A 60,290-nucleotide genomic window follows, 5' to 3' on the forward strand; every position below is an offset into this window, starting at 1 on the left:
GATTTATCTGCAAGGTGTTTTTAGGACATCTCTGGGGCTAATGGAGGCTAATAGGCTTAGCACTTAGGGTGTATTGTCCGGTATGCTTACAAGCAAGGTTTGCTGAGGGTAAAACTCTAAACTCTGGGATTACCTCCAACACATCCCGTTAAAGTGCTGTATAGTCAGGATTTAGCTAATAGGATCTGAGGGGGGAATAGGGGCCCTGAAGGTAGTTTGGGGGTTGGCGGACAGCAGGAGCGCTGCATGCGGGTCAGCAGATGTAGCAGGCAGACTGCTGGACTAACAGGAGGATTACAGCACTCAGATTAGAATGGCTCCTCGTAACCGGTAATACGCACACAGGCCGTCCCATGCTCAACACTGGAGATTTTATCCAGGAGTAAAGATCTGAAGCTTTACATATCTGGGACGTGGAATTATTGCAGGAATGGGAGGATACATGCTCATGTAGCATTGGGGAGGGACTACATTTAACAGTGCTACATAATTTAATGAGAACTATTTTAACTGCAAGAAATTGTGTAATAAAATGATCAACAGGATATTTTCTGTAAAATTATTAAATATTTTGAATAATATTCATTTGTTGCTTTGAGGTGCATGATGTCTCCTGACATTTAAAGGCTGTTTAGTAAAGCAATGCTAATCTGATGCTTAATTTTTTAAGATTAACTATTCAAATATGTGCTTTAAGAAAGAGTAAAGCTAATATACTAATTCTTAATATGACTTTAAGTCTGTTTTAACGTCAAGAACAGTCCCAAGGTAAAAAGAGTTGCTAAAGTCTGATGTTGTGGTGCATGTGCTTTACAATTAAATTATTATAATCTTAAATTATAATCTTATTATAATATTAAAGTCTTCAAGTGAAGTATTTTTGATATTTTAATTTATAAACTAAATTAAGTGATTAATTGTAAACATTTTGCTAAAAATAAATATATAATGTAATATAATTATAATATAATGTAATATATAATATAAAGTAATTATAATGTAATGTAAAATAATGTTATGTAATATAATATAATGATACATATGGGTGATGCGGTGGCGCAGTTGGTAGTGCTGTCACCTCACAGCAAGAAGGTCGCTGTTTCGAGCCTTGGTCTGTGTCAGTTGGTGTTTCTGTGTGAAGTTTGCATGTTCTCCCCGCGTTCACGTGGGTTTCCTCCGGGTGCTCCGGTTCCCTCCACAGTCCAAAGACATGTGGTACAGGTGAATTGGGTTGGCTAAATTGTCCGTAGTGTATGTGTGATTGAGTGTGTATGGATGTTTCCCAGAGATGGGTTGCAGCTGGAAGGGCATCTGCTGCGTAAAACATGTACTGTATAAATTGGTGGTTCATTCCACTGTGGCGACCCCGGATTAATACAGGAACTAAACCGAAAAGAAAATGAATGAATGAATGCTAAAAATTACATAAATATTACAACAATTAGAGAAAATTGCTCTACCTTCTAATAACATTGTAACAACATTATAATAGTATATTTATCATACATATCATGCTATTTACATGTTGTTCTATTGTTCATTTGATTCTATAGTCCACATTTTAAGTCACTCACTTTATATATAAGTGTTTGGAACTGTAAATATATAAATAAAGTATAATATTTGAAGAGTTCATATGCCAAAACCTCTAAGTGCCATCTGAAAGTTTGAAAGTTTGAAAGGTCTACTAATATGTATTATTTAATTATAATATTTAATTATTTAATTAAGTCAATTAATATGTTATTTTCACTGCATTTACTGTGAAATTAGTAAACATAACATAATAAATTTTAGATGGCACTTAGAGGTTTTTGCATTTAAACTTTTGCATTAAAACTTCATATAATTTTTTAATGTCATATTGATTTTTAATAAATGCTTTTTATTACCTCTAAAATGTGCTTATATATCATAGAAGATAAATGGGAAAAACCCTAAACTAATCAATTCCCAACATCAAGCAAATTTTAACTGGATATTTCAAACTAGGTACAAAGATGATGACAAACTGATAACAGCCTGTCATTTTCTTTCAGTATCTGGCTTCTCGGTCTCAGACTAGCAGGAGTGACGTTACGGAAATATCTGACGACTGAGAGAAGATAAAGTAGAGGATCTGCTTTACGAACAGGTACTTCATTACACCATGATTCTTTGTAACTTTGATGTTAAAGATCATTCTTTACATACTTTTACCTTAGTTGCATCATAAATGTGTGTTGTTTATTCACTGACCTGTCAAGAAAAGATATAGTCTTCAGTAGGCTATTAGATTGCAGGATCCAAAGGAATCGGTTGGGTCTTGTGTTAATACAATGTTATTTTTCTCTCTGGTATTTCAGTAATGTCTATGAATATGTGCATAATGCATCATGTTCCAGCCAGTTTGTCAGTATGTGTATTACTTGTGTGGGTTTTTTGCTCCTTAAATAGTTAATGCTCCTTACATAGTATAAGCTGGTTTGTGACCAATGATCATTGAGAGTGATCAATGACTCGTCAATAAATGACTCATCGGTTTGACTGATTCGCAGATTCATCATGAGTCTTTACTTATATTTCATCTAAAACAGGCACATTTGTTAATTCAATGTGTTTGAGTTTCATTTACTTACAGATATTTTTTACTAATATTTTAATATAATTAACCCAGGTTTAATTATAGTAGCTAAACGTGTATTAACTTTTTTTTTAATCACTTGTTATTTTGGCAGATTAATTGCCGTTTGTATAACCTGTGTTTTACTAAAAATACAGTGGTTACTGGTTAAATCAACAATGGTTATATTAGTGAAATCAAGATTAATTTGTGGTGACCATGGTATAACTGCAATACCCTTTTTTTATTTCAGTAAAACCATGGCTAATGTTTATAAGGGACTGGTTTATAGTGCAAAATGATTTACAGTTTATTGTACTGTGAAGTCTCACACATTCACAGAAAAACATTTATTTAAGCATCATAAATAATGTGATTATAAGCTACTGCATTTCATTTGAAACTTGCTTCATGACATTAAAGAAGTATGTTTGATGTGGAATGAATGTGTGGGGCGTTACAAAAAGAAAATTCTGTCATCAATTACTTATTATCTACTTGATCCAAACCTTTAAAAAAATGAAGATATACTGGAGACTGTGGGAAAAACAACCATTGAGTTCCCTAATATTTTTAGTTGGCTGTTTTGTTTTTTCAACATTCTTCAGAATATCTTCTTTTGTGTTCAACAGAGGAAATAATAAATAAAACACTTTAAAACCATTAATAAGTGTGAGCAAATGATGAGGAAATGTTCTTTTGGGTAAACTATCCCTTTAAAGGGTGTGTTTTGAATAATTAAAGATTACCAAAAAAAGAAATTTTTTAATTTAAAAAAGAAATAAATAAAATTCTGTCATAATTAGCTCACCCTCATCATCTCATGACAATTCTTCAGCTGAATATTAAAGATGATATTTTTGAATGAAGATAATTTTTGTCCACTATTTTTAATGTGTTCATGTGTATGTTTGTTGTTGTGTCAGTGTCATGACCCCACGTGAGCAGCTCAGGAAGATCACAGCACTGGGCGAGCAGGGTGCCCTTGATGAGAAGCACTGGTACAGACTGGTCAATGGCATGTCTGCTGGAGGTGAGAGCTCATCACAGATGAAGCACAGTCCATTAAATACTTTAAACACATCTGAAGGAATGAAGAAACAGAGCTGCTTCTAATACCGATACTGATTACTGATCATTTGTTCTCTTGTGTGTGAAGCAGAGTTGCGGCAGAGGCAGGAGCTCATGATGAGGAACCAGATGGCCATGGCTCCACAGATCCTGGCTCAGGGGCAACAGAGACTGCAGGGTGTGCCCGCACAGTTCGATCCCCGCTTCATGGAAAGGTATGTTACAATTAAATGAACTGAGACATTAAAATAGAATCTGTAATACCACAATGTTTTGTAAATGAATTCAGAGCCATTTTTTTAGTTGTTGCATTAAAAAATAAAAAAGTATTGTTTGTTTTTAAAATTAATAATCATATTATGAATATCATGTTACAATATTTTTGAATGTCCTTTTAAAATTGTTAAGTCTATTGATTAACAATAACTTTATTTAGGTACCCTGTAAACTAAATTACATTGTCAATTCAGCATTATATATACAATCAGGTCTGAAATTATTTACACCCCTGGAAAAATTCTGACTTAAAGTTACTTAAAGTTAACTTTTAGTAAAGTAACTATTTTGACCCAAAGAGGTTTGTTTTCACAATGATGCCTCTTGTACATCGTCTTATTATATTTTGGGAGAAGCATGTGTCATTACCGGTCAAAAATTGCTGATTTGAATAAAGGTAACATTAAATCAGAATTTGCCCGGGATAAATTTGAAATATAACTAGAAATAAAGAAATACTTTAAAGAAATAAAGTAAGAAAATCATAAAATACAATCAGGAAGAATCATTTAAATTAATGTTTTAATATTAATGTTTGATTCCATTCAAAAACACAGATTCCAAAAGCACTGTTAACTGGAGTTGCAACACCAGCTCAATGTGAAAACGTACCACCGTATACATTTCTGGAGAGCGCGAATTATGTAGTCAGAGCTACGTCTTTAAAACGAATGCTATGGGGAGCAAATGGCTTCTGTATCAGCTGACTGCTTACCTATGCCACTGGTGGATTTACGAGAGAACAGCAGGTGTGAATAGCTATGTTTCCATCCAAAAATGCTAATTAACTTTATGCGTAAAACTGGATTATCGCATTAAAAGATGTGTGAATAAAGCAGCATTTCCATCCAATGAGTCAAAGTGAACAAAATCGTCATTTCCTGATTATCTGGCACCAAATATCAAAGATAAAAACTGAACTTTCTGTGGTAGGAGAAGCTGCGTAAATCTTTTCTTCATTTAATAAATGACCTGCGCCTAAGAAGGAAATCCTGACATGCAGTGAACGCGCGGTGGAGTTTGACGTTGTCACACTCTGAGCACAGACGCTCTTGATTCTGGAGGTAATTAATAATATAATAACACTAGTACTGAAACGGTAAGGCGTTTTAGAATGACCAAAACAACATTTCAGATGTTTTACAATGTGCTCTGCCTGCTGGTTTATCCATTCACACATTTTTATCATCACATGATCTCTTATATCAAAATCACATGACCTGTTTTTAAAGCGAAAACCTGGAATTTGTTTGATAAAAGTGTTTCCATCGTAGTTTATGCGCATCTTTTCTTATATCGAATAAACAGTTTATCTTACTCAGTTGTGCGCAAATGTTTTTATGCAATTTTTTTTTTTTATTTATGCGCATTTTTCAATTTGGCGTTTCCATCAACCGTTTTTAATATTCATATTCAAAATGCACAAAAATAGGTGGATGGAAATGTAACTAATAGCACTCGCGAGAGAAATTAAGAAATTTGAGACCTGAAAAAGCGTGCACAGCAGCCTCTGGTGGATTTGCGAAAACAAAAACTGAAAAAGTACCTCCTGTGATGTAGTTTGCGCTGTCCAGAAATGTATGCAGGGATACAAATCAATAATGAGCCTGGGTTGTGAATTGTGCAGCACGGCACTTTTTTTTGACAAATGACAAATTTTTTTTTTTTTGACAAATGATCCTAAACACTTTTTTTGGTATAGTGTGTGTGTGTGTGTGTGTGTGTGTATATATATATATAGTTATTCAGAGTATTGTTATTTACATTTACTACTGTAATTTTGCACACATTAATCTCACTGTTTATTTCTCTTGTTTATATTTATAGTTGTTTCTATTTTGCCAATCCTTGTGAGCTTCGACACACTCTTTGATTGTTTTTAAATAATGTCAGTAAAGATCTATTTTGTGGTACTTTACTCATAAATGAATGTTTTTGATTTTCAGGGAACTGGTGCCGCCCACTGACATGGTATCAGCTGATGCTAGACAGATCCACATGGGCGCCCACCTCGGCCAACAACTGCCCCCAAACTCCAATGTTATTCCAGGCAGAGGATATCCCGGTACAGGTTACAGCTGAATTACATACAGGCTCATAACAGAAAAGATTCTCCGAGGAACAACCATCTAACTTTAGATCATTTATCCATTTTTAGGTTACAACTTCCTTCCAACTGAAAGCATGGAGACAGTTGCCAGGCGACAGGAGTTAATTCACAAGCAGAACATAGCCAGGTACATTTCAATCTTTTTGTTTCCAACACAGATTTATATTTTGCTTTAAATAAATGTAATAAGTAAATTTTATTTTTAGGATGGAGATGAATGCTATCCTGCACCAAAAAGAATTGGAAAACGCCCACCAAAAGGGTCTTATTAGTATTGAGAATCCCATGATGTACCAGGGCATCCAACCCAATCCAATGGCCTTCAGGGGCCGTCAGAGACTCCCAGACGGTCACGATGTGTTCGTCCACCGCACTGCTCTCGAAGACCTGCACGCCAACAGTCTCCTCATGTCAAGTCCTTACCCACCCATCAGCACACTGCAAAGGGAGCGAGGGCGCAGGACAGGCCGGAGGACCACCAATCACAAGAGCTCAGACAGCAACATCACTCTCCCCAAGGGCCAATCAGAAGAGAAGAACATCGAGCAGAGTCCAGGAGCAGCTTCGGGAGAGGAAAAAGAAGCTGAAGGAAAAGGAAGTGACGCCACCAGCAGCAAACCACACCAAACCAAAGCCGAAACAGAGCTGTCTTCTGGTGGCAGTAGGAAAGGTTTTAAGGAAGGAGAGCCTGGGATTCGCAAGGCGTGCATTAGTGGACAGGAGGGATGCGCAGAAGTCAGCAACTGCAATGCAAGCACCAGTGATAAAGACATGTCCAACCCGTGCTCAGCTTTTCAAGACAAGTTTCTTTACCCGTCTGCCTCTGGTCCACTCACAGGAATGCCCTACATGCTCCCTGTGCCAGGAAACGGACTTCTGCCGCTTGGTGTGTTTGTTAGTTTCACTCTGTGGTCGTTTTGGTGTTTTTTTACCATTATTTCTATACTGTTCTGCCATAGAAAGGCAAAGTGCAGTATTTATGTAGACACTGAAACTGAACAAAAAGCCTGTAATGTTTTTACACTAGCTTGTATTTTGTTTTGACAGTAATTTTGACACTAAATTGAACCAGGAGACTTTGTCACAAGGCATCACAGATGTTTTAGGTTTTACTCAGTTTTGAGTAAATGTGCAGTTACAGCACTTTGCCTTTGCAGGGCAGTATAGGGTATATGCGGAGCTAGTGTTTTTTCCCATACTGATAAACTTCTGGTGAATAGTTAATGTGACTTTTTTACATTTTATGCGTTTCCTTTTACAGCATCGATGTTGTAATGTAATCAAAATACAATCAGTTAAATAGACTTTGGCATTCATTTAGTTGCTCAAGCGTAAAATGAGACAAAATGCTGTTTACTCGCACGCGCCCATCACTATCGGCAAGCTAGCGCAGAAGCTCCATTGAATAGGGTATATGCCGAAGCATGCTAATAGGACTTTTAATTTGCCAGTAACCTGGGTTAAGCGCTTCTGGTGAACTGTATGCTATTGCAAAATTGGCGTGTTTAAGGTCTGTTTTCTTTAAAAATCAGCGATCTCCAATAGCTAAGTGATATCAGATATAAATTGGGCTTCAGAATAGCCTGCCGATTCTGATGGGCGCGTGCGAGTAAACGGCATTTTGTCTTGTTTTACGCTTGAGCAACTAAATGAATGCCAAAGTCTATTTAACTGATTGTATTGTAATTACATTACAACATCGATGCTGTAAAAGGAATCGTTTAAAATAGAAAAAAACTCAAAATAACAGGTCACCGAAAGTTTATCATTACGGGAACAACACTAGTTCGGCATTTACCCTATACACTGGGGTAAAATAAATGTTCATATTTTAAAGACATGGCAGGGAAAAATGTAATTTAATGCAGTGCTTCTTGTACAATCTGAGACCCACTTTATATCAGATATTACTAGTGCCAGTGCAGATCGCTGATTTTTAAAGAAACCAAACCTTAAACGTGCCTATTTTGTAACAGCATACAGTTCATCGGAAACGCTTAACCCAGGTTACTGACAAATAAAAAGTCTTTTAGCATACTTGGAGAAAAAAAATCAGAGACCATTATTTCTAAAAATATACTGTAAGTTGTGAACATAGAAACTGAGAATATTTTATACAGTTGATTGAGATGAAATTAGTAGCCCTCCTGTGATTTTTTTTGTTTTGTATTTGTTATTACAAATATTTCCCAAAATGATGTTTAACAGAGCAATAATTTTTCACAGTAATTCCTATAATATTTTTTCTACTGGAGAAAGTCATATTTGTTTTATTTCGGCTGGAATAAAAGCAGTTTTTAATTTTTTAAGAAGCACTTTAGATCAATATTATTAGCCCCATAAGAAATATTTTTTCAATTGTCTTCAAAACAAACCACAGTTACTCAATGACTTGCCTAATCACTAACTTGCCTAATTGACCTAGGTACTCCTTTACTTTGCATATTAAGCTGGAGACTAGCATCAAAGATATATAAATAAATTTGAAATTTTTTATTAGAAATTTGTTATTAAAACTATTGTCTAGAAATTTGTAAAAAAAATAAATAAATCTCTCAGTTAAACAGAAATTGAGGAGAAAAATATACGGGGGGCTAATACTTCAGGAGGGCTAATAATACTTCAACTATATATATTTTGGATGCATTTGTGAGTTCATAACTGGCTGTGTAAAATAGACGAACAATGTAAATTTTAATACTGAGATATCAATCAGTATATCCCTGAAACTAATCAAATCGTTTCAGTGGTGTCTGCAAATATAATTCCTGGCTATATACATCAAGTATCTAGAAATTTAGAGCATAGGTCTTAAACTTTATTCCTGGAGGGCCGCAGTTCTTCATAGTTTTGCTCCAAACCTAATCCAGCAGAGCTGATCCAACTAATCAAGATGTTCAAGACTACTACAGACTATTAAGCAGGTGTGAGTTGGAGGTGGTTGAAGCTAAACTATGCAGAGCTGCTGCTCTCCACAAATTGAGTTTGAGACCACTGGTTTAAATCTTTCCTTTAACTTCCTTTACATGTTTAGTAGTGTCAATTAAATTAATTTGTACTTATTTTAAGAGATCTTACAATTATTACGATATAATATGTGCAATTTATTGATGTTTGGTTTTGTTTTGTTATCAACTAGGACCTCCTAATATGTTTCTCAATGGAGAAGAGATGTCTTCATCAGAAGATATTCGCAAGTGGACAGTTGATGACGTCTACAGCTTTATCAGTGAAATACCAAGCTGTGCTGAATATGCACAGGTAACACAAATCTAAAATGACACCATGAAATTACAACTTTATGGATTTTTTTCAGTTTTTCTCATTGTTTTTGTGTCATCCATGGCAGACTTTTAAAGATCACATGATTGATGGAGAGACGTTGCCTCTTCTTACAGAGGATCATCTTCTAGATACACTTGGGCTAAAGCTCGGACCTGCGCTCAAGATACGCTCACAGGTATTCACAACGTTTCCAAACTCATTTTTCTATGAATAAATTCTGCTTGTCAGTTACTATTTCCAAGTCTCTACACATCTGATCAGAGAAAACTCTCCCAATAGCTGTCAATGAGATTAGTGTAGTCATATCACAGATTAAAGTAAATCTTTTTCAAAATCACAGTGCACAATACTGTACATCCCAGACACCATTCATTTAACTATTCAGAAATATGAACCACTGTCTTGCCATCTGAGATTTGGCATTGGATATAAACATTACAATAATAATTTTCAATAGTATTACAGTTGTACTATTCATTCATTCCTTCATTTTCTTTTCGGTTTAGTCTCTTTATTAATCCGGGATCGCCACAGCAGAATGAACCGCCAACTTATCCAGCACATTTTTACGAAGCAGATACCCTTCCAGCCAAAACCCATCTCTGGGAAACATCCATACACACTCATTCACACTCATACACTACAGACAATTTAGCTTACCCAATTCACTAGTACCGCATGTCTTTGGACTGTGGGGAACACCGGAGAACCCGGAGGAAACCCACGCGAACGCAGGGAGAACTTGCAAACTCCACACAGAAACGCCAACTGACCCAGCTGAGGCTCGAACCAGCGACCTTCTTGCTGTGAGGCAACAGCACTACCTACTGTGCCACTGCGTCACCACAGTTGTATTATATAATAGTATATAAGTATTTGCGTGCGGCACGGTAGCTCAGTGGTTAGCACTGTCACCTGACAGCAAGAAGGTCGCTGGTTCGAGTTCCGGTTGTGCCAGGAGACATTTTTGTATGGAGTTTGCATGTTCTCCCCATGTTTGCATGGGTTTCCACAATTCAAAGGTGAATTGGATTAACTAAGTTGGCTGTAGTGTGTGTGTGTGTGAATTAATGTGTGTGGGTGTTTCCCAGTACTGGGTTGTTGCTGGAAGGGCATCCGCTGGAATAGTTGGCGGTTTATTTAGCTGTGGCAACCTCTGAAATAGAGACTGAAGGAAAATGAATGAATAATATTACTTGCAATTCACTTTAGGGATCTGATAGAGCATTTGGACCTGGATATTGATATCAGACATCTGGATGCTTGACATCAGACCCTTGTGGTGTCCTTGAATTCTGTATACACAGCTCGCCCTTTGTGACAAAAATGACTTGCATTCACTAAACCTCTAAAATAAAGCAGATCAGTTCAATTTTTAACCCTCAAATCTGTTTTTTCATGAAGAAACAAACTCATCTTCATCACAAATTCTGGGAATGCATCGATTTACCATGATTAGTGTAGAGTATAATTAGTGGACTACACTCGTTCTTGACTACACTGAAGGGTATATTTTCTCATGATAAATGTACCTGCTTAAGTGTAAAATGTTTTAAGCAAGACAGTATTGATTCAATTTAAAGCAGAGGATTCTTATTGTGTGTGTGTGTGTGTGTGTGTGTGTCTCTGTGTGTGCTTTGTTGTGTAAAGAAATTGGCCCGAAGAAAAAACATTATGTGTTCAGACTTCATGAAAGTTTAAAAATAGAAAATGACAATTTTGTTTTGTTTTTTTGGGGTCATTTTTAGGAAAAGTCACTACATTTCGAGATGAAAAATCAGTGTTTAGGTATTTTTTCTGCTGTTAAAATGGCGCCCTTGTCATTTTGACCCATAAGCCAACAGGAGGGTTAACTAAAATATAACAAGGGTCAGTTGTTAAAATTAAATGAAAGGGAACAATTCACCCAAAACTAAAAAGACTGTCATCATTTGCAAACCCTTCACTTGTCAAAAACTTGTTTGACTTTCTTTCTTCTGTTGAACATAAAAGCTAAAACCAGCCACCATTGACTTCTATAGTATTTGATTTTAGTTCTATGGAAGTCAATGGATACAGCTTTCTTCAAAACATCTTCTTTGTTATTTAACAGAAGAAAGAAACTTATAAAGGTTTGGAAACACTTGAAGCTGAGTAAATAGTGATTTTTTTTTATTTTGGGTAAACTATATCTTTAAGTAAAAATTTCAATAAAATAAACACATATATCTGTATGACTCACTGTTTTAAGGGTTCTAATCTCCAAATAGCTACAGTGCTCAGCACAAATTAGTACACCCCATTTTGAAAATGAATATTTTTATCCATTTTTTAGTGAATATGGGTAGTATATATTGTATATTACAATATATGTTGATGCATTTAAACAAAACAGATTCATTAAACAGATATATTTATTAAAATATTATTTTAATCACAGAACATCTTTAGAAATAGAAAGACAAAACATTTAAATTCATGTAAATATTGCAAAAAAATAACAAACTACAACATTTCAACAAAATTGAATATATTTTTTGTTTCTCTTGATGTTTGCTATTTTTTATTGTATTTATTTTTTTTCCCTAACATAAACATTTGGCCTACTAAATGTTGAACCATTATTGAAATTTATTTTGTTAGATCAGCTCCAGATTTGGCTTCAGTACTGACTAAACTAATGTATATGCACCAGTGGTGTGAAGTAACAATTTACAAATACTCAAATTACTGTAATCGATTAGTTTTTTCAGAAATTGTAATTTACTGAGCAGTTTTAAAAATGTGTACTTTTACTTCCCCTTGAGTACATTTTTAATACAGTATTGGTACTTTTACTCTACTACTTTCCTTCAACCTGCAGTCACTACTTTATTATTTCTTGTCTATGGGGATTAGAAAAATCAGTCTTGTGATTCCTGTTCAATCAAAAGAAGATAAATCACATCATAATGTACTACCTCAAGACATGGGCCATTTATAATTGCAGCAATCTGCTTGGAAGCATTAAAAGTGTCCAAGAAGATGTCCAAATATCAACATCTAATGATGTTACAGCTTGATGTTGTGTGGACGTTACCACTATGACGTCTATCAGACGTTGGATTTTGGTTGCCATACCTGATAAATAAATGTCAGTATCTGACGTCAATATGACACAGGTTTAATATGTTGGCTCGATGTTGGATCTTAGTTACTTTCAAACACAACCTAAAATTAACGAAATATCTACGTCATCTATATCTATTGGACATCAAAATAACATTGTCCTTAGATGTTGTCTAGACAATGAATTTTGGTCACCTGACGTCATGATGTCATGATCTAAATCTAGCCTAATATTAACGTCTTATGATGTTGTGTGCCTGCTGGACAGTAACTAAATGCACTACAGAATGTTACGTTTACACACATCCACAAATTACATGTAAATTAATCAGCTTTTTACAGCGTAATACTCACTACTCACTACTCCTGAGTACTTTTGAAAGGGCTACTTTATACTCATTCTTTGAGTAATATTTACAAAGATAATAGATACTTTTACTCTACTTGCACTACATTTTTAGGCAAGTAATGGTACTTTTACTTAAGTACCTGTTTGATTTTTCAGTACTCTTTACACCACTGATATGCACATATATAATCTTGTAAAGCTTCCTATAAAATGAGAGATTTGTGGAGGGTGTACTCATATATGCTGAGCACTGTATATGACTCATTGTTTTAGGGGTTCTAATCTCCAAATAGCCTCTTTAAAAAGCTTGAAAATGATTGAAGAATAACCTTGAACTCTCCTACTGTGTTTTCAGCTGTCCCGGCGGCTGGGTAACATGTTTTACAACATGATGAATTTGCCGCTGCCCGTCTCTGGCCTTCAGCCTCCACCAGAGAAGAGTGTGGACCGATCGTCAGACATCAGCTCTCCGCTCAACTGCAACAGTGTGGAGATGCTCAGCAGCCCCAGAGACACTGACGCTCTTAAAGCTGCAGAGCCTGTGAGTGAGGCTGACAATCCCTCGCCGAGCCAGATGAGCGAGACCACCTAAACTACTGGACATATACCTCAAGATCATTTTCTGACCCCTACTGCATTACGACATACTGGATTATATGTATACTATATATTTTTAAATATCCATCACAAATGTAACATGTTATGCAATAGGGACGTGATGTGGACTCCAAAAAGTTGATAGACTGTTAAATGCTGGATTTTTCTACATATGTATATTTTGTAATAAGTTAGTCAGCAATTATAAATCAGTTTTTGTCTTTGTCATTATAGCCTTTTATATTGTAAAAATATATTTTGGTTTTTACTTGAATTATTATCTAATGTCATGTGTGCTATGGAGGAAATAAAAATATTACTCATTGTTTTTTGTTTGGCCGCAAGCCGAGTGCCTTAGTGTCTCTCCAGTGATGATATACAGCCATATCGCACTGCCACGAGTGTGATATTGCGTTTATACAACAGTTCGACAGCATAATCGTGTATATAAAAAAGGAAATCAAACACAAGAGTCTAAAAACCTGTTTGTAAGAGGAGCTACTTTCTTCCGTCATTCATTCTGAAGGTCAGAAGAGCAGAAACCGTTGCTTCTTCACAAACGTCACTATAGAGCATGTGTTTGAATGATTCTCTTTTGTAATGTCTAAAGTGATGACAAAACAGGTGATATTGCTGACATTTTAAGATTATAAGACTTAATGGCATAAAATGCCATCAGTCTACAGACATTCCCAATATTTCTCTGTTGCAACTGGGAGATCACAATAATTATCCCCGAAAAAGCCAAAGCAGTGCCAACACTACTGGATTTGTTGTGTTTGCGATAAAGAAAAACACATGCAGGCATTTCTTCTTTGGCCAACCAAACAGTAACTCAGAGTTATACAAAGAGTGGCCAACACAAAATACATACATTCCTAATATGAGTCCCATCTCACACTCAATACACTACAATTATATGGTATAAATACAGCACTACAAAATAGAAAAGAGAGAGATTGACTTGAAAAGTTGTTTAATAATTATTAGTTCAGCTGCAGTTAAAAATTATGCTGTTTTTCCTCCTCTAAGGGCTTATTATGCGGTCTCTGTCACCATCTTGTGAATAAACAACGTCAACCATCTTTACTCTGCTCAATGACTGGCTAATGGCCGCCAGCACGCTGTCTATCCTTATAAATAAACTGCATTCTTGACTAAAAAAGCTTCAAACGTACATTATGTTGCCCAACAGCTGCAATATTTGTCACATGGCTATCAAATTCAGGAGCCAGACAGAACTGTTTTATATATATATACACACACACAGACAGTTGAAGTCAGAATTATTCGCCCCCCTTTGAATTTTTTTTCTTTTTTATTTCCCAAATTATGTTTAACTGAGCAAGGAAATTTTCACAGTATGTCTGATAATATTTTTTTCTTCTGGAGATAGTCTTATTTGTTTTATTTCGGCTAGAATAAAAGCAGTTTTAAATTTTTTTAAAACCATTTTAAGGTCAAAATTATTAGCCCCTTTAAGCTATATTTTTTTCGTTAGTCTACAGAACAAAACACTGTTATACAATAACTTGCCTAATTACCCTAACCTGCCTAGTTAACCTAATTAACCTAGTTACGCCTTTAAATGTCACTTTAAGCTGTATAGAAGTGCCTTGAAAAAAATGTATATATATATATATATATATATATATATATATATATATATATATATATATATATATATATATATATATATATATATATATATATATATATATATATATATCAGCAAATGAAAAGATGTGATTTATAATATAGGGAGGAAATAATTCAGTTCAATTCATCTTTATTTCTATAGCGCTTTTATAATGTAGATTGGGTCACAGCAGCTTAACATAGAAGTTCTAGTAAATTGAATAAAATAAAACTATTACTCATTTGTTTTTTGTTTGGTTTCATACATTTTTAAAAATATTCATACAATATTTTACACCCTAAAATTGCAACAAAAAAAAGAACATGAAAAGACATGATTAATATGTCTGAATCTACTTAGATACTTGAATTCTGTCTTTTTTCCCTCGAAAGATCAAATCTATTTTTTTTGTTTTGTTTTTAATACACATACATTTACCATATAATAAATGAAGAATATAAAGTCAACATACAAATAGGGGGGGTCTGTTTTTGTTGTTCAATGGATACTGTAATAGGTTTCAGTTAAAGTTTGTCTTACTTTAGATGGAGTTAGCTATATAAATTCTTTTTAAAATGTTATTTATTTGCTGAGTTTTATTTAGTTTATGATAAATTATGATCGTTGTTCCGTTTTATCGCCTATGATATTTTGTGTGCCTCACCTGCTCTTCAGATGGCAGTATTCGTTCACTCACTTCATCTGGACAAATGCGAAGAGAAGAAGCGAATATCGCGAGAGTTCCCACTTCACTCTGTTCGTGACCACGTCAAGGGAACCCAGAAGTTAGAAATCATGGCGGAGCGCAGGAGACACAAGAAGCGAATTCAGGTACAAGATTCAGATAGCATATGTTATCGAAAGCTTAATGTTTGGTCCCCGTTTGACGTGGAGAGATTTTTCGAGCTGGTGTTTGTTCCGCACGACATTACGGTTGTACTTTGATCCGTTATTTTTGCACCGCTCTCTCATATTGGGGAGGTGGATTATTTATCAGTGCTGGCGCATTTCCCCCTCGCTTCGGCATTGCATTGTCAGGAGTTTAAACATCTATAGACAGTTTCTGTGGGTGTAATGTGAGCATGACCTGGTTTTGTTGTGTCTCCCGGTGAAGTGTGTGTGTGTGTGTGTGTGTGTGTGTGTGTGTGTGTGTGTGTGTGTGTGTGTGTGTGTGTGTCTATCTATATGTATGTATGTGTGTGTGGATGGATGGATGGATGTATGTATGTATGTGTGTGTGTGTGTGTGTGTGTGTGTGTGTGTGTGTGTGTGTGTGTGTGTGTGTGTGTGTGTGTGTGTGTGTGTGTGTGTGTGGTGGCTCAGCTGATGGAGTTGGCCATCTTGGTTCAGTACAGACTGTTCGCTTTGCACTGTTCCCTTTAACCAGCTGTTGTCTCTTATGCTTCACAAATTCCCGCAAATAGCGCACATAATCCATCACTTATCATTGATTGCACAATCTCCACACTTATATCGCTTTGCTTTATGGTTAGGGACATTTCACCACCAAAATAAAAAGTCATTATTTACATATGGATGTTGTTTCATTCTATTAAGATAGTTTAACACAAGTTCTTGATTGGCACAGTCACCATATACTTTAATTGTATAAAAACACTGCAATGTAAGAACTGTGACTGGTGATCAGGCCACAATTTTTAATCTAATATGTAATTCAGTCAGAAAAAGCTTGTACGTTTCAAACAATTTAATAGTTACTGACAGATATTTTTGCAGGTGGTGTATTATCCATTTAAAGCCATTCTTCATTATGTGTAGCATCTTTAAACTGAGGTAAAGCGGTTTTTAGTTTCACACATTCTGACTTTCTCCCTAATAAAATAATTATAGAAAACTATTTGCTAATTCTAAATAGTGAAATCATATTAGCAACCAATGACAAATAAATAGTGCTAATATTGTTTTGAAGTCATACTTGCATGTGATTTCAGACAAATATTTAAAGTACCGTGGCAAACAGTATAGGAAACATGTCACAAGTTGGCATGAGGCGATAACTGTTTTCAAGGTTTACCATGGTTTGACAAAAGTCAGGGTTTTAAAACTGCCTTTTTCTGTTATATTGTTATATAAATATAAGATTTTTTGTTGTTGGTTTTTAGGACAACAGTATCTCCAGTAGGGTTGGATCGATGGACAATGGCATCGTCTATCGCCGATGGCTGATAGACATTACGATGCTGAACCGGCATCGCGATCCTCTGCTCTGCTCCTGTCGCAGCAGCAACCCGCTTGCGAAAAATACACACTTAGGCCCCATTTACAATAATTTCTACACTATTTATACGAATTTGGACCTATTACTCTGCTTGCGTACTATGTAGAATGGAAGTATGCAATTTCGTTTGCAGCCATTGTGTTCAAAGAGGAAAAAAGTTCTTGTTTTTACCCAAACATTTAAAAAGAAGATATTTTAGAGCATTGATCACAATACCGTGAAACCGTGATATTTTTATCCAAAGTTATCATACCGTTAGAATCTTATACCACCGCATGTCTAGTCACAAGTTGTCACTGAACGAATGTGCAAATATAAAACCAACTTTACCTCAATCTTTACCATGTTAATCGAATGCATATGGATCTTCAACATCTTGAACATTTGTGGTCCTCTTTGTAAGAATGGATTTCTATAAAAATGTTTTCTGGGTCATTTGGTTTTGAGCCACGGTGTCGCAGTGTGTTCCAGTAATAAATGTGTTATGTAAGAACAGTGGATTTTTGAGTAATGACGTGTTGTCTTGATAAGAGAGTACCTCTTGCTGATCATTTCAGCATGTTTGTTAGTTTTTGCTGTTATGCAACAGGTTGAAATCCACTGTCATTACTGGTCTGTTTTCTTCCAGTGTATAAACATTCATCTTAAAGGCCAAGTGCACACTAAATGTATTCCCACTCTGAGTAAAAATTAAGAAATCTTGCATTTATCTTACTTTAAAACTGTCAATAGGAAAATGAAATCAAGTATTTAAGACTTTAAATGGTTCTCAGTCTAAAACAAACAAATACACCTCAATGATTTTTATTGTAAAGGTGCCAATTATGCCAAGTGTTTAATGGATGTGGTAAAAAAGATAAACATTTCAGGGAATATTCTCTCACTTATAGGTCATCCAAGATGTAGATAACATTTTTTTCCTTCAGTAGAAAGTTTTTTTAGCTTAAACTCTGATCCTTGACTGTTCATATAATGCAAGTCAATGACAGCCAGAACTTTGAAAGTCAAAAAACATGTGCCGGCAAAACAAAATGAATACCTGTGGCTCTTGGTGATACATTGAGGTCTCATGAAGCAAAACGATCAGTGTGTGCAAGAAACCGAATATTATTTAAAACATCTTCACCTTTAATTCACAGCCTCATCAAATAGTTTCTGAGTTTGTTCACAAAACTCTTGAGCTTTCTTGCTCATAATGACATATTTATGGACGCACATGAGCTGACGCTGTTTGCTTACATTAGAGAAGGACATCATATTTTTTCCATTATAGCTGGGTGCTGCAAGTGAGATTTGTGCAAAAAAAAAAATAATTTTAGTCCAATTTGGTTTGCATCTGTAATGGGGTGCAATTTCTTATCCCTGAATGCTTTTAAAAATCCTCATACAGTCACAGGCCTCAAACACATGCAAATACAACACTGTAATCCAGACTCAACATTGCATATTCTGCAAAATGACTATTGCAAAAGATCACGTTGCAATATCGATGCTGAAACGATATTTTGTGCAGTCCTAATCTGTGATATTACTTGACATTATACCTTGTAAAGTAAATCCTGGCAATACCTTGTGCTTTATTGGTGTTTTATATGGGAGCTATAATTGCTTTTGGAATACAAGATGTGTTTTTAGCCAAATGAGTGACATTCAATAGGCTTATGATGGTATACATTTTCTTTTTGCGAATCATTGCTGATGCTTTTGTGATGGTATATTGTGTTATTTTAACAGGTATAATAACAAAAACTTGCATTGCTTTATTGTCCATGCATGATAAGAGTAAATGTTGTTAAAACATTTTATTACAAAAGGATTATAAAGTACACTATATATCAACAATTTACTCTAAAGTCACATTACTTACCCTAAACTCAAGAGTGAGAAACATTTAGTTATAATGTTAATGTTAGTTACTGAATTTTATTAGTTATTAACTCCGTTTAATAAAACAATTACCACTTTTGATTTTGAGTTTTTCGGCATTAAGGAATTAACATCCGCTTAGATTAATAAATGCGTTTGTAGTTTTCATAGTGAGTTCAGTTAAATCAAGATATTTAAACAAATAGAGCTTTATTGTAAAGTGTTAACAAAGCCCTTTAATTAGTCAGTTCATTTACAATCAACATCTTGTGCCTGGCGTTGTCCAGATTAAGATTTAAAATCGCCTGTTAAGTCTTCATCTATTTGGTGCTGTAATAAACAGCCCAATTACGTTTTATATAAATGTGATTATTATTAAAGGACATTAAAAGTTTAAATAAGAATCATTAGATCATTATTACAATAACGATCATCAGCAACTACAATATTATCATTGATGAGAAATATGTGATGATAAAACTAGAGAAAAAATGTAAAATATATGAAAAAACATACAAACATTGATAGACCTTATTATACAACAAAACTATTGTGTTCCTCAGACATTTGCGGAGGCTGTGAATTAAAGTGATAATGTAAATAATATTCAGTAGCTTGTTCAGACTGATTGTTTGGCTTTATATAATTTCAACATGTCACCAGGAGCCATATTTTAATTTTACTCTATTAGTGATTGTAGACATTGACTTGCGTTTTCTGAATTACCAAGGACTGAATTCAGCTAAAAATGGTCTTCAGTCACCTATATTTTACATTTCAGGAGTAAATTAAAGCTAATTTATTTTAAATAGTTAATTCTGGATTATCATTTACTCACCCTTTTGTCATTTCAAATATTCTTTTGAAAATATATTGAAAAGTATCTAATATTGGGGCCACGGCTTTCTTCAAAACAAGGTGAACAAACCCCTCAAGCAGTTTATCTAAAGCACACAGCATGTGTAATGTAAGGCCACAAAATCCTAGCTGATAACAAACCCAGGGTCTCGTGCAGATCAAGACAAAATTGGACAATATTATCAATAAACACATGGCTGACTTCCTTTACAAATTCCAGAGGCATATTAGGCAAACTTCCAGTCACTCCACAGTCAAAACCCAGACAAACACCATGTTTATATGGTGTTCATTTAACATGTCTTTGAATATGAGTCATGCGGGAGACATTCTGACCAAATAGAGTATGACTAAAGGATTGTGGAGCCTCATAATAAGACCTCCAGCTTAAGAGTGTAGTTACGCCTGGCAGTCATTCATTACTCCTCTGAATGATGTCTCTGTCGACTGGTTTTTGTATTGTGTGGTTATAGAGTATTAAGACATGATTTTTAGTTTAATACAGCAGGTCGGTGAGGACGCAGTGAGTCTCTATGGAGATGGTCATTTCAGTGTGATATGGATTACACAGTGACAGCACATTAGTGTGTGGAGAGATGAAGCTTTTAATGAGTTCACATTCATTGAGTAGATGAGGACAGGGCCAGATGTCAAAGCTGTTCACAGGGGTTTAGCTGAAGTCCTGCTCTGCTATTCACCTGGATTCTCCTGGATTTTAATCGTTAACTGGAATTAAAGGCTGTAGCCAAAGCCACAAACAAAGATTTGTTGGACATTTCTTTTTGTTGTTGGTTTTGTTATAAATATCAGTCTTGGTTAGGGTTGTACGGTTTACCTGTACTAAGGTAGTATTGTGATACTATGGCTCCAAAATACTGGCAGTGCCACTGTACTTTGTAAATGGTAGTATCGTCATTAACGGTCTATCTACAATACATAATGTTGCATGTGAGAAAGTCCCTAAAATGCTCACCCGTTTGTGCAACAATAGAGCATTTTGTTTTAATCGTCTGTGGAGCCCTTTAAGGTTGCAAACTGTGTAGAATTCACACATTTTATGGTAGCCTATTGCATGTTTTCTGACGCTTCAGTTCATAATCTGAATCAGTGCATTTCTGCTCCTGTCAATATGATTTAATAGCTACAACAACTGCGACAATCTCTTAAAAAGAGAGCCACTCACGAAGTGAAATTTTGAATTACTTACCTGATAGGTGATCGGGAGGCATCGAGACATGGTATCGGTTGTCATGAATTATGCCATTACACGAGAAGAAACAATTGAATCTTGTGTCACGACGCCCATTTGTCGCTTACGACTCGCCACGACACCCTTCGTCAAGGACATTAAGAGCTGTCACAGAATTGTTGCCACTGATTACAGATTATTGAGCTGAAGCTTGAATTAAATTAAAATCAGCTTGAATTAAATCTCAAATCGCAATCACAATATCTGTCAAAAAAAATCGCAATTAGATATTTTCCCCAAATCGTACAGCCCTACTGAAAAGGTTATGTTTTCTTAAAACCTCACAATGATGCCATCGCATAGGCTTTTAATCCATAATTTGAATTGCTTGTTTCTATATCGAATCAATAGGCTTCAGTGTGGTTAAAGAGGCTTGTGACCATGATGTAATACAATATGACAAGTGTGATAATATCATCGTGTGCATGTATAATTTTGCTGTTTGATATGTTAAAAATCTTTTAATAATACAAAAACAATTTAGATTTGGCTTGACCTTCTTGACTGTCAAATTTTACATTCATGTATAGAGTTATGTTAAGATACTTAAATTTGTTCACTTCTTCGTTATCTTTAATGATCATCAGTCATTATTAATCATTTTTGTTATTGTCAGTGTTAAAGGGACCCAAAAATGCTAATATTCCTCATCACTTACTCACACACAGGTGGTTTTAAATATTTTATGAATTTCTTTCCTCTGTTGAACACAAAAGAAAATATTCTAAACTAAAGATTGTTTAAAAAAAACATTTATAGTAGGAACAAACAATGCTGTAGAATAGAGAGGTTGTTTTCCCCCAGCATTCATCCTTTCTGTTTAATAGAAGAAAGAACGAGTGGAGGATGAGGAAAAGATGAAAGTTCACCCAAAAATGAAAATTCTATCTATGCCTTTAAAAACATTTGAATAATAGAAACTGTGATCTAGTATCCTTCAAAAATATTAGTGTTTCCTTCCCTTCATTTAAGTGATAAAGGTGAATACATGTATAACGTTGCAAAGGGTTCTATTTAAATATGCTGTTGTTTTAATCTATATTTCTAATCATCAAAGAATCCAAATTAAGTCAAATGTATCAGTTTCCAGCTTTTTTCACCAGCATTGATATTAAAAATCATTAATATTGGTAAATGTACTAATAACATTTGAGCTGAGTATGAATATACCAACACAATGTGCATTCTGCATAACTGTACCCTATATTTAGTGTGCTCTGACTGCAGATTCAGATATTGTCTTATCACCAGGACTTTTTTCCTCACTGTTTTAGGAGGTCAGTGAACCTACTAAGGAGGAGAAGGCAGTGGCCAAATACCTGCGCTTCAACTGCCCCACCAAATCCACCAACATGATGGGACATCGAGTGGATTACTTTGTCGGTGAGTGTGTGCTCATTCCTGTTCATTTACCTCAGTTTACAGTTTGACCAAACGTCTGTATTCTGCTCCTCAGCCTCTAAAGCAGTCGACTGTCTGCTGGATTCAAAGTGGGCCAAAGCAAAGAAGGGTGAAGAAGCTTTGTTCACAACCAGAGAGTCGGTGGTGGACTATTGCAACAGGTAAATCTAGTCTCTTTCGTTTCTCTAGTGAATTAACGATTATCGTTAAAGCAATCATTTTTACCGCCTTACTGTTTACAGGCTCTTAAAGAAGCAGTTCTTCCACCGAGCCCTGAAAGTGATGAAGAAGAAGCCAGAGAAAGACGTCAAGAAAGAAAAGGACAAAGAGAAAGAGAAAGAAAAAGAGAAGGCTAAAAGCGACAGCAGCAAGGAAGAGGAGAAGAAGAGCAAAAAAGACAAAGACAAAAAGAAGGATTCTGAGGCTGCCGACACAAAGAAGGACAAAAATGTACAACATCTGACAGGATGGGGAAAAAATGAATAATGTGCAGGTCTCGATGCTTACTTTTGTTTCTGTATGTTCAGGATGACAGTCCTGGATCTCCAAAGAAGAAGAAGGATGTTAAGAAGAAGTTCAAGCTGGAGCCTCATGATGACCAGCTGTTCTTGGATGGCAATGAGGTCAGGAGGAGTGAAATCATATGTAGCAGATGCCTGTGAATAGCCGACATTTCGCTTGATGGATTCAAACTCCAAAACTCCAAAATATACAAAAGAAGATATTTTGGAAAATGCTGTTTGCTGGCACCCATTGACTTCCATAGACAGGAAAAATACTATGCAAGTCAGCGGGTGCCAGTAACCAGCATTCTTCAGAATATCTTCTCTTGTGTTGAACAGACGAAAAAAACTTTTGTGTTGAAATGTTTGTGTTTTATTCTTTGTGTGTAATTTGTGTGAGCCTGTATATTTTAAATTGTAGGATGTTTTCTTGTTCTTTCTTTTTTTTTTAATTAATTAGAGTATTTTAAGATCTACCTGTTCAGGGACTGCAGGTGGAAAGAAGCCGTTTTGGCTAAAGCCTGGCACAAAACATATTTGATATTTAAGATCAATGGATTGTTGTGCATGTCCCTTCAGTTCAAATTTACCCTCAAGTGGTTCCAGAAAACCTTTTTTTCTGTTGAACCCAAAAGAAGATATTTTAAAGAATGTTGGCAATTGACAGCCATTGATGTTTATTATAGGAAAAGTAAATACTTTGGAAGTCAGAGGCTTTCAGTGTCCAGTATTCTTCAAATGATCTTCTTTTGTGTTTAACTGAAGATAAAATTATTCTTTGGAAAAAGCTAAATTTTAATTAAACCTTTATAAGTAAGCTGATTAAATCTGAGGTGGTAATCATTTAAAATGTTTCTTTTAGTTTAGCAGGACAGTTTTGAAGATGGTCTGTGCCAAAATCCAACAAACTGTCTAGATGAGATGTGTTTTGAATATCATATAATTGTACATTTTTATGGCAGGAAATGATGTCTTAGGGTCATAAAAACAGTTCTCGCTTCCTTTATTACTTGACAAAAACATCTTGAGTTAGAGAATAAGCAAAAATTTTCCTCGTGGTTCAAAGATTATCACACATGTGAGTGCAACTTTGAACACTTGGTGGTGCTAGAGATTTCATAATCTTTCTGCAAATGGTTCTATGTGCTGCCATAGACGCCTGAACAGAAAATAAAAATCTAATAATACTTTTAACGTCATTTATGTTAGTTTTATTTTAACATATATTATCATTTTGAATATATAATTTATTATTCACACAGTTTTTGTAACCTAAATAATATTTTGATAATGTTGGGTTTATTTAATAAAATGTAATATGAAATGACCATCTGTATCATTAACTCTTTGTTTTCCCTTGTCTTCTTTTAAACCAATCATTTAAAATGATGAAACTTTTGTCTTTCCTGCAGGTTTATTTTTGGATTTATGATCCAGTCCACTTTAAAACCTTTGCCATGGGGTTGATTCTAGGTAGGATCTCTTCTACTGCAGTGTTTGTGTTTTTTGTCACCGGCTGCAGGACGGCTTCATGTCCTTATGTGCATGTGTGTTTGTGTTTACAGTGATTGCCGTCATTGCAGCCACTCTCTTCCCTCTGTGGCCAGCTGAGATGAGAGTTGGAGTGTATTACCTGAGCGTGGCAGCAGGATGTTTCGTCGCCAGCATCCTTCTCCTGGCTGTTGGTAAGAGTTCAATTATTAATGCGCTGAATGTTGGCCTACCAAAAATTATCAGCCGAAAATGACATTTTCAGTATATGGCTGTAAAGGGGACCTATTATGTAAAAATCACTTTTATAAGGGGCTTTAACACAGCTGTGTGATGAGTGTGTGAGTATATCCTGCCTGTTATGGTAATAATTAATTCTATTCTTTATAATCACTTGATAAAAACAGTTGCAGAAACAATTTTTTTTTGTACGATAGTGACAATCTCGCTCATTAGCATAAACAGCCCTGAGTGAGAAGCAGCCATCTGCCGTTAGTTTTAACCTGCTGAAGATCGTATCAGTGACTAAGACCCTTTATAAATGTGGTGATTTAGGATGCACAAATGAATAAATGCATTGCCGTCTTTTGAGACGCTTCTTTAGACAATTTCAGTTTTCCACAGAGATAACATTAGTCCTGTTTTAAATCTGTTGCTATGGTGACACAGGCATTTGTAGCTCCACATCCTTTTGAAAGGAGCAAAATCTCATTTGAATTTATAGCAAAAATCACACAATTTGAATCAAAGCCTTAAAAAGGGCAATTTAAAAGTTATAAAAAACTCAAACACACATGCTTATAGAAGTCTAGTGATCTTGAAGACACTGATTAGCATGTTCAGGTGTGTTTGATTAGTGTTGGAGCTAAACTATGCAGGACCGAGTTTGCCCATCCCTGCTCTAGGGACATCAGAGACTTATTTTATGTCTTATAAAAAGGGGCATAATTGGTCTCCTTTAAATATATGCTGAAAAAAAGTGAGCAGTGTTCAGCACGCTGGCTTCACTCTCCCTTCAGTCGGAGTCACTGCGGAGAGTAAAGCAGCTTTTACACTGGATGTGGAAAGCTCTGCAATATGAAACCCATTCATTTCAATGGCTTGAGCCGCGCAAGTAGGGTTTGCTGCCACGCTGACCAAAGTGTAAGAACGGAGCACAATGTCGACTAGCCGTGGTTAAAGTTCAAAATAGCTCTATATTCTGCTCTTGTACATGTATACATCTATGCATAAAGCGCACATGCTCAATTCATTTCTATACAGCATGCTTGTTCATCCTGTTTGCAAAGCACTAATGTTAACGTCAGTTAAATGACTCTTGACTCTTTCACTATCAATAACATTTTACTGTCAATCACATTTATATGCTTGTTTTTAAACATCGGAATAATTTATGTTGGGTTAAATTTAAAAGGTTACAAAATCGCATTAAATTGCACCAAAAAAAGTTATGTTTTGGTATTTGGCCAGCGGTAGCCAGAATTTTCAGAAAGTGTGGCCTGCAACATTTTAAATCAAATCATTTCTATTGTCACATCATCAGCAGCACGTTTGCTATGATGTGTGAAAAGCCTAGGTGCTGGCTCCAGACATTGCAAAATACAGACAGTGCAAAATACAATGACATACTATAAAAAACAAAACAATATACTATTAACAATGTTGACAATACATACATAAAAGAAAAGAAAAACACGCATTACACACATGTAGACACAAATAGACAAGTACACAGTCAAAAAGATTCTGACGGTATGATAACTTTGGATAAAAATATCACAGTATTGTGATCAATGCTCTAAAATATCTTCTTTTTAAATGTCTGGGTAAAAAACAAAACAGTTTTCCCCTTTGTACACAATATATTTTAATTTGGGAAACATTTAAATTATTTTGGAGCAGTAAAATGTCAGGCTGAACAGTTTAAATGAATTTCTTTTCTGCTGGAGATACTGCTGTCCTAAAAAACAAACAAAAAATGTCATGAAAAAATCGTACTCATACCTTCGGAACGCTATAGCAGAAAATTTTAACGGTTTTAAAACCTTGTCTTTGCTAAACCGCGGTATACCTTGACATGAACGCCTAGCACATGTACACATAGTTTGACTGTTGCTGGATAATTATTGAGGGCAGTAATGTTCATTTCAGTGCATCTCTACCTTCAGTGCATCTCTCACTTTTACAGCTCCTCCAAAGCCAGTGAATTTTGTCCATCTGCTCCTCATCCTCTGCTTTCTTCTGTTCAGCTCGATGCATCCTGTTCCTGATCATCTGGCTAGTGACCGGCGGCCGGCATCACTTCTGGTTCCTACCGAACCTAACAGCCGACGTTGGCTTCATCGACTCCTTCCGGCCCCTCTACACGCACGAATACAAGGGTCCGCGCTCCGGCTCCAAGAAGTCCAGTGACAAACCCGACAGCAAGAGTGCAGACTCCAGCAAAACACAGAAATCCGACAGCGAGGACAAATCGGACAGCGAGAAGAAAGAGGACGAAGAGGATGAAGACGACAATAAAGACATAGAGGAAGCGGAGCATCAGACGGACACAGACAGCGACCGGCGGGAGGACGAAGGATCGCAGCACAGCAACGGCAACGACTTCGAGATGATCACCAGAGAAGAGCTGGAGCAGCATACAGAGGAGGAGGAAGAAGAGGAAGAGCAGAGCCAGACAAAGCCCTTGACTGTTCAGACATAAAGCTTTTCCTCACGGCGCCGCACACACATTCTCCCATGCTCCATGTGGACCTGCTGACGTACTTCTGTCATGTTCAGAAGATGTTTCCCCATTTCCGTTCAGGCTGAGGTCTTCTGGTGAGAGCAGGAAACGGCTTATGATGATGACTATGGCAGTATCGCAAAGGCTGTTTTGGAAACGCTTCCCCCGCGCACACACACACACACACACGAACGCTATCAATGCAACAAAACAAGTCTCCCTCACCTCATGTTTTTCTTCGCTTTATTTCGTGTGTTCGCATTGTCTGACGTCAAGCTTTGTTGTGTAAACGTGATCATACAAACTGGAATGGTGAGCGTTCACATTGGTTGATCGTTCGCCGCACAATTTAGTCAAGGTTTCTTGCTTTTGGATCATTTGGACGGACCAACTGATTTTGTCTTAGATGAGTGTTCCAATCAGTCATAACTCTCTCTCATTTCTGTGTTGAACCCTGGGAGATCTTGCTCGTTTTTGAGAACTCGTTTGTTTTTCATGGAGAAGTGAATCACTTAAAATAAATCAATACCTATCTATCGTCGACTTTACCGAGGCGGTCTTTTCAAATCAAACTCCACTTGAGGTATTTGAGGTCGCCTGCATTCAGAAGGGGAAACTACATCACATTCGTGCCAAAATGATGCGAGATATTGATGCTTTTGTATTCGTGTGCGCTCAAATGATGACCAAGTAGAGTTCAAATACATCATCATAGCCTCGCTTTCTCCACTGATCTGCCATTTAAACTACTTATTGTGGTCCAAAAGAGCCCGTTCGTTCCTTAGTTTGCGTTTTATTAGGGCCGAGGTCCAATACTATCCTTCCGTAGGGTTTTGCGTACTATTGGCTAGAGTGTTCTTTTACATTTAGCTGTTTCTTTGACTCATACTGAGGATTATATTTAAGATTCATATTTATAGATGGATTCTATAAATCTACTGGGAGATATTCATGCCAGCAGTTCAGGTTCAGGATGAACTGTGCTCTATTTTATAATGTCAGACACACAGCTTTTTGTACCCATGAATAGTTGGAATGCAGAAAACCGTGTGTGTGTGTGTGTGTGTGATGCATTGGCGCACAAGAGGCTGAAAAAAGGTGGTTTTTGGTATATTTAAAAACAGAAGTGAGAAGTCTAGTTAAAGCATCCCTTGATTCATGTTCACAATAGTCTGATCCTGTAACCATGTCTGTAAGTAGAGGATCTCGTCGGTTCCTGTAGAAATGCCGTTTTGTCCTCCGTCGTTGACTTTGAAGACCTGGACTGACTGGGCTTGACACCATTCGTGGAACTAAAGACCTTTGTTTTTACTTTCTATGGATCTATCACTTTTGTTTTCTGTTTTATTGTCTTTATGGGAGATAAAGATGATGATGTATGTGCCAGATTTGTTTTGTTTTTTTTAATTGGCAGGTAATTTCATTCGTTACTGGGTGTCTGTCATGTAAAAACTGTAGTTGCAGCATTTCCAAAACTAAAATGAAATCCCATTATTCTATTATTTTTATGTGGTCAGCATCTTCAACTAACTAATCGTCCGTATTTGGATCAGTGTTGAGGACTGTCGTTTTTGCAATATCTGGAGAATAATTTGTCTGTCAGAAACTATATCTGTATCCTTTCATTGCAATAAAAATAGAACACAAGTGATTTGTGCTGGTTTTGTTGAAAAAGCTCAAACTCTGGGCTTTTAGATTGACTTCTATTTTGTTTAAAGTGATTATTTTTTTCTAAGTGATCTTTTAATTGAGATTCTTTTCTTCAGCATTTATTCACACTCAAGTGGTTACTTTTATGAATTTCATCTGTTGAACAAAATTAGATTTCTTTTAAACATCTTCAGTATATCTTTACCTTCTACAGAAGAAACACACAGGTTTGAACAAGTGTGTAAACTATGGCAGAATTGTCATTTTTGAGTGAGCTAATGTGAAGAACCCTGACCTAAACTAAATGATACTCTGATAAAGACATTGAGATTATAATAAGCCCATTTCTGCATGGTAATGAACAAAAATCATGCCTTAAATCTAAAAAGTCAAAATTATTCTTTAGAAAATTGAAATTATGAGATGAAGTCTAGATTGGCACTTAAGAATTTGCAATTAAGATAAAGTTGAAATTATGGATCGGACCAAGACAAAAATTTCAGAAAATTATCTCAAAATTATGAGTTTTTGAGTCAAAATTATGATAAAAAAATTTATTGTCAAATTACTATTTAAGTTATGTGTTGTAAAGTAAGAAAAACCAAACAGGCAAAATTAAGTAAAAAAATTATTTAAAATTGAGTTTTATAATCAGAACAAAGTCAAAATTATGAGATGTCAAAAATTTTAATTATGGATTGTCAAGTCAGACAAACTGCAAAAGTCAAAATTATACGATAAATGTCAAAATTGACAGACAAAATTTAAAAATCTGAGTTGTAAAGTCAAAATTCTGAGATAAATGTGAAAATTGAGTCAATTTAAAATTTTGTGCAGTAAGAACAAAACAAAAAGTAACAATTCTGAGATAAATGTCAAAATTTACTTGGCCTGTGATGGGTTGCAGCTGGAAGGGCATCCGCTGTGTAAAACATGTGCTGGATAAGTTGGCGGTTCATTCCACTGTTGCGACCCCTGAATAATAAAGGGACTAAGCCGAAAAGAAAATAGATGGAATGGATCTCAAAATTGACAGTGAAAAAAAAAGTCATAATAAAATATGAGTTGTAAATTCAGAAAAAAACTGTAAAAATTGAGCTAAATGTCAAAATTGGTCAAAAATTACAATTATTAGTTGTATAGTCAGAAGAACAAGTCAAAATGTCAGATAACAGATAAATGTCAAAATTGAGTCAAAAAATGTAGTTAGTCAAAATTACAAGATAAACCTCAAATCTGACAGCCAAAATTTTAAATTACGGGTTGTAAAGTAAAAAAAACAAAGTTAAAATTATAAGACCAATGTAAAAATTGTCAAAAGATTTGTAAAATTATCAGTAAAGTCAGAACAAAAAGTCAACATTATGAGATAAATGTCAAAACAGAACGTCAAAATTTAGTAAAAAGGAGCTAAAATCATGATTATAAATTATGCCTTAAAACATTGAAATAATGAGAAATGTCAGACAAAATTATTACAGCCAAAATATAGTCAAGTTTAACATTAACGTCAAAATTATGACATTAAATTATAACTTAAAAGTGACAACTGTATATAAATCTAAATTATAAACTAAAACGCCAAAATTCTGACTTTGTGTCAAAATAATGACGTGATAAAGTCATTTTATGTACAGCGGCGGTTCTAGGAATTGATCCATTAGGGATTTTTTCATAGTAACATTCACACCTCTTGTAAACGACACAGGATTTGTTTTCCTTTTCACATGAACATTAGTTTAATAAAGGGTCCCTAAAATGTTTTCAAATGACAAAAACGAAACAACATCCAACAGTTCTTTTATTAAGGAAATAATACAAACAGGACAAATACATGTTATAGGATCTCTTATTTACATCCAAAGGTAAACAGCTTACATACCATATACATTCAGCTACATTGGATTTTGGCGGATATGACTTTGCAGGACTACTATTTGATGAGAAATGCAAAATACGGTGCCTTTGTGAAATAAATCACCTGGATTTGAAACAGACTTAAGTGGTAAACTCAACAAATAGTGATTTAAAAATGAGTTACGTGCAGCAACATCCGGTTTGGCCACAGGGGGGCTACAAAGCGCTTTCACAACAACTACTCTGTGTTGACAGACTCCCGCCTGAGAAAACATGTCGTGTTTTTTTACCTTACATGAGGAACTACTGTCGTAACAGACCACACACAAAGCTTTCTGTGTGTTTGTGGTCAAATTTAACCACCTGATACAGACGTTCACAGGAAAAATGTATTCCGTTCATTTCTAATCAACTAATGTGTTTCTCAAGCAACAATATAGAAGTCATGAATCTGCTGAATCTACAGAAAACAATACGTTGTTAAATAAACATTACTTATTTGATGTATTAGTTAAAACAGAATCATCTCTGCATGTTCTTCTAACACGATGACATTTTCAGATTCACTTAACCAAACAAATCCGTAATCCAGGCTAACCTCTGACTAAGGCATTATTTCCAAGGCAAAAGAAACTCCTGGAATGTGAATTGAACAGACTGCGAGCGTTTGATGGTGATGGTGATGTTTCAGTTTTCAGTTTCGGAGGAGTCGCTGGCATCTGTTAGACGCGTTTGCTTCTTGCGGACGTTCCAGTGCAAACACTGAGCCAGACTGTCAAACCAGTCGTAAACCAGATCGTGACAGCAGATGGAGGGCACTGGAAAGCAGGAGGTCGTGATCTTAATACTGTGAAAGAAAAACAAACCATGACAATGAAGAGATTCCACGGAGAGTTACAACTCGTTCACACTAAAAATGATAATCATAATAATTATAAAGACAGAGCTAGAAAGTCCCATTTAAAGGGATTAAAACAATCGACCACTCAAAACAGATCAATATTACGAGGAAAATATGGAATTGAATGTTGCTCATATCCCTACTGAAAAATCGAGCTTAAACCAGCCTAGGCTGATTTTAGCTGGTTGACCAGCCTGGTTTTAGAGGGGTTTTGGCCACTTTCAGGCTGGTTTCCAGCCATTTCCAGCCTGGTCTTAGCTGGTCAGGCTGGAAAATGACCAGCTAAAACCAGCTTGACCACCTTGCCAGGCTGGAAGGCCAGCCAAAACCAGCTATGTCCAGCTTAAACCAGGCTGGTCAAGCTGTTTTTAACTGGTCATTTTCCAGCCTGACCAGCTAAAACCAGGCTGGAAACCAGCCTGAAAGTGGCCAAAACCCCTCTGAAACCAGGCTGGTCGACCAGCTAAAACCAGCCAACCAGCCTAGGCTGGTTTAAGCTGGATTTTTCAGCAGGGATTGGAAATGACTGGGAAACTATCATTTCTCCCTAATGTAACACATCTGACATTTTGCCACACATTTCACTATAAAATAGAGGATTTGAAAGCAGATTTCAAGAGTATCAAAGCTCAGTGGAGAAACAACCGTCCACTCTATTCATCAACTGAACACGGCACAGAGTAAAGACTGATTCATGGCATGTACAAACTTGTTTCAACATGAAAGGGTCTATTCAGCATCATCGAGTTCAGTCCTATCCAGTCCTATTTCGTTGAAAACAGGTTTTTCCCGACATTAAGGCTCACTGAATGGAGTTTGTTTGTTAGCTGCTCTGATTGCTCTGATCTGCTTTTAAGATGAACGGTTTATAGATCTAAAATAAGCCTCTAGTTAAAGAAGTTTGTCAAATGACAACATAAATGCTGAGTGACTGTTTTAAAGTGCACCTGAAATCAAAACTAACCATATTGTTTTTGTTGGCTCACTGTTAGTTTTATGGTGAACATTTCATCATTAAGAAAAATAAATACAAAACTGCCCTGGAAAAAACTGAAAGTGTGCTTTCTCTTTGTTTCCAGTTTAATTCTCAGATTACCAGTGTCTGAGGTGCTAACAGTTGGAGGGGCGTGGTTAAGTATGTTGGCCACGCCTCTCCAACTGTCAGTTTCGACAACAAAGAAAAATAGTGAGGAGGAAGCGTCTGTTAGGTTGTAAAAACTCTCCAAAACCCTGACCGTAATCTTTCTGAATAAAATGTCTACTTTACTACATCCAATCAGGTCAAAGTATAAAAAAACAAGCCACGCCCACTGTTGTGTCATTTAATGTTCCATTTCTCTAGGAACTACGTCATGTAGACTTTAAGGGATGACGGTGCTTGAAGAATATACTAGGAGTTTCTACAACTCTTTGCTTCATCTCTTTGTATTAATATGATTTGAGATTTTGTAAATACGGTTTAACCTAAAATGTCTGAACTTTAAAAAGTATCCAGGCTTTAAAACATCTGTACAGTACAATCTTTACGTGAGAAAAAGTTTGGTTTTGTCCATGCAAAGTTATCTCAGAATCAAGTTGGAGAGATCATAGATTGCAAATATACAGTGGTCCCCTGCCATAACGTTCACTTTTCGCGGTTTCACAGTTTCATGGATTTTTTTCTTACAGTGCATTGTGTTCTGCATCCTGATGTAGACCACTGTCAATCAATCTCCGCTGTGCCATGTCTCCTGTATAGTACAGAATGTGTTCAGTCTGCCAAATTTACATGAATCTTTGATCGCTAGAGGTGTGACTCTGAAGCGCTGTGCTGTGTGTTTGCAAGTTTTCTCCAAAACAAATCTCACAATGTTGACGAAACGTTCTGGCAGCACCCAAAAGGCAGAGGAAGATGCTAAACATCACACGAAAAATGGATTCATCTGATTGGATATCATGTGATCACTAATGCGGGACCAGCTGTGGTCAATCATAAGCATGTGGTCCTCTTGAAATTAGTTTATAAATAAACGTCACCAAGTCATAGTGCTAGAATGGAAAGTAGTTTGTATTTTTGGTGTTGTACAAATCTTTCAATTTAAAATAGTTTTTTAACGTGGGCGGGGCCACCTAAAAATTATAGCACTTTATAATAAATACCATAGTGTTTTTGAACCATACTATAGTAAAATGCATTATACTGTATATATTAAAGAGTTTTCAACACTTTAATGAATGCTACTGCATACTGTAGTATTAACTATAGTGAACTGATGAACTGTAATAAATACTGTAGCATACTTTAGTTTTTACTACAGTAAACTGTGGTGTATTGTAGTATAATATACTGTATATATTTGTAGAAGAATTTGTACATTACTGAGTTGTTTATATTTCCACATTTGTTGCATTACAACAACAACAACAACAACTACAATTACACGACAGAGTAATTCAAGAGCTTTCTATATTACGGCTAAAAAACAACTTTATATTCTCACTCTCTTACTTTCCTTTGGCTTAGTCTTTGATTTATCAGGGGTCACCACAACAGACTGAACCGCCAATTACTCTGGTATATGTTTTATTAATGGGTGCCCTACCTAATGCAACCCTGTACTGAAAGTACAACCCTCAGTGCAAGGAAACACTCACACATTCCCCTATTCAAACACTAGAATCAATTGAGTTTCTCCAATTTACTTATACCACGTCTTTGGACTGTGGTGGAAACGCACGCAAACACAGGCAGGAAATGCAAACTCCACACAGAAAGAACTCCTGGACTCAAACCACCGGCTCTCTTGCTGTGATGGCACCATGCTAACCACTTAGCCACAGTGTCACCCTAGAATTATAGTATTTATTATAAATGACCATAGTATTTGTTGATATAAGTGAGAATGAGGAAATAAAACAAAGGATGAGAACAATGCACTGTTTGATGCATCAATTTGCCACAGGCCAGTGTTTAGTATGAAAGTGTTTAGACTCACATTGTGTTGTATGATATGACCTTATCATATGAAAAAGATCACATATTGCCCCTTTAAAAAAAAAATCGATAATCAAAATGATAATTTAAAATCCAGAAATCTATTTTCTAAGCTGATAGGTCTAGAAACTATACTCTCATTCAGGCATAATGATCAAGGGAATTTGCTGCTGTAACATGGCTGCAGCAGGCACAATAATATTAAGCAGCATCAGAAAATAGTCCCCAGCTAGATGCTGCATAATATCATTGCGAAAGCTTTGCTAAAAGTGCTCCTGTCAGACCAGTAGTAAAATTAGCTCTATTTTCAAAAAAGGTGAAGTGTTCCTTTGACAAAAAATGCAAACAGCATCTGAACTGCTCAAAGGCGAAGTGATAATATCCACTGACACTGTTAATGCCCATTTCCATAACTGTAATACAGCTGTCATTGTATCACTGGATTATGGTAAATGCTGTTTGCTTATGGGCTTATAAAAAAACAAAACAAAGTGTCACCTGTCCCCATGCTGGATCTCCTGCCTCTTTCTGCCATCGAACGATACCCAGGCTGTGTTGCGAGCATCAGGTGATAGCGTAATCTGCAGAATAAATGCATTTAGACTCATTTGAGAAGCTATTAAAATCACATGTTTACAAATAACTTCACTGAAATAGTTTATACTTTAAACTGAATATTTTTAAACTTTATACTGTGATTTATACTTTAATGCTGCTCTCACCATGAGCTCCACGCCAGCGGGCACCACGATGGGTCTAAAAGAGAGCGAGTGAGGGCAGATGGGGGTGACCATGATGGCAGGGACGTTGGGATGGATCATGGAGGCACCAGCTGCAGCAGCGTACGCCGTGCTGCCCGTGGGAGTGGAAACTATTACACCTGCACAGAAACAAGCCACATATTTACATTTATTTTCATGTCAGCTGGACGCTCATGTCAAGGCAAATGAGAAACACCATGATGTATCGAGACATCTGTTTAGACTAGAAGAAATAAAAACAACAACAACAGTCAGGCTATAATGCAGTCAGTCTGAATTTACACATTTCTCAGCTGTATAATGCAATTTCAAAGCTACACTATCATTGACAATCTTGAGTCTCTTATGTTCAACAAGGCTGGATTTATACACAAGAAAAAAATATCAAATGTATATTGAAATTAAAAGCATTTATTTTAATTTGTAATAATATTAGAGGTGGATCGATGTTTTTTTAAGACAGGAATAGGTGTTGTGGAATGGTTTTAGGACAACTTTGATTAAGGTTTTGATCTACTTAAAATATAAAAAATATTTATCTATTAATTTCGTTGACTATTAGAAACAATGTTAAAAATATTATAATTGTTTTTATTTATTGATTGATAAAAGGTTAATAAGAGCTTTTATTCAAACCTTTCTTTTAATAGAATACAGCCTTTAATAATAAAGAATAAAAAAATAAACTATGCAATAAGATCGCGATTATTGAGCAGCTTTTGTTTCATGGGAGACCACATGGGAAAGCCAGGTTGCTGCCAGAAGTGAGGTTAGTCACCCCAGCCGTATATTGATGGGGACTCTATACTAGAGCTGCACGATTTATCGAAAAAAGAGCAAGTCCACCATTCAAAGTCTTTAAAAAATGATCATTTTAACCAAAAGTAGACCTACACATAATATTATTTAGCCAGAATTGTGCAGCTCTACTCCATACTGCTCAGTGAGGGCAATCTTTCCGATGAGATATTAAGCCAAGGTTCTGACCCTCTGGATTTTTTTTACCTAACTCCTTTTTTTTGGAATTTGTAGATATAAACTCAAATTCTTAATAAAATAAATAAATCTTAGAGCTTGGAAGCACTATTGCAAGAACCGCAAGTTAGAAAAGCTGCGGCTGGGAGTTTGGGTAGCTAAATTGCAGTTAAATTTTATTAATTTAATTACACGAATTAAAGCACTTTAATTAGTTTTAATTAATTTTATTTTATTAATTTTTCTTTTGGTTTGTCAAAGAAATAATATTTTTAGAACAAGCTTCCAAAGGCTTGTGATAACAATGTTGATGATATAAAAGTGCTCTCAGAAACACTGTTTCTGAAGAAGGATGGTTTGATTGGGCCAATCAGTTTGAGCTAACCATCTCCTTGTACAGAGGTAATGAGGCGTCCATCCAGGTAAAGGTCAACATTAGACAGATATGACGAAGGTCCTCTGTCCACAACCACCTCATTAAGCACCTTTATAAAACACAGAGAACACTCATATTTAATATACAGTATGATGAACAAATATATTTAACAAACACGCATTTCTAGACATCTACATAAACACACACATTTACATTTTCCTTATTTATTTTTACTTGAGTCTTTACAATTTAATACATTTCAAAAACATTTATTCTGTGCTGCAAAACTGAGTTTTCAGTCTCACAAGATTCTTCAGAAAGCATTTAGTGCACAAAACAAATATATTTCTCATAAAATATTATAGGCAACACTTTAGAATAATGGTCCATTAGTTTATGCATTTACTAACATTAACATTAATGCACTGTGAGGTAACATGAACTTTAACTTAAATAACATTAACAAAGATGAATAAATACCATAATAAATCTATTACTAATTGTTTGTTCATGTTAGTAAATACATTAACTAGTGGAGCATTATTTTAAAGTGTTACCATATTATATAAAATGGCAGCAAATAAACAGTTCATTAGCTAGTCTTAATACCTCCTCTTCAGTTTGTTGCAGGGTTCATACACATTTTTACAACTAAAATTGCAAGACTTTTCCAAAACTTTCAAGTACATTTTTCATGACGTAATGCTCCATGTAATGTCCACATATACATGATAAATAATAAAATAAAAAAAAACAATGATGGTCAAATTTTTTACAGCAAATCACAGAACACACAACAATCTATTTTGTTTATAATTGTTTGTATATCTATGTAAATTTGATTTTGATAATGCTTACACAGCACTAATAATGTGAGAGCAAGTTTTTGGTCAAGGATCTATATTCAAGTTAGGGCTGCACAACATATCGCTTCAACATCGATATCGCAATGTGTGCATCCGCAATAGTCACATCGCAAGATATGCAATGTTGGGATTATAGTTTAATATAGAGTTTAATCATAATGGAGTAAAAGTTTATCATCTGCATATATTTTTAAAGAGATAGTTCACCCAAAAATTTCTTACCATTTTCATTACACCCTTCACTTGTTTCAAACATTTGAGTTTTCTTTTTTTTTTTTTTTAATGAACACAAAAAGAATTTAATAACTCCTATAGTATTGAAACAAGTGAAGGGTGAGTAAACAGTGACAACATTTTAATCTTACTCTAAACTGTTCCTTTGAGGCCTGTGACTGTGAACATTTCAGAGTTCAAAACATCTGGCCACAAGTAATTCTTTGTAACTTTAATAAAGATTAAATAATATATAATGAAGACTATGCAGTGTTGAGCCTTCAATATCTGTACCTGAATAGTGAATACATGAAAACTTTTACCTTTAATATATTTTATTTCTATATGCTTGTAATTTATTTGTTATACATTATTCGAGATTCACTCCACTACAAAATCCCCCCAATCAATCCAAATAAACCTGTTAAATCAACTGGTGAAATTATATTTACATCACAATATATATCACAGAAATACAAAATACTGTAATGTCAGATTTTGTCAATATCGTGCAGCCCTAATTCAAGTATACAGATATTTGTTCAACTGATTTCCATGACTTTTCCAAAACTTTGTGGGTTTTTCTGTTTTTCCAAAACTTTTCCAAGCCTGGAAAATGCCATGTCAAAATCCCATGACTTTTCCAGGTTTTCCATGACCGTATGAACCCTGTTGTTGTGACTGGTACAGATTATAGCATCAGATGCTTTCCCAACTTATTGATTGGTGGATTATTATTAAAGTTTAAATCTGCAGGTGTTTGCTTCAAACAGGTCTGTTTGCCACAACAAGCTAGCAAAAAAAGACATTTGCAAGTTGCTGATTTGTATTTGTTTATTATGTACATTATGAATACCTGTAGCTGTAGAGTTATTTTGCCTGCCTCACTGTTTATATGGTTGTGAGAAACTACTCCATTCTCCGGCGTACTGAAGAGCTGCTCGTGTCTCTGGAACATGCCTTTCACCACTTTAACCTTTAGACGACTGCGCAGGATGATGGCAGCATTACCTACACGAGCCAGACACAAACACTCAAAAACTACATCTCTACTACAACACAATACAGAATAGACCAACAGAGCTTTAGGTTTTTATGTGTAAAACATAATCAACCATTACTCTACCATGTGTATGTGCAAAAGACTACTTTATTTTAAAGTGCTACAAGACAATGTTAGCAAAAACTGCAGCATTGTTTTCTATTCTCAGCCTTGACATTATATACTGTAGCATGTCAAGCTACCATGCGTGATTTAGACCTACTTTTTCTAATTTCAGATCACTTGTACATTATCTATGTTTTATCTGTTTTACATTAATACAGCTCTGATCATGGAATTTCCATCCTCCAGTAGTTAATTGTGTTAAATACAGCCCTTTTTGTCACTGTTTGATGGCTTAAATCACTTCAGAGTCACTTGGTGTTCTTGTTAGGTTCAGAAAAAAGGTCTGAAGAAAATTATTTCTTGGAAAACGAGGCCTGATGGGGTTGTTGACAACCCAGTGTGATACGCTTAGTGTGCTTAAAGGTTTAGTTCACCCAAAAATGAAAATTCTGTTATTAATTAATCTCGTTCCAATCCCCTGAGACCTTCGCTTATTTCTCAGAATAAATTAAGATGTATTAGATAAAATACATGAGTTCCCTCATACAAAGCAACAGTCACTGGGCATTTAAAATAAACTTATAGTCCAGAAACGGAGCTAAAACATTGTCAAAATGTTCCATGTGAGTTCAGTGGTTCAACTATAATCATACAAAGCTCCAAGAACTTTTGTGTGCTAAAAACTATATAAACGATTTTGTTTTTGACAGTATTTTTGGTTCCTTTTACTTACTTTGAATGTCTCGAGACTGCCGCTGTCTATGGAGGGCAAAGGCTCTAGGCTTTCATCTAAAATATCTTAATTTTGGTTTTTAATATGAACAAAGGTCTCAGAGGGGTTGGAAAAACATGAGGGTGAGAAATTAATAACAGAATTCAGATTATCGGGTGAACTAATCCTAAAATGTATCTGTGCTTCTTATTCTAAATCAAACACTGGCAGATGTAACGCAATGAATCATCCAGTGGCTAACACTAGCCATTATTTAGTCACTCTGATGAGAACTGTGATCACATAGTGATTAACTCCAATTGTAGATGGTTGAAAAACTTCAATCATTTTACCTTCAAACACTTTATCCACCTCGGTTTTAAAAGACTCAAACTTGAATGGAGTGAGAAATCCTAAGGATCCCAGATGGAACGCCATGACGGGAGGAACGCTGCCCTTAAACAATTGAGACAAAACACCAGGGATGTTGAAAACACATTTGATGCTTAAATCGCTCTCTGAATAACTAGTTTTTGCATATCCAAATTCTCTCAGGAAGGCAGCGAACATATTCAGGAAAGCAGCTGAGAATGACCTAGCAAGAACAAACAAATAAGATGAGGTGAGAAAAATACCTGGAAAAGAGATGATGCATACAGAAGAGTGCCATCTCCACCCAAACAGATAATCAAATCGATGCAGTCCGAGATGTCATCATAACCTGTACAAGGCAAACACAATGACAGATCACTCATTTGCCTAATGCATCCAATCTTTTATTGGTTAATGATGTGCTATGGTTATGCAAAATAAGTTCCCAACACCATAAGGTTACAGTACCTTCCCTGAATGTGCACAGCTGATTGCAGATGGCTGAAAATGACTCATCACTCATGAGAGAGCCGTCGTCCACAACTTTCTTCTCCACATAAACCATGAGATGTTTCTCCTGATGGTGAAATGATTTGGATAAAATTTGTATAAGCAAATTTAACAATGAATCTAATAACACAAGGAAAGAAATGTACGATAATGCCAGTAAATCGAATAATCGTGTTGCTTCTGGTGCGGCTTATGAGTAACCAACCTCCACGAGGAACCTGCAAAGCTCTTTGAACGGCTCCAGAAGGGTCTCATCTCTAATCTTTCTGATGACCAGAACGTTTAGCGGTGGTTTGCTCCAGGTGAGCCGCTGGCTAGCTGGATCCTGAATGTGCCTACGGGGAAAATCGACAGAGTAGGTAAACATTGTGTGTGTCACCACTGCACTGCAAAGAGTAAAACTGAATGCACTTTGTCCCTTTTTTTTTAACTCCTTGCGCAATTTACCGTCCTGATCAAATGCAAGCACTGTAATGTTGACTTGTTCTTTTGGTTTCTGACAATTTTAGGATTACATCATTTTTCAATACGGATTAATAAAAGTTTAAATAAAATGTGAACTCTGAACTCATGGCTGCACAATATTGAAAAAACCTGACATTACAATATTTCGTTTTTCTGATATATACATTTCAATATGAAAATAATTTCTCCACATGGCTTTAACAGCTCTGTTTGGAAAGAATTCATTCATTTAAATTGATTGGGATAATTCTGTAGGGGAGTTAATCGGGCATAAATATAATAAATTATAAGCATTTAAATGCAATAGAGCACAAACTTTTTCTTACGAAGGGCCAAAAACCAAACTTGATCGAGGTTAGTGGGCTAAAGTTAAATAAAGTTACCATGGCTAATTTCCTCATTTATTTAATAATATTTAAAAATGACTATAAAACTTGGCTTTATATTAACTAATAAAGTATTTTTTTTACATTTTATAATCAACTTATTACAGTTAAAACAAAGTTATTATACAATATGCAGACTGTCTTAAGAATTACACTAGTTTTTGTCTTGATTTGCTCGCTTATGTCTTCTGCATAGTCCTCTATACGACGAGAGACAGTATTTACATTAAAAAAAATTAAAACAGTAATAAAACACACAAAAAAGGTGATGACTATCACTGATCTCTGTGTTAAAGGAATTCGGCCTAACCCTCTCCATCATTCTCTCTCCTCTCAGATGGGATTGTGGGTAAAATCAAAGGTTACAATGGGTCAACTTTGTCCCACCGGCCCTAGTTTGAGCACCTTTGCAATAGAGAAAATAAAAAAATGAAATAAACAGTGCTTTATGGTAAGGCTTGAAAAAAATTTTCTTTGGAAAAATATTGTAAAAATCTAATCTAAAATCTAATTATTTTTAATCTGCTATATATATATTGTGATATATATAGCAATTTAAAATTTATCATTTTAGATTGATTGGGATGATTCTGTACACAGGGTTTCTGCGGGTTTCATCAAGTCAAATTTAAGACTTTTTAAGACCCTTTTAAGACCATTATGAATGAAATTTTAGACTTATACAGGGCTAAATACTAATGATTATTTCTAATGCTTGCCACAAAAAAGTAATTATTTCATAGCGACATATTTTAATGTGTCAAAACAAGAAAACTCTAGTTGTATATATTATTTTCAACATAATATATATATTTTTTTTTAAATGACAAAAGTTAAACATTGTTAAAAATATATTTATTGTGGAGGCATTTACATTAATAATAAAAAAGAAAATTGTTGGCTTTTGGTCCAAATTGATTGAGTATAACTTTTCAACTTAATGCATCTCAGTTATACAACCTTAAGTCGTAAGCCTACTTATAAATATTACTCGCCCTTTTGTAAAACGCTTTGGTATGAATGGAAGATAACATAAAGGGATAAATTGCTCTGTTATTATCAGGAGAAACTGTAATTGTTTTTAGTTTTCTTTCCCTGATTTTATTAAGATGGATTGTTGGTGATTAGATGGATGTCGACCTGATTGGATAGCTTTACTTTGAGAAAGAGAAAATTAGGACCTGTTTAACATTATTTAAGTCATACAAGACAATATTTCAGTGAATTTAAGGCTTTTTGAGGCCTAAAATTTTTATTTTGAAATTTAAGACTTTAAGACCCCGCCGATACCCTGTGTATAGGAGTGCATAGAATATAATGAATTATCTACAAGTACAGACAAATTCAATAAAGAAAAATATAGAAATTAAATTGTTTTCCAAGGAGTCAGACTGTATTCAGGTATACACTCTTCGAATAATCAAACGTAAAATAATACTGCAAAGTCTTCATTCTATAAACAATTCAATAAAATTAATCGTTATTAATTTTTCAAAGCTACATTTTCTTACACCTGAATGCTTTTAAAACCCACACACAGTCAAAGACCTCAAAAAACACTTGTCCTTAACCATGTGACTCAACCACTATTGCCCATGATCACATTACAACATCGATGCTGACATTATACATATTATACATATATTATACATATTGTATACATATTGCCCTTCTTTATGGTTTTCCAGGGAGTCTTGCCATATTCAGGTACAGAAAATGAATAATCAAACCTAAAATAACATTGCATAGCCTTTATTGTACAAATAATCCAATTCTACAATCCTTTTGTAATTGTCATACAGTCCCAGGCCTTAAAACACATGCAAATGATAAACATTCACACTTTTAGGGTTCAAATCTGCAGTGACTCCACAAATCATGTTTTGAACTGTGGCCCCAGATCAATTATAATTCTAGCTCAACACTGAACATCCTGCGACTACTGTGGATGTGCACATTGCGATACAGATGCTGAAATCAATTAATGTGCAGCCCTAGTCTAAATGGTTAAATATTTTAAAATGCACATTTTTGTTTACCATAGCGAAGAATAGTCAAGTCAGACAGTGAAGTTTCAGAAAAGCAAAATTAAATGCAACTCTAAAATTAAATGTTACACAAAATCATCATCCATCTTCAAATAAAACATACAAGATACAACGAATCTAAACGGTACATCAGATATCAAGCCATAAAACCCCACATTACCCTCTGCATGTGGTTTGTCCTGGAGGGTGTAAAGCAGGCATAGTGTTTTAGCAAGGGGTGCTTTAGAAAGCTCCAGTAAAAGAGGTTATGACAAACACAGCAGTGCTTGAGTGTGCTCCACTTCAGCTCCATCCAACAAACTCCACTCAACCAATCAGAACCCAGTAAGCGCTTGTCCCAATCCCTTGCTTGGCTCATTGTTTAAACAGTAACAAATGTGATCTGACCCCTTACCTAAAACACGCTGGACTATGATTACTCACATGACTGAGGTTGGGTTGGGAAGAATGCACGCTTTGGGTCCAAAGTGGGTAGCAGGATATGGTCCATGTAGAAAGTGTCCTCGTCTGCAACAGCCAAGCACTCAAGTCACGTCACATTTTTGATTTAAAGTTAAACTGACGGTAATCAAATGGCATGTTTTGTACCTGCACCTATCCCATCTTTTCAGGCAACTTTCGGAAGTGTCTTCAGCTGATTCAGAGGCTTCTGATCCTTGCTGCTCGTGCAAACAATGCACACTTCCTCCTGACAGGTGTTCTGGGCAGTCCGGCCTCCGCAGAGACCTCTTCACCTCTTTCCGTTTCTTTGGAAGTTTTCCTTGCCGGTCCTGCTGCCTCTGTGGCCTTTTAGAAGAGCCACCCTCCTCCGCCATTCTGGAGGGCAGCCCGTCGTCCATGCCTTTAGTTCTTATAAGAAGAAAACAATTAATAACTTAGTCAACATCATTATAAGATAACTGGAAAAAAAAATACAAATGGGGTTGACAAAGAATTAACAAAAGCATTTTTAATACCCGATTTATCAATAAAAGTACTGTTACTGTACTTAACTGTACTGTACTTAATTATATTTGAACCAGAATAATTCATTCTTTCCTAGTAGTGCTACTCAAGCCATATGGTGAAATAGTTTTCACGTCACTTTTAAAAGTAAAGGTAGCCTAATACTGTGATTTCTTTTTCAAATATCATACAGCATTATTCTTTGGGAAACCCCAGGTGATCTTAATACACAACACCTGTATTCTCAGACTTTAGTATCTTGTTGATCAAAGTGGATATTTTATATGGCTTTTGTGAACCAAAAAATATAAAAATAATATTCAGCATATACAGTTAGTCAGAATTATTAGCCCCCCTTTGATTTTTTTTTTTCTTTTTTAAATATTTCCCAAATGATGTTAAACAGAGCAAGGAAATTTTCACTGTATTTCTGATAATATTTTTCTTCTGGAGAAGTCTTTTTTGTTTTATTTTGGCTAGAATAAAAGCAGTTTTTAAATTTTTATGAACCATTTTAAGGTCAAAATTATTAGCCCCTTTAAGCTATATTTTTTCAATAGTCTACAGAACAAAACCATCATTATACAGAGAGTTTTAATTTTATTGCCATTTCAGATTCTATGGCTATGTCATGGCAAAAAAAACAAACAAATCAAGTTTATCACATTTTATAAATACCACTTTTCTATAATTATAAAAAATATTATAATAATTAAAAGTCATCAACAGCAATAAATAATACACAAGGTAAAATATATAATAATAATAATAATGATAATATATAAGATAAAAATCTATAACAGTTTAAGGTTTCCTTTGACAAAAATTTTACAATTTTAGAAGGATTCACATTTACAAATATTTCATTTAAAAGTCTCTCCAGATAAAAATTGTTGTCTGATAATATTATAAATAGGGCATTCTACAAGTATATGTTTAACAGGTTGGTTTCTGTTGCAATATAGACATTTTGGTGGTTCTTCTCCTTTGAGTAAATGTTCATGATTGAATCTCGTGTGTCCAATGTGGCATCTTCTATAAACAATTTCATAATGTCTTGACTTAAAAAATAAATTAGATTTTCTGCCTATTTCTGGCTGAATTTCAAAAAGTGTATTTTCTGGGCACTGATCCCATTCTGTTGGCCATTTGTTGAGAATATAGCCTTTTATTAGTGGCTTTAGATCCAAAGGTGGGATTTTACACTCCTTTAGCTTTCCTGCTAGGGCTGTTTTGGCGGCTTTGTCAGCTTGTTCATTTACAAATAGTCCAGTATGTCATGGGATCCAGCAGAAGACTATATTATAAAACTTTCTCTGTAGTTTGTTCACTTTGATAAAAATGTCGAATATAATGGGATGCTCCAGTTTAAAAGAATTCAATGTCTGCAGACAATATTTTGAGTCAGAAAAAATAATAAAATAGTGTCCTTCAGCATTTTCAAAGTGTTCCAGAGCTAAAAAGAGAGCCTTTGCTTCAGCTGTAAAAATGGAGCTTTGATCTGGAATGCGAATGCCGTAGTGTGATTGATCCATTACAACTGCTGCAGAAACATGACTGTCCTTTTTTGATCCATCTGTGTATATAGGTTTATGAGTAGGATAAAAATGTCTTATGTCAGCAACTGCTTATTGATATGTATGTGGAAAAGTATCAGCCTTTTTAAGCTTGTTCAGATCCAGGTTTTCATGCAACTTATTTAACCTCCATGGTGGGACCAGACAAATGAGAATCTGCTGGATGGAATCAAGATTTATATTCAGGTTTTTTATGCATGTTCTGATCCGTACACCGAATGGTTGAATATAGCTGGGTCTTTCCACATACAAATCCAGATATTGAGGTTGGAAGATTGGTTTAAAAGCTGGGTTGTGTTGATTTATCTTTATTTTCAATGCATACTGGAGAGACAATTCCAAGTGTCTATTATGAAGAGGTGGTTCATTAGCTTCAGTGTATAGGATTTGAGAAGGTGAAGCTCTAAAAGCTCCAAGGGCTAGTCTAAGCCCTTGGTGGTGTACAGGATCCAGCATTTGTAAATAAGATTATCTAGGAGAGCTGTAAACTATGCTCCCAACTATGCTCCCATAGTCCAGTCGTGAGCGCACCAAAAGTCTATACAGCCTCATTAAAACAGTAGAATCTGCTCCCCATTCTGTTTTTGCAGGAACTTTAATGAGATCCAAGTTCTTCAAGCATTTGTTTTTAGAGCTTTTATATGTGGAATAAAGGTCATTTTACTATCGAAATGGAGTCCAAGGAATTTTGTTTCTTTAACAATCTAAAATGGGCTCTTCATCAAAAAGGAGTTCTGGATCATGGTGTAGAGATCGTAAAAGGCAGAAATGTACACATACAGTTTTGGTTATAGAAAATTTAAAACCATTTTCTGTAGACTAATTACTCACTTTGTTGATGCATAACTGTAGCTGTATCTTAATTATGTTCATATTTTCCCTCTGTAGCATATACAAATGTCATCCACATAAAGACTACACATCATGTTTCTTCCAATGACATCTGTGACACTATTAATTTTGATCATAAAAAGTGTAACTGAAAGGATGCTGCCTTGAGAAACTCCTTGCTGTTGTACTTGAGGGTCTGACATAGTGGTTCCTACTTGAACTCGGAAAGTTCTATTTGACAAAAACTTGAAATGAAGATGGGTAAATTTCCCGTGAATCCCATTTTATGTGAATCTATAAGAAATAAATTCAAATAAATCGGTTATTAGAAGTTATTAATTAAAACTATTATGTTTAGAAATTGGTTGGAAAAAAAAAAAAAAAATCGCAGTTAAACAGAAATTGGGGGAAAAAATAAACAGGGGGGCTAATAATTCTGACTTCAACTGTATGTTAATGCATATTTCACAGCTGATAAAAATAATTAAATGTTCAACTTCACTATTTTGGCAGCATATTATACATGCCTTTAGAATTTCACATTTCCTTTACAAATCATGTGATTAAAGGGAACTAACAGCATGAAAATTGTACATCATAGATGATATATAGTAAACTGCTCATTTAAAATGTGCACTAAAAGCTTAATGTTAGAAAACTATTCTGTAGAAAACTATTCTGTGGACAAATCTTAAGCGTCCGTGTTTTTATTATTTACTATTATTGTTTTGAATAATAGCTCGCACTATATGAGCTAGTAAAATACATATCCAAGTTAAGATGTTTCACACAGGCAAAGGCAGTATTTCGGGACTATTATATATTTTAAGGTGAATACAAACATTTCTAAACTACGAACAAAGACTTTGCAAGTCACAAAGTTAAATGATCCTAAGCACATTTGACACACTGTCATAAAAACACAAAGTAGCATGATTTTCCATCGATCAAAACTTCCGTAAGTTAGCCGCGCAGACAGCTAACTAAACGCTGTTTCCATCCGCTTACCAAACGACAGGAAACGCCGCGGAAATTCCCTTTTGGACAGCCTTTGGAAAAGGTAAATTTATTGGACCTCGCTGAATTATCTTGAAACCAACCCTATTTCTGCGGAACCAGTCTTTATACGGCTTAGCTAGCTAATAGTGGGTTGCCGACAGTGACATCACGAATGTCCTCGTGACGCGCGCTACTGCGCAGCTGCAGAATCTCTGTAGAACAGATGATATGAGAATGTTGTCTTTTACTCACTTTAAAATAGTAATAGGTCATTACCTGTGTAGGTAAAAAGAAACAAGAAATAGCAAAGCGAAAAGAACTGTTATGATGACTTTATTGATTTTACTGTCATTTGGGTGGTTTAATGACATTCATCCAGTTTTTCTTTTCTAGCCTCTGATATTTTTTCTCAAATTATTTTCAGAATCGTCTAAAGATCCATCTTTTAGTCAACACTTCTGTAACACTTTCTACTCTATCTTCTAACCTATCTTTAACCATATCATTTTCTAATCGGTGTTCTATTCTTGTAATAACATCTTTTCTACTTGTCATATAGGATAAAACATTAAATATTCCACAATATTTTAAGGCCCTTCTGTCTAACAATATCTTTTTAGAATAATTTAGAGCTTGGCATAACTAGAAAGAGATACATTTGGGATGATGCTATTTTAAATCATTTTGAGTATTATTTGGTTTTCTTCAGAATTTTAAGAACCCTGAAAACCTTATAATATATAAAGTGTATATATAAAGTGTGTGTGTGTGTGTATATATATATATATACATATATATATAAAATTATAATAGTATAATATAATATAATAATATAGTTTGATCAAATTAACACATTAGCTTTTATAGCCAAATTTATTTTAACATTAGATAGCCTACAGAAAACTGCATATGTGTATGGCACAAGCTTCTCAAAATGCCATTTTACTCTTAAGTGCTGAGAATTTTATAAAGTTTACTACTTTTTAAGTTTTTTTAATTTTTGTAAGCAGTTTGGACAGAACTGTCTGTATGTGCAATGTGTCCACTGTCATATTGGAGTGATATAAACCCAACAAGTCTCTTTTTTTACATTTCCTGACATTAAAATAGGACCCAAATCCCGGTGATTTTGAAGCCCACCGTAGCGTGATGTAGGAGTGCGGTGTTCTCCGCCCACTTAATTGATTGACCAATAACATGTATGCACATATCTACAGAACATTTTTTGTAAATAAACTGGGATTACAATATTTGTTACAAATCTCTGAGATTTTTATAAGTTTAAAATGTTTTTAAAACAGAGCATGTTTGTAATAGGGTATTTGCAGAAGTATGCTGAAGGACTTTTAATTTTGCAGTAACCTGGGTCAAGCGCTTCCATCCATCCAAATTGGCGCGTTAAGGTCTGTTTTCTTTAAAACTCAAAAATCTTCACTGCCTGATTGATATACAATATAAAGTAGGTCTCAGAATGTACAAGAAGCACTGCATTAAATTACATTTTTTCCATGCCATGCCTTTAAAATATGCACATATATTTTACCCCAGAATATTCAATGAAGTTTCTATTCTATTAGCTAGCTTGCTAATCCTGACAGGCACGTGCATGTAAACGACTTTATCTCATTTTACACTTGAACAACTAAATGAACACTGAAGTCTATTTAACTGATTATATTTGAATTATATTATAATATCAATGCTGTAAAATGAACCATATAAAAATTTTAAAAAGTCACATTAACCGTTCACCAGAGGTTTATCAGTATGGGAAGCACACTAGCTGTGCATATACCCTACAAAGACAGTAAAATTGCTATGTAATTCTTAACCGCTATAATCATGTGTGTGTGTGTGTGTATACTGCAAACGGAATTTGTGTGAGTCTCATCGTTTCAGAAAGGCTTGAATAAACTCCACCACAAATATATTAAATAAACTTAATTGGTATTTTTGACTAATGAGCTGTATTTCAGCTTCCGTATCTGTCTCTATCACTGACTGCTGTTTATCTGAAATAAAGCAGGGGAAACAGACACGCACATGGTGTTTAGAGCGGTTTGATGGATAAATATACATATGTAGCTAAATTGTTAGCGTTGTCAAGCAGCATTTCCTGTTGTTTACATCCATGTTTATGTCCTTGCTACAACATACCGTTAACGAGAGAAACTGTGCATGTCATAGATCAGTTTGAACAAATAAAAAGACTTACAGGTTGTGGCTCACACTCCACAGCTTTGTCTATTATGGTTGGAGCTGCTCCTTCTTTGAGGAGTTTTAAGCCAAATCCAGCACTGAACTGAGAGAGATTCTAGAAGCTGTCCTTTGTCAAATGCTAGCTATATATTTTTATAATTCTCTGGAACATAATTAAAATTAAACTGTAAGCACTTCTCTTCTTGTGTTGTGTCCTTTGGAAGCCCAAATACAGAAACAGAACAAGATCTGTGGAAACAGCAGCATTTGAACAGCATTTTAGCTGTCTCTGCTATAACATTACAGCTCCTCTGGTCTCGCCCCTTCGCTGCATGTGGTGCATGCGCGTAACCTGAATCTTTTGTGATCTCACTAGCCCGGATGTATTTTTTTTTGTTGTCCCCAAACTTTGTTCGATGTAGGTTGGTTAAGCTAACTCTGTATAACACACTACATTCAGAGATTATGTTTATGTTCACACAGCTACATTACACATCAACTAAAGTTTAAAATATGATATCGCAGTGGACCACCCCTTTAATGTTTTATTGCTAATGTATATATCATAATTTATTATCTTGAAAATTGTTTATAGTCAAACGTGCGAGTTGGGTGTAAACTACTCTTAGGAGTTTGACCGTTTGATGTGTGAAGTATTATGAAAATATTCTTCAATGAGGAAATCTAAGCATGCCATGATCATCCAAAAACCTGTTTGTGCCACAGCAAAGTGTTGTGAATCACCTATAAGACTGACAATACACTTCAGTCACTTAAATTATGACAGATGTATATGATAACTTGAGTGCAGCCAAGAACATTTTTTCTGAAGTCTGTGTCCTTGTAATTGTCAGAGGCTTGATAAATACGGGCCCTCATCTCTCCATGACATCCGATCCCAAGAAATACCTGGCACCTCCATGAAGCCAGAACACAAGAACTGTCACTCAACAAAACAAAACACCTTATAATCTGAGGAGAGGATCTCAGAACAGGCCATCTGCTCAGCTGCCCCCATCACCCATCCTTGAACCTCCTCCTTGCCTCTAGGGTATATGCTTTGCGGGGTGACTTAGGTGTTCCTGGATTTTAGTTATTGTAGTGTACTGTACTATAGATATCGTAATTTTTTTACATCTATAAATTTTCTTTTCATGTTTGGTATCATTTTAAATGTCTCTGTGTGAGTGAAAACAGGCTATGATCTCAGTTCCACATCAGCAGAACAAGACAAAACAAAGATGTCAGCTTTGTGGAAAATTCTCTCCTACTGAAGTGAGATCTCGTCTCGGATAAGATCTTTACCAAGTGTTGGGATTTTTACCACAGGTGGTATTTGGCTGTTAGGCCAATTCATTCAAAGGTATCATGAAACATTTATATCTTTAAATTCTGAATTGTTTACAATGATTTAGGTATTTAAGGAGGAAGAGCATTGGAGAAATACTCAAGGAAGCATCTATAATCAGTTCTTCCCACACAGTCTGTTTTCTTTCACGAAGCTGTTTTTACTCATGTAAGTTCAGGTTAATAATCAGGCTCTAAATCAGATAGTTACAACCATACAGCAAAATGTGCAGCAAGAGTCAAGATGTGGTCATGTACTTTCTATGATAAAAACAGGATTGCCTACATTGCATTGCATGGAAAAGAAGAAGGTACCAAAAAAGAGGACATCCAAGAACACTGTGGATGTCATCAGTGCTACAGTAGAAAGATATGATGTTGGACTACAAGTTTTAATGATAATTGTGCAAGATTGTGACAGGTAGCATTAAGTGTTGACTCATGTGACGGCCATATCTCTATGCAATTTAGCAACATAGGCTAAGTAGAAGAAGTAGTAGTTCAGGTACTAACCCAAACTAAGCATTTTAATGCTGCATTTCTGATTCAAAATTGCCTGGTCTTTTGAAAAAATGATATTTATATTTTATTACTTACAGTCCCTGACAAATGTCTTGTCGCCTATCCAAGTTTTAAGAACAACAAATAATAACTTGACTTCTAGTTGATCATTTGTTATAAGAAGTGGCTTATATGAAAGGCAAAGGCCTCTAGATTACGCTTATTTTACCAAAATAAAATATGATCACTCCTTGACTTTTAATTATTTAATTAGGACAGTAAGCTCTGACTTTGCTTAGTCAAAAGTCTTGTCATAATGTACAGTATAGAATATTAAGTCATAGTGCAGTGGGAAAATAATTAATATTGTGCATGACTCCCATGAGCTTGGACGACTGCATCCATACATCTCCGCAATGACTCAAATAACTTATTAATAAAGTCATCTGAAATGGCAAAGAAAGCGTTCTTGCAGGACTCCGAGAGTTCATCAAGATTCTTTGGATTCATCTTCAATGCGTCCTCCTCCATCTTACCCCAGACATGCTCAATAATGTTCATGTCTGGTGACTGGGCTGGCCAATCCTGGAGCACCTTGACCTTCTTTGCTTTCATAATCTTTGATGTGGCGGCTGAAGTATGAGAAGAAGCGCTATCCTGCTGAAGAATTTGCCCTCTTCTGTGGTTTGTAATGTAATGGGCAGCACAAATGTCTTGATACCTCATGCTGTTGATGTTGCCATCCTCTCTGTAGATCTCTCACATGCCCCATATTGAATGTAACCCCAAACCATGATTTTTTCTTCACCAAACTTGACTGATTTCTGCAAGAATCTTGTGTCCATGCTGGTTCCAATAGGTCTTCTGCAGTATTTGTGATGATTGAGATGCAGTTCAATAGATGATTGATGCGAAAAATCTACAGTGTAAAAAAAATGCAGGGTTCCACATAATTCATTCATGTTGTCCCAACACAAATCGATTAAGTTAACTTAACACTTTTAACAAATTTATGCGGATTGAACATATAAAAAATTAAGTTGTCCCAATAAAATTAAGAATTTTGATGATTCAGCTCATTTTAAATAAGTAGTTCGAACAAGTAAAAAAATTGTTTTCAAGTGTACCCTCTACCCCTTTTCCAAATTATCAACTAGAAGTCAAGTTATTATTTGTTGTTCTTACAACTGTAATCGACGTCAAGACTTTGGTCAGGCGGTGTATAATTATTTATGCTTTATTTTGTTTATTCAAGTAGTTTGGAATTGTCTATTAATATTAAACAACTTTCATATTCACATTAATAATATATTTTCTTTAACAAGTGCAACACAGTGGATCAGTGGTTAGCACTGTCACCTCACAGCAGGAAGGTCCCTGCTTTAAGTCTCTGCCGGGCCAGGTCTTTTTCTGTGTAGTTTGCATTCATTTAAGTGGGTTTCCTCCGGGTGCTCTGGTTTCACCCAAAGTCCAAAGACATGCAAAACAGGTGAATAGGGTAAAACTAAATGGGCTGTAGCCACTTTATCCGCAGCATAAAACATATGCCAGAGTAATTGGCGGTTCATTCCACTGTGGCGACCACTGATAAATCAGGGACTAAGCTGGGAGATGGGGAGTCATTTTCTTTGACATTTTTTGTTTGTGAACCTACATTCAAAAATGTATTACATGTATTTAATTATGTACAATTATGTAGTGTAATTACAATCAGCTGATTGATTTGCATTGATATAACAATATTTTCTTTAAGTTGATTTCTCAAACGTTCACTGTATCAGCCCTCAGTGTTTAGTTCTGCGTTGTTAATGCATTTAAATTCATAATATTTCTGATAGAGGGTGACATGGTGGCTCAGTGGTAGCAAGCAAGAAAGTTGCTGGTTAGAGTCCCGGTTGGGTCAGATAGCATTTCTGTGTGGAGTTTGCATGTTTTTCCCGTGTTGGCGTGGGATTCCACCGGGTGCTCAGGTTTCTCCCACAGTCCAAAGACATGCAGTATAGGTGAGTTGATTAAGCTAAATTGACCATAGTGTATGTGTGTGTATGGGTGTTAATGTAAATGAGTGTGTATGGGTGTTTCCTACTGGGTTGAAGGTGGAAGGGCATCCACTGTGTAAAACATATGCTGCATAAGTTGGTGGTTCATTCCACTGTGGCGACCCCAGATGAATAAAGGTACTAAGCCGAAAGAAAAGGTATGAATGAATGAATGAATGAATGAATGAATGAATATTTTTGAGATATCTCATAATCTTCAAAAGAGAAGGGAAGTAAACTGACTCAGAAGTAAAGTAAACTGATGCATTATGAAACTGCTTAACATTATAAACCAGGCTGGATATGTTTGATTTAAGATTTAATTAATTTACACACAGAATTAATTATATAAAGTCAAGATTAAATTGTTTTTACAAATAGCACTCATTTTAGAGTCAAATCTGGATTGATGGAATGTAAAGTTTAATACATTTTAGCAATCTTTTACAGCAGCACTAAGCATACAGTATATGTGGATGCCATAATTGACCCATTGGGTGGAACCCTTGGATGAACCCCAGATGAAATCAACATAAGCCTATTGTTAACTGACTTGACTTTGTTTCTTAAATAAACAGACATAGAAAAAATTAAAAACTCTTTAATCTAACTGAATACTTCCTGTCACATGATGAATTGAATTCACACAGATGTGTAACTAGGCTAACTAAACAAAATAGACAAAACATTTGCTGTGAATAAGCAAGAAACAAACAGATCAGTAAACCACCTGCCTTTATTATATTTAATGTTTAATCTGGGGTCAAGGTCATATCACTATCAGCTGCACATCACTCATCTATTATACTATCAGCACAATAAACCGTATGGCACAGCTATCATATTTAGTTAATACTTCTGTCTTGGAGCAAAGTTCTGCTTTTATAGTAAACACTGTACACAAATAGCTGATGTATTAATTTTACTTAAGCATGTCCTGCCCACCTACACGTCCAAAATTATAAAGTCTGTCAGTCTCAGTCTCCTTTTCACAAAGCTACTAATTTTTACCCGAGTAAGTTCGGCTTTAGTTTGAGTATAGGTTTTTATGTGCTCAAGAAAGTGGGTTTCATCAACATGGTAACTTACTCTGAATTATTCTGGATTAGATATGGCAAACCCAAACTGGACCAATCAGATGTGAGTAAGGTTAAACCAACCTAAACATCTAATGTAAAAAAAGTCACTTCCAGTACCAATCTATCTTTTTTCCTCCCAATTAAAGCCTTTTAACTCTGCATTTTTGATAATGCAATCAAAGTTAAAAAACTTTAAATCCATTGACTTTCATAGTAGGAAAAGTAAATATGAAAGTCAGTGGTTACAGGTTTTGTTTTGCGTTCAACAGATGAATGAAACTCATAAAGGTTTGAAACAAACAAGTAAAGGGTGAGTAGCTAAGAATCCATCCATGTATTTTGATCTGCATTTTGAAATATTGTATAAAAATGCTTAATGTAAATGTCAAAATACACATATATTTGAAAATGCAGACAAAAAACCTGATGTGCACAGCTGAGTAGGATAAACTTTTTATCTGATAAGAAAATATGTACATAAACTACGATGGAAACACATTTGATGAATAAATTCCCATCAAAAAATATCATGTGGTTTAGTTTAGTTTTAACAGGTTATGTGATAAAAATAGGACAGATGGGATGTCATTACTGAACAAACCAGCTGAATGACTGTACTGTAAAATATGTGAAACATTGTTTGGTCATTCTAAACTGTCTTAGCCAACGTCTGTCATTAAAGTGGTTTAGTATTATTACCACCCAAAACGGTTTCTTCTTCTTGCTCCTCCAAAAGCCACCCTGCGTTTGTTGGGTTTCATCTTCATGTTTTGAGGTGCAAGTCATTTATTATATAAAAATAAGGCCCACGGTGGCTTCTCCTAATGAAGCAAATGACATGTTCTTTTTGATGCCAGTTTATTAGGAAGGGAAATTTTTATTTGCAAATGTTTTATGTGATGGTCTAATTTTGTGCAATCTAATTCACATACGGATGGAAACATAGCTAATGTTGACAGAATATTCAATTATGGGTGTAATATCCCTTTATATCTGTCATCTTTTTCACCCAAACAACTTGTTTCAAATCTAAGATTATTTCTTTTGGTGAACACTAAATAAAAAAAAAATGTTGGTAACCAAATGATTTATGGTAATCTTTGATTTTCATAGTTATTTGTTTCCTACTGTGGAAGTTAATGGTTACAATTTTCCTTTTGTTTTGAAAAAAAAAAAAAAAATAGTAAAACTCATCCAGGTTTGGAACAAATGTTAATTTTTGGGGGCAACTAGCATTTTAGTAGCTCTTAATGAATTGCAGAGTTTGCTTTGTGTTTGCGACACAAAGAGTAAAGAATTAAGGCTTATTTAAATTTAATCTGTAATCAGTTATTGTACAACAAATAATTGGTAGACTTTCATCCTATGACAATAATATCAAGGCCGCGATGGATCTTCAGCAGTCAGATGGCACAGCATTCACAATCCAAATCAGTGCCCTCATAAGTTTCACAGTTTACAGGTTATCATGAGGACAAAGACACTTTTTACTAGTCAGAATAATCACATAATTATGGTAATTAGATGACTCGTGTGCGCCTTTAGTCCCAGCTCAACAAAATCACATGAATATCCACCATGAACAAGCAGATTCATGTTAACTACACCAATAACAAGGGCTGAACGGCATCTTGTAAAATGTGAATTGGCACTGTTTTTGACAACTTACGACAAATCCACTGTTTCAGCATTTTATCCACATCTTTCTCAAAGAAGGGTGTGGACCACTTGTAGTGTCTACTTAAGCCAGACATGATCCTAACTGTGTTTGAACAAGGACAATGTCTGTTTGTTCTACGCCCAGTTCTAAGAACATTCAATAAGCTCTTAAACACACCTTTAAACACAAATCCACTTAACGGCCACTTTATTAGGTACACCCGTCCAACAGCTTGTTCATGGCAATTTTTTAATCAGCCAATCACTTGGCAGCAACTCAATGCATTTAGACATGCAGACATGGTCAAGACAAGTGACTTTGAACGTGGCATGGTTGTTGGTACCAGACGGGCTGGTCTGAGTACTTCAGAAACAGCTGATCTACTGGGATTTTCACGCACAACCATCTCTAGGATTTACAGAGAATGGTCAGAAATAGAGAAAATATCCAGTTAGCGGCAGTTCCGTGGACGCAAATGTCTTGTTGATGACAGACGTCAGAGGAGAATGGCCAGACTAGTTTGAGCTGATAGAAAGGCAACAGTAACTCAAGCACTCGTTACAACCGAGGTATGCAGAAGAGCATCTCTGAACACACAACACGTCCAACCTTGAGGCAGATGGCCTACAGCAGCAAAAGACCACACCGGGAGCCACTCCTGTCAGCTAAGAACAGGAAACTGAGGCTACATTTCACACAGGTTCATCAAAATTGTACAATAGAAGATTGGAAAAACATTGCCTGGTCTGATGAGTCTCGATTTCTGCTGTGAGATTCGGATGGTAAGGTCAGAATTTGGCATCAACAACATGAAAGCATGCATCCATCCTGCCTTGTATCAACGGTTCAGGCTGGTGGTGGTGGTGTAATGGTGTGGGGGATATTTTCTTGGCACACTTTGGGCCCATTAGTACCAGTTGAGCATCGTGTCAACACCACAGCCTACTTGAGTATTGTTGATGGCTATGTATAACCACAGTGTACCCATCTTCTGATGGCTATTTTCATCGCACCATGTCATAAAGCGCAAATCATGTCAGACTGGATTCATAAACATGACAATGAGTTCACTGTTCTCAAGTGGCCTCCACAGTCACCAGACCTCAATCCAATAGAGCACCACGTACATCAACATTCTATAAGGAATTGCCATATTTGGGGGGAAAAAAAAGTTCAAAACAGACTGTTTTATACTTCAAAGTTAATGATTCTCTGAACTTGTCATTTATATTTTAGTATCAGAAAGTGTTGTCAGTTACAGTGCTCAGCATATATTAGTACACGCCACACAAATCTCTCTTTTAAATTCATATTAGTAATAGGAAGCTATACAATATTAGATTTGTGCATACATTAGATTAGTCAGTACTGAAGCCAAATCTGGAGCTTATCTAACAAATTAACTTACGATAACGATCCAAAAACTAGTACAGCCAAATTGATATGTTATAGAAAAATATTAAATACAAATTTATAAAAGAGGAAAAATCAAGAGAAGAAAAAAATAAATGAAAATTTTGCTGAAATTTCCTATATTCACTGAGAATTAAATATAAATATTCATTTTCAAAATGGGGTATACTCAGTTATGCTGAGCACTGTATGTTCATTTGTGTTTTTAAAACTAATGATAAAGCGTCTTTCAATTATTATAAATAAAGTATATTATCATCATCATCATTAAGAGCGTTTATTTTACAGAAAATGACAATAGATCAAAGGTGATTCTTGGCTCGCCGGGGCCCCACACAAAACTGAATAGAGAAGAGAAACTGTAAAACTAGAACTGAAACTGAATATAGAAACTGTACAGAAAAAAGCAGAGGGGGATGTGGGCCTTCCATAATTTACGGCATTTGCCTGCCCTACCTGTTGACTAGCAGCACCTCTGAGGTCAATATAGACCATTCCATGTTTTCAGGCCTTAAATATTGAGGCCCGGGCAATTCCTAAATTTTAAATAAAAAAGTCTTAAATGAAAAGACAATGATATATTGTCTATGTTTACAGGAAAGTGTGATGAATGACAGGCTAGACTCTCCTACACAGGTTTTTCTAGTATCCAGTTTCAGTTTATATAGCTATCTAAAGTTAAATTACTGTTGTGGAAGCAACATTAGAACCAAAAACATTTGCCAAAGACATTGTGTTATGCAAGACATGTAAAAGTACACCAAAATAGATCTGTGGAGACAAATAATGCACACATATGTCTCACCTGAACTAATAAACTCCCACTGGAACTCCCATTTGATGTGTATGGGCTGGCCTGCGCCTAGGTGGGGTGTGTCCAGTGAGAGAGCAGAACCTCTTTCAATGAGGAACTGCCATTCATTTTCACACAAGACTTTCAGGTGTTGTGATTTCTGCTGGATTATGCCTTATCATGGAAACCTCAGTGCCTTCACTCCTGTTGGTTCTCTGGCTTAAGAATGTGCTGAACTGGGTGCTGGTTGTGGTGCTGAGGCACTACATGAGCCGGACTTTCTCTGGATTTTTCAGCATTTCTTTAACATTAATTGACAGCCTCCTGAGTTTGGTCCTCACTGCTATTTTCTACCTGGAAGACTTCAACATCTCAGGCTGGCACATCACAAGGAGCCACATATGCCTGCTGGCTCAGATCGCATGCCTCATCTATGCAGTGATTAACTGGCCAGTGTTTCTCCTTGTAGGACTTGATAACTTCTGGACACTATCTTCAAGCTCAACAAACACACAGAAACTGACTTACGTTGCTGGAGTGGCTCTGCTTTGGATTGCGGCGACTCTGTATGTTTTCTGGACGCCCGGTGTTGTTGTATTATTAGGGGATGATAATGAGAATCCCCAGTGTGAGATGTTTAGCAGCGCTCAGAGCTCTCAGGTCCTCGTGGCGTTGCTGATGACGACCACCTGCGTCATTCTGTACTCGTACGCACCGGTGGACAAATGCAGGGCTCTGCGCGCCCCCGAGCAGCGCTGTTTGCTTTGTTTACGGCGGGTTATGCTGACGTTCATGAGCACGTGGGCGCCGTTCCCCGTACTGTTGATCGTGTCTCCGCTGCTGCAGGTGGAGATGCACGCGCTCCTGCAGGTGAATGTCTTCTGGCTGTGTTTCCTCAACAGCTTCTGTGTCGCTTTGACTCTGTGCGGTCGCTCTTTTGCGCCCAATTACACGAAAAGCGACACCTTCACTGACGGCTTTTGTTCCTGGGGCGTTAGCTGTTCATGCGGAGCTGAGGAGCGGGGTTATGGACAAACTGGAGCCACTAAACAAGTTAAAACACTCAATATCTGACCGTGTATGGTCTGAATGAGGATTATCTGTTTGCTTGTTTGCGTTACAGTAATAAACACGTATTAAATGCAATTTAAATGATTTCCGCAGGGTTGTTTGCAGTGCGTTAGGAAATATGAAAATAAGCAAGCTGAAAATAAGTAGGACAGATTCTGGACAGTATGAGGTCCAGGGAGCAACTGCGGGGTGCGCTTCACTGATTGTTATGTCTGCTATAGTTTATTTATCTTTATATGAACTGACTAACTTATAAAACACACATACATACATACACACACACACACACACACACACACACACACACACACACA

The 60,290-nt window shown here is 35.7% G+C and overlaps 4 protein-coding genes across 5 annotated transcripts; 3 read left to right on the plus strand and 1 right to left on the minus strand.

Annotated features, from left to right (window-relative positions):
- The first annotated feature begins 3,532 nt into the window (after nucleotides 1–3,532).
- samd7 (sterile alpha motif domain containing 7) lies at nucleotides 3,533–13,372 on the plus strand. Its single transcript, XM_056467413.1, has 8 exons — nucleotides 3,533–3,635; nucleotides 3,765–3,888; nucleotides 5,896–6,020; nucleotides 6,108–6,186; nucleotides 6,266–6,945; nucleotides 9,199–9,320; nucleotides 9,409–9,519; nucleotides 13,136–13,372. Exons 1-8 carry the CDS (start codon nucleotides 3,533–3,535, stop codon nucleotides 13,370–13,372), a joined length of 1,581 nt encoding a protein of 526 aa, XP_056323388.1.
- A 2,390-nt stretch (nucleotides 13,373–15,762) lies between these two features.
- On the plus strand, nucleotides 15,763–28,995 carry sec62 (SEC62 homolog, preprotein translocation factor). Its single transcript, XM_056478472.1, has 8 exons — nucleotides 15,763–15,847; nucleotides 22,503–22,611; nucleotides 22,685–22,790; nucleotides 22,872–23,079; nucleotides 23,157–23,252; nucleotides 24,545–24,605; nucleotides 24,698–24,817; nucleotides 26,873–28,995. The coding sequence occupies exons 1-8, from the start codon at nucleotides 15,812–15,814 to the stop codon at nucleotides 27,325–27,327; spliced, it is 1,191 nt and encodes a 396-aa protein (XP_056334447.1). The 5' UTR covers nucleotides 15,763–15,811; the 3' UTR covers nucleotides 27,328–28,995.
- A 1,786-nt stretch (nucleotides 28,996–30,781) lies between these two features.
- On the minus strand, nucleotides 30,782–48,049 carry nadkb (NAD kinase b). Of its 2 annotated transcripts, XM_056478483.1 has the most exons (12): nucleotides 47,884–48,049; nucleotides 44,111–44,371; nucleotides 43,946–44,029; nucleotides 40,829–40,958; nucleotides 40,582–40,690; nucleotides 40,377–40,462; nucleotides 40,095–40,197; nucleotides 38,778–38,932; nucleotides 36,852–36,951; nucleotides 35,453–35,610; nucleotides 35,229–35,311; nucleotides 30,782–31,702 (listed from the first exon to the last, which is right to left on the minus strand). In XM_056478483.1, exons 2-12 carry the CDS (start codon nucleotides 44,359–44,361, stop codon nucleotides 31,543–31,545), a joined length of 1,419 nt encoding a protein of 472 aa, XP_056334458.1. In that variant the 5' UTR covers nucleotides 44,362–44,371; nucleotides 47,884–48,049; the 3' UTR covers nucleotides 30,782–31,542. The 2 variants fall into 2 exon arrangements, with proteins under 2 accessions (XP_056334458.1, XP_056334466.1); XM_056478491.1 differs by lacking the exons at nucleotides 43,946–44,029; nucleotides 44,111–44,371; nucleotides 47,884–48,049 and adding an exon at nucleotides 43,683–43,805.
- Nucleotides 48,050–59,020: 10,971 nt separating this feature from the next.
- gpr160 (G protein-coupled receptor 160) lies at nucleotides 59,021–60,065 on the plus strand. Its single transcript, XM_056467423.1, has one exon. The coding sequence runs from the start codon at nucleotides 59,086–59,088 to the stop codon at nucleotides 59,977–59,979; it is 894 nt and encodes a 297-aa protein (XP_056323398.1). The 5' UTR covers nucleotides 59,021–59,085; the 3' UTR covers nucleotides 59,980–60,065.
- Nucleotides 60,066–60,290: the final 225 nt, after the last annotated feature.

The sequence above is a fragment of the Danio aesculapii genome, chromosome 2 (genome assembly GCF_903798145.1).
Source record: "Danio aesculapii chromosome 2, fDanAes4.1, whole genome shotgun sequence".
NCBI classification, from domain to species: Eukaryota; Metazoa; Chordata; class Actinopteri; order Cypriniformes; family Danionidae; genus Danio; species Danio aesculapii.

Coding starts and splice junctions, on each gene's coding strand:
- samd7 (XM_056467413.1), top strand. CDS start 3,533: ATGACCCCACGTGAGCAGCTCAGGAAGATCACAGCACTGGGCGAGCAG. Junction 3,889..5,895: donor GATCCCCGCTTCATGGAAAG/GTATGTTACAAT, acceptor TTTGATTTTCAG/GGAACTGGTGCCGCCCACTG. Junction 6,021..6,107: donor CAGAGGATATCCCGGTACAG/GTTACAGCTGAA, acceptor ATCCATTTTTAG/GTTACAACTTCCTTCCAACT.
- sec62 (XM_056478472.1), top strand. CDS start 15,812: ATGGCGGAGCGCAGGAGACACAAGAAGCGAATTCAG. Junction 15,848..22,502: donor GACACAAGAAGCGAATTCAG/GTACAAGATTCA, acceptor TCACTGTTTTAG/GAGGTCAGTGAACCTACTAA. Junction 24,818..26,872: donor CATCCTTCTCCTGGCTGTTG/GTAAGAGTTCAA, acceptor TCTTCTGTTCAG/CTCGATGCATCCTGTTCCTG.
- nadkb (XM_056478483.1), bottom strand. CDS start 44,361: ATGGACGACGGGCTGCCCTCCAGAATGGCGGAGGAGGGTGGCTCTTCT. Junction 38,933..40,094: donor GGTGGATAAAGTGTTTGAAG/GTAAAATGATTG, acceptor TGGCTCGTGTAG/GTAATGCTGCCATCATCCTG. Junction 35,611..36,851: donor TACCTCTGTACAAGGAGATG/GTTAGCTCAAAC, acceptor GTTTCTGTGCAG/GTGTAATAGTTTCCACTCCC.
- gpr160 (XM_056467423.1), top strand. CDS start 59,086: ATGGAAACCTCAGTGCCTTCACTCCTGTTGGTTCTCTGGCTTAAGAAT.